At 42.1% G+C, this 72,089-nt stretch overlaps 1 protein-coding gene across 1 annotated transcript; it reads right to left on the bottom strand.

Moving 5' to 3' along the window:
- Positions 1-23,236: 23,236 nt before the first annotated feature.
- CNBD2 (cyclic nucleotide binding domain containing 2) lies at positions 23,237-71,555 on the bottom strand (the record flags this gene model as incomplete). The annotated part of the gene is made up of 12 exons (XM_084247657.1): positions 23,237-23,552; positions 32,355-32,518; positions 37,591-37,711; positions 39,819-39,996; positions 49,543-49,657; positions 53,498-53,636; positions 55,710-55,861; positions 56,328-56,484; positions 61,067-61,230; positions 66,614-66,667; positions 69,008-69,145; positions 71,505-71,555. The coding sequence occupies 12 exons, from the start codon at positions 71,553-71,555 to the stop codon at positions 23,237-23,239; spliced, it is 1,749 nt and encodes a 582-aa protein (XP_084103783.1).
- Between the last annotated feature and the right edge of the window lie 534 nt (positions 71,556-72,089).

Below are 72,089 nucleotides of genomic sequence, written 5' to 3'. Positions count from 1 at the left end.
GGTGGAGCAGCGGGTGGGTTTGGCAGGCCCTCTGCGGCAGCAGCAAATTCCCCGCTGCGGGGTCGGCACTTTTGTCATCCCCTTGTGCTGATGGGGGATGACTGAGCGACCAGGAATGACTCACAGCAAGCTACATAGAAAGACAGTGGCTGAGACCCAGATTCTCCAAATCTCGTGTTCCTCACTACCCATCTTGAGAAATCATTTTTCTCTAGGCAGAGAACATTAAGAAGATGTGTTTAGGGTTCTCTGTGCTTAGTAATGACAACGGTGAGCATTCACTTTGTACCAAGCACTGGAATAAAGCATCATGTATGGTAATTCACGAAAGTCTCAAAAATTTTCCTTTGAGGTTCTATAATGTGTTTCCCTTTACATAGGAGAAAAAGGTTTGGTGACTTACCCAGCCTCAGAGAGCTGGGAGGTGGAGGAGCAAGGATTGGAACCGGGGCCATAACTCCTTATCCTGCCCTTTTGCCATCTGAGGGTAGAACATAGCCTTCATGTCACCTTCAGGGCCCCCCAGGCCTGTGCTGGGTCCTGCAACCTGAGTGTCTTATTAGAGTTTCTGCTTCAAAGAGTTGGAATAAAGAGTTATCAAGGGCCTTCCGGGTAGCGCAGCGGTTGAGTGCTGGGCTGAGAAGCTGCCCCAGCCTCTGCAGCGCGGGTTCGATCCCCGGCTGCAGGCGAGTGTCCCACATGTTGCGCAGACCTCTCCTGCCGCCCGCTGCTCCCCTCAGCAGTGTACTTCGTCAGTCTGCCTGTTCTGTTCCCCGCTCTGGCTGTGGTGAATTCTCTCACCCTCCCGCACTTTTGACTGTACCCAGTGCTTGTATAAATAAATAAATAAATCTTAAAAAAAAAAAAAACTCCATTTAAAAAAAAAAATAAAGTTATCAAAACCAGAAACCTGATCAAACTAGGAGACACACCATGGGTTTGTCTCCTAGTGTTTTAAGAAGGTGAGGTTTTTGAGACCACAGAAGCCAGGGTAAAGAAATGATTGAAAGCTGTCTCTGGGAAAAACCCATGAGCATGGCGTCCAATCCAAAGATCGCTGATCAAATTTTAGCAATGTGAGTTAAGAGTTAGAAACACATCATGGATTCTAAACCCAAATACCTACAGGGGCCAGAAAGGTAATGAAAGTCAAGAAAACAAGTCAAGTGACCAGTTGGACAAACCTACCTCATCCAAAGGGGCACTTAAGATAAAGTCTCAGTTTCTCCATCTGTATAATGTGAAGGAAATTTTGGTTTTATCTCATAGGGTGAAATTTTATGGGGTCAAACATGTTATTATATGTAGAAAATATTTTTGAGTTGAAACATACTCAAAGTCAAGGAGGGAGGAAGAGAACATTGAATACCTGCTGTATACATGCTTCATGGTCTAGGAGTTCTGACATTATTCCTCTGAGGCAGGAATTAGTGTTCCTCTTGTACAGAAGAGGAGAATGACCTTTGGGGTACATTGACTTACCCAAGGTCACTAGCTTCTGTGTGATGGAGTCAGAACTTAGAACTGATTTTTAAGTTAATTATTTTGAAAAGTGTGATTTAGCCTGGTTGAACTCAGATAATTTCGAGTAGAACCCAGATGAACATTTGAAAATTCATTATGGTTTTGCTATTTCAATTTTAGAGAAGATTTATTGGTACTACAGAAATCCTAAATTAAACACAGCCAGGTTGTAGTAGGCTGAATGATGGCCACTAAAAGATATAGAGAAACAGTAGAAATCCCTGAAAGATACAGAGAAACTGTAGAAGCCCTTGGAATCTTATTTGGGAAAAGGTTATTTATTGCAAATGTGATTAAGGATGTTGCATTGAAGGGACCATCTGGGATTATCTAAATATAATCTAAATATGCTATGTGTAATCACAAATAGTCTCATGAGAGAAAGGCAGAGTAAGATAGGACAGATACAGAGAATTGGAGGAGGTAACACAAACAAAGACAGAGATAGAGTGATGCAGCAACAGGCCAAGGAATGCTGACAGCCACCAGAAATTGGAAGAGACAGGACTAATCTCTGGATCTTCTGGAGGGAGCGTAGCCATGTCAACACCTTGATTCCAGCCTGGTAAAAATTAATGTTGAACTAATGTTGAATGTCTGGTCTCCAGAACAGTGAGAAAATACATTTCTATTGTTTCTTAAGCTACCAGATTTGTGATCATTTGATTTGTAGCCACAAGAAACAAAAATACAGGTCCACATGACTTCAAAATTCATGCTTTGAATCACTGTATACAGTATCTCTCTCTCTCTCTCTCTCTCTCTCTCTCTCTCTCTCTCTCTCTCTCACACACACACACACACACACAGAAAATAAAATGTAAATCTTTGAGGGCCTCCCCTGGTGGCGCAGCCGTTGAGCCCTGGGCTGAGCCAGCGAGGGTCCCACAAAAAAAAAAAAAAAAAAAGTAAATCTTTGAATTATAAAACACAGAGACTTCCCAGAGCACAAAGAATGTCTTTATACTCCATCTATTCCCTCCCCCCTACTGTTAACATCTTCCATAACTATGTGCATTTGTCACATTAAAAATCCAACCTTGGTACATTCCTATTCATAAAATTGTATGCTTTATTTGAATTTCACTTTGCTTTTCTGCTAAAATCCATTTTGCGCTCAGGGCCCCATTCAAGATGCTACAATAAATTTAGTCATCATATCTCCTTAGTTTCTTTTGGTCTTGGACAATTTCTGACTTTCCTTGTTTTTCATGACCCTGACAATTTTGGGGAATACTGGTCAGGTATTTTATAGTGTCCCTCAATTTTGCTTCCTTGGATGATTTTATCATTATTAGACTGGGGTTATAGATTTTGTGAAGAATACTACAGGGGAAAAGTGCCCTTTTCATGACACAATGTAAGGAATACATGCTATCAACATGACACATGATACATGATATCAATACATGCTATCACCTTGACTACCTGGACAAAGTAGTGTTTGCCAGATTCTCCTGGTGAATTTACTTGTGTTCTCCCTTCCTACTCTTAGGAAGCAAGTCACTAAGTGCTGTCCACACTCAAGAGGGGAGTACAATTATATGGAAGGGATAGATTATTTGGAATTCTTTTATAAGGAAGATTTGCCTCTTCTATTTATTCAATCATTTATTTCACAGCATAGTCTCACAGATATCTCATTTATACTTAGGGCTATAATATAGTACTATATTATTTATTTTGTTGCTCAAATTGTTCCAGCGTTGGGCCAGTGAGAGCTCTTTCAGGTTTTCACTTGTATTCCTTTGACACCAATTGTTTAGCATCTTGTTTACACCGAGGTGATTTCAAATAGAACTCAGATGAACATTTTTTAAGAGTTATATGTGTATTAGACTTCAGGGAAACATATAACCAGCACATCAAACTGGTGATTTCACAAATGCTGCTGAGTACAAGGCTAGTGTAGTGAAGGTTGTGCTAAGTGAGTCAAGTTACAGAGAGATATAAAATAAAAGCTGGTATTGGTGGCACATATATATGGAGAAAATTGGTGAGCTGATCTGGGAATGATTCAAATTTGAGAAACTACATTAGGACGGAACTGAGTCCCAAATTCAAGCAATGATGATAATGGTGAGGCTCATTAGCAGCATCTCTGGGACACCCACACACAATCCACTTCTAGGGCCCTGCAGCCAACCAAACCTGTCTCGGTGCATAAGCGTGCTGATGTTGATTATGGTGCCCAAGCCCAGGAGGGATGGCTGTTTCACTGTGTTTGTTTCCCAAGCAAACTGCGTGGGCGGCTTGCAGCTTAGCGCTATGTTGCTAATGAGCTTGGAGCTTTTGGCCTAACAAAACACCGTTCTCGGTGTCACAGGCCTGACATGTGATGTTTCCCTAGCAGAAGTGCAAGAAGTCTCGTTATTTTTACTTTTTCCCCTTATCTCACCCTTGATCTCAGAAAGATAGAAAGACAGCAGATTCCGCAAGCAGACTGGGTGCATGTCTGGCTCAGAGTCTTCTCTGAGGTCTCTGAGCCAGCCCCCAACCCTGCTGAGGATGCGTAGAATTGAATTGGAGCATTTAGCTCTTGCCATTTTGCACAATGCTGAGCTTTGACCCAGGCCCTGAATCTGCCTCCCAAGTGAGCAGTGATACCTCAAAATCTCTGGTCTGATCTGAAATAGCAAGCCCTCAAGTCCCCCTGCCTTTACTCTGAGTTGTGGGTCGCTGCAGGCTAAAGTGCGTTCAGGTCTCTCCATCCTGTCTAGTGCCTTCCCAGGGAGCACTGGAGTCAGATTATTAGGGGGAAAGGATGTCCAGAACAAACTCCATACAGGCTTTGTGGATGCCACCCCCACTCCATTAAGGGACTGGGAACTACAAATCCCATGATCCCCAAAGAGAAGTTGCAAGGACCAAAGGGCTTAGTTAAGCAGCCATTTTCTCTGTTTATAAATAAAAACCAGCCATATTAGTGCGGTCTTGGACACTTGGCTCATCCTCTTGGCCAGGCAGGTTTGGTCTCGGTGGGTCATTTGGGATTCCAGGTTGGCGGAACGGGTAGAATACATTTAAGAATTTATCTTCCCTATTTTCTCCTTGAGTTGTACATTTCCTCATTCCCCTTCCCTTGTAAATAAACCTTTTGTGTGTGCCTGCAGTGTAAGTCCCTTTTAAGTGCGCGGGTGAGGACCCACAGTCAGGAACTCATTTTAGAGCGGGGTTGCCCTGTAACAAGATGACCTGGCTTGTGTTAGTTCTTCCTGAGATCTAGAACTAGCCTCCCCTCTGTAAAGGGAAGATGGTAGTAGTACCTACCTCACAGGAACACTGTTCAAATTAAAGGAGACAATAGATGTAAAGTGCTCAGTACAGTGCCTGGCCATAATTAGTGCTTAGTAATCTTACTCATTTGTTGAACATTAAGGTCTATTGTATTCCAGATACTATACTGGATGCTAGGGGTACAGGAAAAAAACAAGAAGAAAAGAAACTAGTAAATGAATAAATAAGGTGAAGTATATGAAGCCCAGTCCTTTGGCCTAACAAACACCATTCAGTGTCACAGACTATCATGACATGTGATGTTTCCCTAGCAGAAGTGCCAAGAAGTCTCATTATTTTTACTTTTTCCCCCTTATCTTTGCACATAGGAAGTGCACAGAGGGCCTCCACGGTGGCACAGTGGGTTTAGCACCACGCTATCCGCAGCCTCCATAGCATGGGTTCAATTCCTAGCCAGCCAGGAAGAAACCCACATGGCGTGGCAGACCTCTCCTGCCTCACCCACTGCTCCCCTCAGCTGTGTCTTCGGTCCGTCTGCCTGTTCTCCTCCCCACTCTATCTATGGTGAATTCTCTCACCCTCCCACACCTCTGACTGTACCCCAGTTCTTGTATAAATAAATAAGTGCATAGAAATCTTCATTATTATTTATAAAATAATGAGACACTATGATGAGTGAATGAAGGAAATAAGTAGGTGGTATGACAAGTGGAGGAGGCCTCCTTGAGACAGGGAGATCAAGAAAGGCCTTCAAAAGAAATGTTGGAACTGCAATCTATAGGATGAGAAGGAAATGAACCTTGTCAGAGCTGGGTAAAGAGCCTTCCAGATAGAAGGAATCATATGTGTAAAGGCCCTGAAGTAGAGGAGTTTGATAAATGGAAGGAATAACAAGATTAGCGTGAGATATAAAAACAGAGCAAGTAGGCCATGGTAAGAAGTTTGGATTTTGTGAAAAGAAAGATAAAAAGTCACTGAAGACTTAAAGAAGAGAATAAATGAACTGATTTCTGATTAAAAGTTAACTCTAGTTTCTGTAGAGGACTGGATTAGAGGTGGAGAGTAATAGAAACAGAACAATTTTTTTTTTAAAAAGATTTATTTATTTATGCATACAAAAACCCAGTACAGGCCAGAGGTGCAGAGGGTGAGAGGATTCACCAGCGACAGAACGGGGAGTAGAACAGGCAGATCTACTGAAATACTCTGCTGAGGGGTGCAGCAGTACAGGAGAGGTCTGCTGTGCCATGTGGGTCATCTCCCTAGCAGGGGACTGAACTCATGCTGCAGTGGCTGTGGATTGTTTCATAGTGCTGCATCTTAATCCCATGTGCCACCAGGGAGGCCCCCCAGAACAACTATTAAAAGGCAATCAGAGGGCCTCCCCGGTGGCGCAGCGGTTGAGCGCTGGGTTGCGAAACTGCGCGCGGCCTCTGCGGCGCCGGTTCGATCCCCGGCTGCTCCCCGGCCACCGGAGGAGGGTCCCACATGGCGCGCAGACCTCTCCTGCCGCCCGCTGCTCCCCTCAGCAGTGTACTTCGGTCCTTCTGCCTGCTCTGCTCCCCGCTCTGGCTCTGGTGAATTCTCTCACCCTCCCGCGCTTCTGACTGTACCCAGTGCATGTATAAACAAAAACAAACAAACAAACCAGCAAACAAATAAATAAAGCATGCCTCTATAAAAAAAAAAAAAATAGTTGTGATTTTCAACAATTCTAAAAAAAAAAAATAAAATAAAAGGCAATCAGAGCCATATAGATTGGCGATGTTGCTGATTTTGACTAGCTCAGCACTGCCCTATAACTTTCTGAAATGGTGGAAATGTTCTATATTTGTGTTCATATGGTAGCCACTAACCACTGTGGTTCTTGAGCATTTTGGATATGGCTAGCTGAGAAATTGAATTTTTAATTTCATGTCATTAAAATTTAAATAACTTCATGTTAACTAGAGGCTAATTGAAGTATACATGAAATTGGCTTATTGTAAATATATTGGTGTAGGGTAAATGGTTTTCAAGCTCTTCTGCCCTCCCACCATTAGGATTGCCCTGCTTGATGGGGCACCTGCAGTTGTTACATGGTTGTAAGCTGTGTTGTTTACTTCTGTGGGTCATGGCTCAGTATTGAGATACTCGCCAAGAGAAGCAGAAGCAGAAGAGAGGCAGGAAAGAAAAGGGGAGAAAGAACGCCAGAGAAGCCCAGAGTGAAGACTTGCCGGGGACTTGGAGGCCTGCCGGCCTCCTGACCCGCCACCATCCCTGCCTGCTGTGTACCTGGTTGCTGCACAACATGTAAAAGCTCAATAGAAGCCTGAGAAAGCCACTGAGGGCTCCAGGGCTCTCCTTTACCCCGTCTGCTCCAATCATAGAAATCCTGCTCCGTCCCATCCTGCCCCTACAATTGGGGAGAATGATAGGAGTTGCGATAGTTGGGGAATGAGGAGAGAAAGAGAGAAATCAAAGAAGATGCCTAATTAATTGTTTAGAGATTGGGTGAATACTACCATATACTGATTTGGGAAGCACAGGATCTGAGGTCATATCAAGAGTTTTGTTTTTGCACAAGAGAAGTTTAAGATATGTTTAGAACATTTAAGAAGAGAAATCTAGTAGAAAGCAAGATGTACACGTTTGTTATCATTTTTAGGTACCAGTTATCCCAACCCCATGGTTGCTTAGGAGGTAGGGAATTCAGAAAAGAGAGACCAGGAACTCCACACTGATATTTGTCTTCTTGTCTTTGTTAATGTGTCAATCACCCACCTAGTCAATCAGCCCCAGTGTTTGAAACTCTTGTAATATGCATGGCTCCTCCTTCCCCTCTTCAGTCTTCTCTCCAGGAACTAAACAAGTTGCTTCTTCCTATTAAGAGCTAGAAGCCCTCACCTACTCTCTGCTCCTATAGCTACTTGGGTGGGTCGGGTCTTCCTTATCTCATTGTGGACCACAGCTCAGTGTGCAGAGTCCCTGCCTCCTCACCACTTTTTTCTGCCCTCCAGCAGAGGTTTTTCTAATTACAGCATTTTCCCCCTCTGAATCATGTTTGGGTCTGCATCAGGAGTCTTAAGCCTGGGTCAATCCCCTTTGATCTTTCTTTACACTTCTAGAATTATATCCAAAGGAAACCAGAAGCTTCCACGAAGTTCAAAAATTAAAAAAATGTTCATCATAACATTAATTATAAAAGCCAGAAGTTTAATTCTCTGGGCCTCCCTGGTGGTGCAGGGAGTTGAGTGCAGCGCTTTGAAGTCCACAGCCTCTGCAGCGCAGGTTCCATCCCTGGCGGCCAGGGAGATATCCACATGGCGCAGCAGACCTCCCCTGTCTCGCCTGCTGCTCCCCTCAGCAGTGTATTTCATCAGTCTGCCTGTTCTGTGCCCTGCTCTGTCTCTGGTGGATCCTCTCACCCCCCTCCCCCACACACACCTTTGGCCTATGCCCCCCGTCCCCGTTCTTGTATGCATAAATAATTTTTTTAAAAATAAAAGCTAGAAGTATAATTCTCAACCGGATCTTATGTGACCTATCAGCAATGTTTGATAACTGGGAGAGAGAGCTCTCTGTTGAAACACTTAATTTTGCAGGTCCCCACACTCTAGGTTACTCTGGATTGATCTCCTACCATTCCGCAGTCTCTTTGCTGATTCTTTCTCCTTGCCTTGGGTATAAGAGCCAAACTGAGGCACCAGACCCAGGAGACCAATATCAGATTTCTCTGAGTGATTGGCCCCAGTCCTGGAGTTTTCGAGCTCAGTTTATATAGGTAAGTTACATGCACAGAAAAAAAAAATGTGTAATTATTTTTCTTAAAGGAAAGAAAACATCTAGTTAATGTCTAAACTTTGCAGTTAACTAAAGGAGGTTGGGTTCTAACAAATTTAGTTAATTGATAAAGGAGTAACACTGTTCATAACTTGAAAGCAATCTCTTGATCTTAGAGAGCTACTTCAGTCAGAGCTGTCTGGGTTTGGAAAGAGGTAAGCACAAAATATTATTTAAATCTCTTATCCTATTAAAGAACTAGACATAAGACCTGAAACCATAAAATAAATAGAAGAAAACATAAGCAAAACACTACATGACATACACCTTAGTAACATCTTTAAAGACTCATCACCCAGGGCCTCCCTGGTGGCGCAAGGGGTTGAGAGACAACCTATGAAGCGGTCTGCAGCATGAGTTTGATCCCCCGGCTGGCCAGGGAGAGACCCACATGGCGTAGCAGACCTCTCCTGACTCGCCCACTGCTTGCCTCAGCAATGTATTTTGTCAGTCTGCCTGTTCTGTTCCCCGGTCTGTCTCTGGTGAATCCTCTCACCGCACCCACCTCTGGCCTGTACCCCGGTTCTTGTATGCATAAATAAAATGAATCTTTAAAAAAAAAAAAAAGACTCATCACCCAAAGCAGTGATAGCAAAGGCAAAGATAAACAGCTGGGACTACATCATATTAAAGAGCTTCTGTACAGCAAGAGACAGTAACCAAAACAGAGAGACACCCCACCGACTGGGAGAAAATTTTTGCACACAACACTAATGAAAAAGGACTGATCACAAAAATCTACAAAGAGCTGATGAGACTCAACAAAAACAACGTAAATAATCCAGTCAAAAAATGGACAGAAGAGCTAAAAAGGAACTTCTCCAAAGAGGACATGCAAATGGCCAACAGGCATATGAAAAAATGTTCAGCATCACATGTAATCAGGGAGATGCAAATCAAAACTACAATGAGATACCATCTTACACCAGTGAGAATGGCACATATTAAAAAAATTAGCAACAACAAATGTGGGCGAGGATGTGGAGAAAAAGGAACTCTCCTGCACTGCTGGTGGGAGTGCAAACTGGTCCAAACACTATGGAAAGCTGTGTGGAGATTCCTCAACCTGCTAAAGATGGAGCTTCCATAAGATCCAGCAATTCCACTCCTAGGTATTTACCCAAAGGACACAGAATCATTAATTTAAAAGGGCACCTGCACCCCTATGTTTATAGCAGCACTATTTATAATAGCTAACCTATGGAAACAACCCAAATGCCCAAAAATAGATGACTGGATAAAGAAGATGTGGTACATATACACAATGGAATATTACTCAGCAATCAAAAAAGATAAACTCATGCAATGGGCAGCAACATGGATGGAGCTGGAAGGGATCATGCTCAGCAAAATAAGCCAGAAAGAAAAAAGAAAAATACCGGATGGTCTCACTCATAGCAGGAATTTAGAAAACCTAAATAAGGGACCAGGAAAAAAGACTAATTATAATAAAGTAAAAATCAAAATCAACAAGCAACTATAAATCAGAGACATACTGTGGGGAGGAGGGATTAGGGTCAAAATAAAGGGGGTGGGAATTGTATGGGTATTATAACCAAGATGAAAATGCATACATTATGCAAAAATGAAAAATGATGTAAAAATATATAAAATAAAAAAATAAATTCCTACTGAGATGTAAATCTCTTATCCTAAAAGTATGCATACAGAAATGAAGGGACAGTCAAATTGTTTTCTCATGTTCCTTCTTCCTGCAACTTGCAAATATGACACAGGGGCTTCTGTAGACTTTTTTTTTTTTTTTTTTTGGACATTCATTTGTTTCTTGTTTCATGGTTTTTCACAGTGAGCAAAAATCATTGTTCTATTGACTCTGTCCTCAGGAGGGAGCACTGGCAGGGCAGAGGTAGACATCTTCCAATTCTTGGTCCACATAGTTTTGTATGCCTATGATTCCAGAATCATAAATCCAACTGTCTACTTGACAATGCCACTTGAATGTCGAACTGGCATCTCAAATTTACCATATCCCAAATAAAACTCCTGACAGTCTCTTCAAAACATGTATCGCCTTTGGTCTCTTCTCAGTTAGTGACAGTTCTCACCTTCCTTTGCTCAGGTCAAGAGATTTAGCCTCATCCGTGATTCCTCTTTCACCCCGTTACATCTATTCTATCAGCAAATCCTTCAGGCCCAATCTTATGTTTACTCTGAATCTAGCCACTTTTTGCCACCTTTGTTGCCATCATCCTCATACAAGCCACTATCCTATTTCACCTGGTTGACTACAACAGCCTACTGGTGTCCTTTTCTCCCTCAATCCCCACTTCAGTTTTCTGGCTGCAGTCCTCCAAAGGCTTCCATTTCACTCAGAAAAAAAGGCCAAACTCCTTTCTTTATCCTTCACACGACATGATTTGGTCTAATTTCTTGCCTGCTCACTCTGTTCCAGCTTCTTTGCTGTTCCTGGATCAAAGCAGGTCCCCATTCTTCAGGTTTAGGGCAGCAGGCACTACCTATTCCCCTCTGCCAGGAAGGTGCTTCCACGAGATATTTCAGGTGTGGCTCTTTCCTCTCTTTCAGGTGTCTGCTCAAATCTCAACCAGCCACCATCTAAAACAGTCCACACACCTCATATTCCCCTTCTGTACTTTTTACTTTTCCATAGCACTTTCACTATCTGCTCTTAGACACTATCTGCTCTTAGTTGTTCCGTGCCTACTAGAATGCATGTATTTCAGGAGGGCGGGAATTTCCTAGCTTTTTTAGTTACTGCTGAATTCCCAGTCTCAAGTAAATAAATAGGTTCTCAGTAAATAGCCGGTGAAAAGTGAATGAACGTTTTCAAAGAGGCTCCTAGTCCAACAAAGGAGGGAGTGAGAGCATCGAGAAATACACACGCTCAGGGAATTCCGAAGCCAGTGACAATGACTGCGAAAGGCACAAGCCACGCGGTTTTCTTCACCTAAAGCGAGCCCCCCACCCCTCCGTAGCTCTTTCCCTTCCCCCCACCGGAACTTTTAGTTCCGGAACCTTGGCTCGCGGGCCCCGACGCGAAGACACTTCCGGTGCCCCCCTTCTCTCGCCGGCGAAGAGAATTGCCAAGTCAGTTCCGGCTGAGAGCGCGGCGAAAAGCGGATCCGGGCGAGAAGCGGTTTGCGGCCTGCGCCCCCCACCCCGGGCCCTTCAGGCCCTCCAGCCTTGGGCTGGTGGGTGAGCTGAAGGGCCCGGGGACCAGCCGTGGGTTCCTGAAAAGATCCAGAACCTTCGCGGCGGCTGCCCCCCGGACGTGCCCGGGCCCTGGGGCCCTGCAGCTCTTGCGAACCTCAGCTCCACCTCCCCCTCGCGGTCTGATGGCGGCGACCTCTCCGGACCCGGACCCGCCTGGCCACCCGGTCTCCGGCCCCGGCCCTGCCCCGGGCGAAGCCCCAGCCTAGCTGCCGGGGCCGCGGCGCCTTTGGGCGGCGGGTGTGGCAGGGCGAGAAGAATGGCGGCCACCCGAATGCTGCATAGGGCGGGGCGGCCTTTAAGGGCCAGAGAAGGCGAGTCTACGTGGACGCCAGCCCTGCCACCTCTGTAGGCCATGGCGTCGCCGGACCCGGCCCTGGGTGACCGCTCTGCCCCAGCTGGACTAGATTTCACCTCCAGGCAACGACGGACAAAGGCCTTAACGGGCCCGGAAGGTGAGCGGAGCCCTGGTCGACAACGGGTGGAGGAACCTTAGCCAGCCACGGGGCGGTTGATGTTCCATCCACCATCAGTGATATCGGAAGAGAAATGGTAGAATAACATACCATATGTGGCAACTAGGAGGAGCCGACCACCCTTTGGGAAGATTTACTGGCCGCCATTAGAAGGCCTGTGTATATAATATGAAAAAGCTGCTCTCAACTCCCCCCTCCCCAACCTTTTAAAAGAAAACATTTGCAACATCTAGGTCTTCTAGATGTAAAGAGGTTGCCGACGTATGATAAAGTAGAGTTAGAAAGATGACGTCTTGTAAATGCCCATTTGTTTCGAAAAGATCGTAGAAATGTCTTCTGGAAATGACTTTAAAATAAAATTAGTAGACCACCTCTACAAGCAACATCAGCAGCGACACATGGGTCACGTTTGTTAAAAGCAGGATAGCGAGGACACGGGGCAGAAGACCCTGAGGATGAAGAAAAGAAGGTTCTGTGCCAAATTGGTCATCTTTAGAAGACATTTTCATACTATACGCATTGTTTTGTGTGTGCATTTTATTCCTCACTACCGTACATATAGTTGACAATGTTAAGTACTTTTTTGAAGTATCTAGTCTTTCTAGATATTCTAAAGTGCCTGATTAAATATTAAAAGTAGAGGTAGTAAAAACATTTTGTAAATATCTTTGTTAAAATTCGTATGATATTTTATTTTTTGGGAAATGGCCTAACCACCTCTGAGCAGCATGGATTGTGCTTGTGCACTGGTGTAGCAGGGGAGGGGTGAGGAGGGAGAAGTGCAAATTGCTCAATGCCTGTGTGTTTCTCATGAGGCAAGATTATTGTCCCTTATGGCTGTGTTTTGTTTTACATTACTGTGTATATAGTGTATATACTGGGCAAATGAGTCCTAATTTACATCTAGTCTTTCTAGATGTTAAAGGTTGCCAGTGTATGACAAAAGTAGTAAACTAACATGTTTTGTAAATTTTATGTTAAAATTCCTAAGAAAGATTTGTGTTCTGAAATGTGAGGGTTATAACCTACTGTGTTGATGGGAGAGGGAAAGGTCTTGGGTTAGAATGTCATTATTTCAAGATACTTTCACATTATAACTGTTAGATGTGTGCAGTTTAACCAAGACTGCTGTGTATATATGGACAAATTAAGTTCTTATTTGAAACATCTAGTCCTCTAGATGTTTAGAAGTGCCCAACGTATGTTAAATGTAGAGGTAGTGAAATATCACTTTGTAAATACCTTTTTACCAAAATTCATAGGAATTACTGTTCTTGGGGAATGGAATTGTTAAACTATTTCTGTGAGCAGTATACTATTGTTTATACTTGTTCGGCAGTTTGGAGGAGAAGGGAGAGAAAGAATTGCAAAAGGTTGTATGCTAGTGTGTTCATACTTGGACATTTTTCAGAATCATTTTTTGTATGTTAAGTGTATTTTGTTTTGCTGTGTATATAATGTATATAATGGACAAATAAGTCCTAATTTTGCAACATCTAGTCTCTAGATGTTAAAGAGGTTGCCAGTGTATGACAAAGTAGTAAAATTAGCACATTTTTGTACACTTTGTGTTGACATTCATAGGAAAGCTTGTCTTTTGAAAATGACATTTGGATAGGGTAGGAGTTTGTTTAACCACATGTAAACATTACACATGCTTGTACTTGTCCTTGTCCATTGGATTGGTGGAGAAAAGGAAGTAAGAGGGAATAAGAGTTCAGGCCAAAATGGTCACATTTAGAAGATACCTCAGATTATAACCATTGTTACTTGTGTGTAATTTTATTTAATAGTGCTGTATACATGGTGGACAAGTAGGTTGTTATGAAATATCTAGTCTCTAGATATTTAGAAGTGATTGATATATTTGAAAGTATAGAATAATACTGTTTATCATTAGCTTTGAAAACCTGATGGGAAGTAATTATCTTTGGAAGTGGAATTGTTACACCTCCTCTCTGAACAGTATATTCTTTATATTTGTTCACTGGGATGAGGGAGAGAAGAGATGGCAAAGATATTTTGCTTGTGTGTACCAGAAAATGTTAGCTTATTCATTGCCCTATATGTTAGATGCATTTCATTTAACTGTAATGTATATATTGTGTATATACTGGACAAATGGGTCCTAATTTTATAATATCTAGGCTCTAGATATTAAAGAGGTTGCCAATGTATGACAAAAGTAGAGTTAGTAAACTAACACATTTTGTATGCTTTGTGTTAAAATTCACGGAAAGGCTGTCTTCTGAAAAGGACTTGGAAATGGTATGTGTCATCTTAAGTGACACATGTGCCTACACTCAACCATGGGGTGGAGAGGAAGAATTCGAAGAAATGAAGGATTCTAGCCTAGTATGTTCCTACATAGAAGACACTTTCAAATATAACCATTGTTACATGTGTGTAGTTTATTCAACACTACTGTGTATATAGTGGACAAACTAAGTCCTTATTTGAAACATCTAGTCTTTCTAGATGTTTAGAAGTGCACAAAGTATGTTAAAAGTAGAGGTAGTAAAACATTGTGTAGATATCCTTTTGTTAAAATTCATATGAAATAATTGTCTTTAGGAAATGGAATGATCAAAATGATTAAACCACCTCTCTGAGCAATACACATTAGGATAATATTTGTATTGTTTGGGGAAGGGGAGAGAAAAAAGTGCAAAAGGCTTTAAACCCGTGTGTTTATAGGTAGGCAAGATTAACTATTGTCCCTATGTCTTCATTTTATTTAGCTGTGTATATAGTGCATATAAAGGACAAATGTCCTAATTTCCAACATCTAGTCTTTCTAGATGTTAAAGAGGTTGCCAGTGTATGACAAAAGTAGTTAGTAAACAAATACATTGTGTACACTTTGTGTTAAAATTCACAGGAGTCTGTTCTTTGAGTGGACTTGTGGAAATACCAGCATTACAGATGTTTTATCATACCTGTCCACTGGGTTGACAGATGAGAAGTGGAAGGGTTCTAGACTAGAATGTTCCTACCTAGAAGGTAAACAACATCCTCCGTGCAGTTTATTCAGTGCAACCTTGTGTGTAGTAGACAAACTTAAACCCTTATTTGAAATATCTGGTCTTTCCAGATGTTTAAAAGTACACAAGGTATGTTTCAACAAAGTTACCCCTAAGTTTTTTCCCCCCCCTGTCAATTCATAGGAATGGTTGTATTTTGGGAATGGAATTGTTAAGCTTCATGTCTTAAGATAGTATGCTGACTGCTCCTGGGGGAAGGGTTGGGGGGATGACTGGGAGGGAAATGCAGAGAAAGTTCTGTGCTCATGAGTCTTTAGGCAGGTTCAGATTGTCTAACCATTGCTCTGTATGTGCATTTTAGCTAATATGGCTGTATAAACAAGTCCTAATGCCCAGAGTATTTTAAAAAGTAAAATAAAATAATCCCTTTATAAATACCTGTTAGTTTTTAGGAAGGACTATCTCTGGGCATGTCTTTGTTAATCCACTTCTTGAAGCTGGATATAGTCCTGGACTTAGTCATTGAAGTGGTGGAGGAGGAGAAAGGGTAAAGGGAAGGGCTCTCTGCTAGTATGTGCATATCTAGAGAGTAGTTTTAGATTTTAACCATACATATATAGGTGTGTTTTTTGTTAAGTACCTTGTGTATATTGTGGACAAGCTTCACTAATTTGCAACATCTAAGCATTTTAGATGTCCTGAGGTGACAATGTATGATAAAAAGTAGAGCTAGTGAATTAACCAGTTTGTAAATAATTTTTTGTTATAGAAAAGAAACATCTTGGAGGTAGTCTTATTAAACCATCTCTGAGCAATATATGTTAGACTTGTTCAGTAAGTTGGCAACAGGCAGAAAGAAATACAGAGGGAGAGATTATGCAAAAATGTTCATATTTAATTTGATGCTAGCCATTGATATGTGTGCATCTCTTGACTGCGTATAGGAAGCATTGTTAAGTAGTTTAGTGAACATACGTCCTTGCTAATATTTTAACAGGATAGATTGGATAATGAATTACCTTAGAAGCATTATACTTTGTTTATTCTGTTGCTTTATGTCTCATTTTTAATTGAACATTAAGGGAATGTAGTATTTTGGTTGTAATCCTGCCAGTATCTTTATCTAGAGGCATGTTGCCATTTTTGTCTTTATGAAATTTTTGTTGCCAAGAGAGGCAGGATCACTTTTTTTTTCTTCCAGATTGAGTTGGTGTGTGTATTCTTGGCTATCAAAATACTTGTATCGCTTTGGAACTTGGAAATGGTAAATATTCATAGTGTGTGGGAAAGCATGCTACATAACTATACAATCTTAATTACATAAAAGTGGATGCTTAGTTATGTAGAAATAAACACAGGACCTCAGAGGACGTGTCAAACTAAACTGCTTGTAATTATGAATGACTTTGTTCTTTGCTTCTTGTGCTTTTTAGTTTTCCTATTATGTTAACTTTAAAAAAATAAATGTTACTTTAAACACCTGCATAAAGTCTCCATTTTATGTAAAGTTAGTAGACTCCACAGAACCCCAGTATTACACCTTTCATGCCGGGGCATTGAGTTATCTGAGGTTTCACATCTTAAAGACACTTCCTTCTTTCACTTAGATGCTGGCTCCTGGGTGCTCAACCTTGCACTTTGGTGGGTCCAGCTTGATTCAAGCTGTTCCTTCTGTCTGTATTGCCCTTTACACACATCCCGCTTGGCAAAGCACCCTTCTTTGCCCAACTGAAAATTTCTACATAGTCTTGCTGTGAGAACCCAACACCCCAGGAGCCAGAACCCAATGTCAGAAATTAGGTCTCTTCCCTTGCAGCCCCACTTGTCCTTGTGTGTGGAACGTCCTTGTGTGTTACTGTTGCCTGAAAGTCTCAGATTGAGCACAGGCTTAAATCATCTCTGCAACCACAGGATGCAACACAACACACCATTGCTGCTTAGGAAATGTGTATTGACTACAAAGGAGACAAAAGCTCAACTTTTGGATGGAGTTATATGTCACTACTGCTGTAAGTTACTAGTTGAATAGCATAGACTTCCCGGACTGGAAGTTCATATCACTGACCAAACCAAAAGGTACAGATCATATGAAGGACCACCCAACCCTGTATGAGGCACAGAAAACATTCTCTAATGGAATACCAGAGGAGTTCTTAAGCCCAACTTTGAGGTGAGGTTTAAAAAACACTGGCCTCCAAATGTAAGGAGGTAGCACTTTTCAAGTTTCTGTGGGTGCTGTTGGTGTAACCTAGGTGGGCTGAGAGCCAGTGAGGAAATGTAGGGAGGCCCTTCCCTGTCCTATGCATGTTGTCCACGCTCTTCCACATGATAAACCTTTAATAAGGGGCTGAGGAGGAACTTCCCTCACTTGCAACCAACTATTCCAGATATCAAATTTGTGGTGTCAGACAGAACGTGGGATTGAGAAGTCGTGAGCTAAGTAGAAATAGGTAGGCCCCTAATTTAAGATACCCTCAAAGAAGGGAACATACAATAAGTTGAGTAGGTGACACATGAAAGAAGGGAGCGAGCACAAACTTCCCCAACCTCCTAGGATTAAAAAAAAAAATTGATTCCTCACCTAAGGAACTGAACAGATTTTTCCTTTCAAATAATGAAGCACCATGTTTCTCTTTTGGCCCTGTCAAGGAGCTCAAAGTCAGGTTTTATAATCATCACAGCTAATGCTTGTACAGATCCATATCAACTCCTTCCATTTTCTTCTTGGTTTTTAATAGATTTCTAGTATTTTCATCATGGATATCAGGGAGTTTATCACTAAATTTAAAAATCAATTATCACCTAATTATAAAATCAATTAGAGCTAATATTTAGACATACCCATATTAGTTTCCCCTCTCTATTTTTCAGTTGTAGTTTTTATTAAATAATTTCACGTTAATTTTCAAGAATTATATAACTGCAATGGAAAACAGTATGGCAGCTCCTCAGAAAATAAAAAATGAAACTATCACATGATCCAGCAATCCCATTTCCTAATATGTAACAAGCCAACTGAAAGCAGGGGGTTGAAAATATTTGTACACCCATGTTCATAGTAGCAGCATTCACAACAGCCAAAAGGTGAAGGCAAACCAAGTGTCCGTCAACATGAATGGATAAAAAATAGTGAAATATTCATAGAGTGAAATATTCAACTATATAAAGGAAATTCTGAACATGTTACAACATGGATGATGCTTGAGAACATTATGCTAAATGATATAAGACATTTACAAAAAGACAAATATAATTCCATCTTTATACACTACTCAAAGTAGTCAAATCCATAGAAAAAAAGGATGGTGGTTGCCAGGGGTTTAAGAGAAAAAAGAATGAAAGGTTACAGTTTAATGAGTACAGAGTTTCACTTTTGCAAGATGAAAAAAGTTCTGGAGATGGATGTAGTAATGGTTGCATAACCACTGAATGTCAATGTACTTAATGATACTAAATTATATATTTTAAAATGGCCTAAGGGGGTAAATTTTATGTTATGTGAAATATAGACATAAAATTATTTTTTTAATTGCAAGACTAGTTCAAAGAGCTCCTAACTACCCTTTACCCAGTTTTGCCAATTTTTATTATTTTGCTGTATTTGTTTTACTGTTCTAAATATATACATATTTTTAAATCATTTCAAAGTAAGTTAAAGGAATCATCTTCCTTTACTGTCAAATGTTTTGGTATATATTTCCTAAGAACAAGGAGAATATCTTATATAATCACAGTTCAATTACCAATTTGGGGACATTTAACATTAAGACAATGCAATGATCTTATCCACAGCTCATTTTCACACTTCTCCAAGGGTCTCATTAATCATTTTCTTCTTGGCTATGATTTTCTGTAGGGTGTGGGAAGGCTTTGGAAGCAGGAGAATAGGTGAGTGCAAAATAGGATTAGGGGCCCTGCACATTCTTGGGGTCATGGGGGAAGGCTGGAAGAGCACTTACTGGACCTCAAATTCTACAACTGAGAGGAGTGAAGCTCCAGAAAGGGAAAGAGCTGAAAGTGAAAAGACTGAAAGTCACAAAGCACCTACCACCTTCCCACTGCCCCCAACTCTGTCCCTAGAGCAAAAGCCCAGTCTTCAGCAGTCACTAAAAACTCTTATTACAGATTTGTGTTGCTTCTCAGTCACCTAGAAATGACTCCTCATTCATTGTGGGTACTGAACTAGTGATTACAAATTTTGCAACTCAGCACCCATGTGGTTAAGTCCCTTAAATCCCCAAAGTGCAGAAAGGCATCGCAGTGGAATGGCCCCTAGTAGCATTATCCTGCCAGGGTGGCAGAGTGGTCCATGTCACCCCTTAGCCTCCAATGGAAAGTTGAGATTTTTCCATGAGTTATAAGAGGTTTTAAAGAATGCTTTTGCTCCCAACCCCAAGATGGGATCTTAAATACTTCCTGTAACACATGCTGGCAATATCTCCAGTTTATTTCTCAAATGAGTTTTTTCATTTTCCCCAAAGAGTAGACACTGTTATTGCTAGGGGCTATATTTTTGACCTGGGTGTGATGAGGGATGACTGGGTGTATTTGCATATGGAAAACCATTCCAGCAGAGCTTCAGGGTTGTTTATACATAATTTCTTTTTTGAAAACAGGTGGCTCATTTGGGATAGATGAGTAAGGGAGATGTTAACAGTGCACACACAGCAAAGCTGTGAAAGCTCATGATTTCCTGGAACAACCACCTGGTAGCTAAGTGAACTTACACAAAGCCTTTGTCTCTCAGGGCCTCAGGCACCTCATCTGTCAAATAGGATAATGCCACCAATTCATTGCAAGTGAATACATTCAGGATAAGTGATAGCCCTCTGCAGAGTGCCTCACACAACACTTGGCTCACACCAAGCACTCAATACCTGAGCCCAAGCCCTTCCCCCTCATTGCTTAAGTGTGGAGGATTGCCATGGGCTTCCTGATACTTGCCTCTGGGCCCAGATGGGCAGTGAGGACTTGTATAACACTGAAAACATACTTTGTTGCTGACATTTGTGTCACGGGATGTCATATCTGCTCCTTCCATAAACTTCTCTCCTAAATAAATCCTAGTTTGTCCTCCCCAGCCTGATTCTGACCCCTGTACCTTGTTTTAGAGTGTGTGTGGGTAGGGTGGAGGACAGTTGGATGGTCAGTGTGAGAATTACTGCTGATTTGGATGCTCACAGACTGAAAGCTAGCAGCTTTTCACACACTTATAAGCAACCACAGCCTCCTTCCCTCCTACATCATCCCACCCACTCATCTTTCGAATAGCACACAGGGCATAATAACTGCTTTGGAGACCTGCATGTGCTCTCCTCTAAGGCTGCTCCTTAATGTTGACATTAACCATTTCATTTAGTGAAGAGTGTGGGGGTTGTCGGGATGTCGGCCAGGCTCCTTCCACCCGACTCTCTCAGGGATGAGCTTTAGGACTGATTGTGAGGATCCAGCCTTCCAAAGCCTTTGTCTCCTGTTCTCGTGAATGGATCATGATCAAAAAAGTGCTAATAACATCTAATATATACTGAGCACTTCCTGTATACTTTACATGTGTAACCCAAATATAACTGGAGCCACCCACAATTTGCTTGATGTCTGAATTCAAGAAACAGCAGTCATGAATACAACCATAATCAAGAACTATTCACTTGGTTTCTCAAGAAATGCCAAAAGAGAAACACATTCTTAATACAGTAGAAAGCTCTTTGAAGACCTCTTCAGATACTTCTCATTGCCAAGTTCTGCTAATACATAGTGACTACAAAAAGGCTTTGCTCTTTCTCTGCTCTCCTGTCCCAAAGCCCAGCCCCCACAGTATCTCTCCCCACACACAACAGGTTGCTCTTCTAGTCTATTTTTCACTCACTATTTCCTTAGAAAATGTGTTATGCCTTCTGTTCTGGAAGTATTTTCTCTCAAGTTGCAGAAAGTGGGCTCAAGGGTCTTGGCAAATAGGATCCTCCACCTGACTATACATGCACTACCTTTTTTAATCCTCAACAGTCATAAAGTGGCAGTGCTGTGATCTGAACCCAAAGGTCCTCAGAGTCTACAATCAGATGCTTAGCAAGATGATGCTCATAAAGTAAGTGCTCAATAATCAGATCCTTTTCCTTCTTCTGGTCATGCTATGTCTGTTCTTTCAAAACTTCAAGGGCTCTCAGGGGTCACTGAAATATGGCCTGCAGAACAAATCTGGTTTGCCACCTGTTTTTGTAAGTGAAGTTTGATTGGAACACAGCCCCACCCATTTGCTTACATATTTTCTATAAGTGTTTCCACCACACAGAGTTGAGCATTCACAACACAAGCCCTACAATATTTATCATCTGGCCCTTACAGAATTTGCTTATCTCTGGCCTAGTGAATAAGGGACTAGAAACAGCCTTATTCTCCTCTGGAACTGTGATGGAGCAAGTGCTTAATAAATATCAAATGAATGACCAAGATTCTGTACTATCATCTTGGAGCCATAGCCCTAAACAAAAAGGGGTCCCTAAGTACAGTGAGTCAGACATCCCAACTTACCTCGTGCCAAAACATTGTCACCAACTTTGTAGGTCACAGTCAGCACTTCCAGGATTGCTGCATGTCCCAGATTCCTCTATGCTCTGGAGCTATCAGGGAAGTAGAGATGGTTAACTCCAATGTCTCTTTTTATTCTTTCATATCCTTAGCCTTCTTGATAGAAAAATTCCATACTCCTTCTCTGCTATGCAACCTGAAAATAGTTTTCTTTTAGAGTCAACAAACAAAACTATAATATTGAATATGCATTTCAAACTCTACTTACCTTCTGCTCAGGAAAAACATCAATCTTGTCCAATTTGCTCATTTTGCCACTGGGGAAACCTGGGTCCAGATAAAGGACTCAAGTTGCTCAAGGGGGACGAATGAGATAAAAACAGAGCCAGGCTCTCCAGAGCTCCTGATGCCTAGCTCAGTGCTCAGGGGTTGCATCCTTCTTGCCAGGGGTGTGATGTGAATGTATGTGTGTGCATGGAGTTGGGGAGGACTCCTGTCTCTCCTGGTGGCCCCAGCCAGGCTCTTGTGCTGCTGCAGCGCCTACCAGATTCCTCAGTGCTTCCAAAACTAAATTAAAGGGTTTCCCAAGAGAGACAGGTCTTGGCACTGAATCTGTGGTGCTGAGGCAGAATGGAGGTTCTCCAGTATCAACCAAAAGACCCAGCCCACAGGTCCCCAGAGGGACCCTTTTCAAGTCCAACCTTGAGAGAGGCCTGCCTCCTCTCTCAGGCTGCTTACTCTTCATCCCTGACCCAGGATACCTATTCCTGTCATGCTTCCCATCTGTCTCTCTGGCTCCTTATGCCTCCCTCCACAGCCGTGCCTCATTCAGTCTCTGGCAACGCCCTCTGAGTCTGACAGAGGTGCTTGATGAGCATTGGCAAACAGCAGTATGTAGGCCCAACACAACCCACGTATGTATTTTGTTTGCTTAACACAGTATTTCAAAAACAATTTGAATTAGTTGCTCACATTTAACAACCAATAGAACCATAAAATATTGGGTTTCTTAATTCTTTTGAAAAATCTCAAGACTGGTAGACGCTGGCCTGCATTATTTCCTGGCATAGTATCAACTGACTAGGGCTAAGGAGCAGCTGCTCCATCTGGATGGGGAACATGCATACAGGTCCCCATCATCCCCTGTTGTCTTCCTGGTCCTGCCCCTATACTCATTTACATGACCTTGGAAGACATTTGACTTTGCTAGCTTAGTCTGGCTCACTTTGATGTGTGCCCATTTATGACTCATGACCAGTTCATCAGAGAAGACCCTCCCACCCTAACATCATCTCCAGTGATTAACCCATGCACACCCAGCCTCCTGACCGCTTACTCAGCCCACAAGTGTCAAGGGAACTGACCCCAAATACCTCTCCTGACCCACAGCTCAACTCCCAGGTTTCCACTTCAAGTCCCACAGTTCCCCTGGTGGTGATTCAGGAAACATGGTGACTAACTTGACATACTTTATTGGTTCTAAACAAGGACTCCTGCATTCTTATACTGGGGCAGGAGATCTTGGATTTTGTACCGGGGTGCTGAGATGGCTTGAACAATCCTCAACGGAGGTAGGTATTTCTGGGAAGCCATAAAAGTGGGATAATGTCCAGGCTTCTTGTCCAAGCTACACAAGTTCAGGACCAGAGACTTGGAACCATAGCTCGATTTCTTCTTGAGTCGGATTGGGGTGAATGGTGGATATTGGCGAGGTGCCACCAGTAGCCGCACCAGGTCCTTCCGAAAGATATTCCAGCTGTTCTCCTCGAGGAATTTCTGGCACATATCTTCATCACTGAAGGCAAGGCACAGATGTTGAGGTTCCCATGCCAGCTCCAACTTGGCCCCCTACCCCTCCTGCTTTGCCTCCTACCACTCGTTTCAACCCTTCAACACAATGTGCACTCCTCCTCTGGACCTATTCCCAGACTTTACTCTCTGCCTCCTTTACCTTTTCACAACTTTCTTACCCCACACTTGCACTGTTCCCTGTGGCTACCCATGAGCCACATGTAACTAACCTATATCTGAGTATAGCCATTCTGAATTGTGGGTGTTGTGAGTATAAAATACATAGCAGATTGCAAAGACTTAATACAAAAAAGAATGTAGGATATGTCATTAATAATTTTTATGTTGCTTACATGTTGAAATGGTAATATTTTAGATACACTGAATGCAATGAAATATATTATTAAAACTGATTTTACCCATTTCTTTTTACTTGTTATAATCTGGCTACTGAAAATCTTAAGTTACACGTGTGATTATTAGCTATCAAGGAAATGTAAATCAAAACCACAATGAGATGCCTACTAGAATGGCTATCATTAAAGAGATAGATAAAGGTAAGTGTTGATGAGGATATAGACACATTGGGATAAGGGTCCCAATACACTACTGATGAGAATGTAAACTGGCACAGCCACTTTGAAAAACAGTCTGTTCCTCAAAGGATTAAACAGAGTTAACTTATGACCCAGCAATTTTACTCCTAGGAGATATGAAAACACAGGCCCACACAAAAACTTGTTCAGCAGGTCCTCAAATAACATCATTTCATTCAATATCTTTTCATTATAAAGTTGATGAGAAAAAAAAAAATCAGTTCTCAACCAGGGCCACTATTTAAGTTTGCACATTCTCCCCATGTCTGTGTGGGTTTTCTCCAAGTATTCTGATTTCCTCCCACATCCCAAAGATGTGCATATAATGTTAATTGGCATGTCTAAATTTTCCTAGTGAGAGAGAAAGCCCTGCAATGGAAGGGATGATCTGTGCAGGTCCTGAGCTGCTTGGGATAGGCTCCAGCCACCCATGACCCTGGAGTAAGTGTGCTGTAAAATGAATGTATTGTTCAATGTTAGAACCATTTTGGGTCTTTATTTAGAAGGTTGGTGACATTTTTGTGATCAGAAATATGTCAAAGGAACTTAACTCTTGCTTATATCAATTAGTTAAGGAAAATTTGCTTTGTCATATGTGGTTTTACTTAAAGTCAGTTTCCAAGAACCTATCAATAATATTAAGTGAAGACTTGCTGTGCATGAACATTCACAGAATTATTCATAATAGCCAAAAAGTGGAAACAACCCAAATGCCCATCAACTGACAAATGGATAGTGTCCTAGAGATGTATGATAATGTGATTTGACAATAAAAAGGAATGAGGTACTAATAACCTGCCACAACACAGATGAACCTTGAAAATAATATGCTAAGAAACCAATCACAAAAGAACACATATTGTTTGAATTCACTTATATGAAATGCCCAAAACTGGGAAAACTAGAGAGACGGAAAATAGATAGGCAGCTACTTTAATTTAAACTGGTCTTGGTGTCTTGGCTCAACTCTGTCCCCCAACCTCACAACATATGAGGGGTGGGGAAAGTGGGGGAGAGTGTAAAGGGACAAGCATTCATCGGCTTATCTTCTTCTGAGACCACAGTAAGGGAAGGATATGTTCCACTTCCATCAACCTGCCCACGCTCAGCTAAGGAGACAAACCTAACACAGCACTAACAAATTAGGACATTCTTCTGGTCAGATTATATTAACCAGGACAAAGTAAACCTTGATCCATAGAGATCAACTCAATTAAAAAAAAACCTCCAGGGGACAGAATGGTCTACCAGCTGGTCCTGGTGGTGTCAGCAGTGTGGCAAAGTCAACTCCTACCAATTCATGATGGCTTGATTGCTGATAATGTACATCTCTTCTCAACTCCATGTTCAGATACATCTGGTTGGTAACTTTTTTTTTTTTAAAGATTTATTTATTTATGTATTTATTTATTTATTTATTTATACAAGCACTGGGTACAGTCAGAAGCACAGGAGGGTGAGAGAATTCACCAGAGCCAGAGCAGGGAGCAGAGCAGGCAGAAGGACCAAAGCACACTGATGAGGGGAGCAGTGGGCGGCAGGAGAGGTCTGCGCGCCATGCAGGACCCTCCTCCGGTGGCCGGGGAGCAGCCGGGGATCGAACTGGTGCTGCAGAGGCTGTGGGCAGCATCGCAACCCATCGCTCAACCACTGCGCCACTGGGGAGGCCCCATCTGGTTGGTAACTTGACATTGGCCATCAGCAAATATTATAAATCAGAGTTACCTTTAACCTCCTGGAGAGTTGGTTATTTTTTTAAAGATTTATTTATGCATACAAGAACTGGGGTACAGGCCAGAAGTGGGTCGGGGGTGAGGAGAGGATTCCCCAGAGACAGAGTGGGGAGCAGAACAGGCGGATTGACTGAAATACACTGCTGAGGGGAGCAGCAGAGAGACAGGAGAGATCTGCTGCGCCATGTGGGTAGCTCCCTGGATGGCCAGGGATCGAACTCCTGCTGCAGAGGCTGCAGATAGCTTCACAGTGCTGTGCTTAATCCCTTGCACCACCAGGGAGTCCCTACTCTACTTTTTACTAAATGGGGTAGTTCTAAAGACCTCAGCTTCATGGAGGAGTATCAGTTTCAATCCCTGGCCTTACTTGAACTGAAAGATTCCTATGTCCTTACAGGCTGTAAAACTTCAGCACATGATATTCTAAAACCTCCTTCCCCTGCTGGGCAATTCCAACACTAAATCATACTCTGTGCCTTAGCTTTTAGGGCCTCTTCCTTTTGGTCCTTGAGATATGTGTTTGGGGCGGTGGGTGGGGGAGCTCCCTTCTTTCTTGTGAACTCAGCTATGCATTACATTATGTGCCTTGTAGGGAGCAGAGGTTTTAGGTTCTAGCCTGTGGCATTCATAGGACAGGTCTCTCTGCCATTGTCTGTGTGATCTTTAGGATGTCACATGCCCTTTCCTGGGTCTCATAGTCCTCACTTAAATCATGGAGAATTGGAACTAGTAATGGCTATGTTTTCTGCCTGCTTTAGCAGTCTGGAAAGCCATGAGTTCAACTATTAATGAATAAGAGAATTCGTGTGTCAGCATTATAGGTGATTGCAGCAAAATGCTGACTGGGTAGGCAAAGATTCTGAGTGCCCAAACATCTGCCACCCTCAAGTCTATGCAAACCTTTTCTGAATTTCAATTCAACAAACACTAACAGATGCCCATCATGTGCCAGGCATTATGCAAGAAGCTAAGGTCCCTTAAAGTCTTTTTCAAATAGGTGACTCTACACAGCCATGTTTCATATTGCCAGTACATAGGAGTCAGAGAACTGTGACATCTTTGAACGACAATGAACCACCAGCATTTCCCAAATTGTTTTTCTCATAAAACTGCCCCAGTTTGGGCCATATTTGTAAATCATCTGTTCTTTAATTTACTGATGACTTTTTTTTTTAAAGATTTATTTATTTATGCTTACAAGAACTGGGTTACAGGCTAGAGATGTGGGGGGGTGAAAGGATTCACTGGAGACAGAGTGAGGAACAGAACAGGCAGATTGACTGAAGTTCACTGCTGAAGGGAGCAGCAGGCAAGTCAGGAGAGGTCTGCTGTGCCATGTGGGTTGCTCCCTGGCCAGGGATCGAACTCGTGCTGTAGTGGCTGCAGATTTCTTCATAGTACAGTTCTTAACCCCTTGCACCACCAGGGAAGCCCTTACTGATTACTTTTTTTCTTAAACCTATTTAGTTCTTTTACTTAAATATTTACTGTGGTTCCATTCTAAGCAACAAGATCTGTTGAATTGTGGGCTTAGTAAACTTAGTCATGTTATTTTCCTAATTCTCACTAGAATAAATACATAATTATTAAAACTAAAAATGTTAATATATGTACCACCTAAAATAATCTTGTACACCTCCTTTGGTGATGTTCCATTCTTTCGAAAACATTGATCTAGTCTAATTTTATTTTGCAGATTGGCATCTGAAGCCAAGAGGAAGGAAATGACTTATCCAAGATCATACAGATTTCTGTCATGTGGATTAATGGACCTGGCTGAAGTGATTCTATAGATCTACTTGCTGCCACACTTCCCCTTTCTCTATTGAGTCACTACTGGAATCACTCATTTCCCACACCTGCCAGCAAAGCTATGCTTGATCACGATATCATTACAAGTAAAGAAAAAGGGGAAGCTGCAAAATCATATAACCAGTATAATCTCTATTGTAAAATTTTACATACCTGAAAGATAAAATCAAATTTGGTATATATCCATGTGTGCCCCACCCCCCAAATAAAAATCCTAAAAGGAAATATACAAAATGCTAATTTAGAATTGTTGGAGACAAAAAATGGTCTTGGTTTTCACCTTTAAGCAAGAGTTTAACATAGCCTGATTTGAGTTTCACTAAGAGCACAGTATAAAGAATAGATATGACTAAGGGGGAAACTGAGGCACTATTTACAATAGCCAAGATGTGGACACTATCCAAGTGTCTGATAATGGATGAATGGATTAAGAAGATATAATATGGGGCCTCCCCGGTGGCGCAGCGGTTGAGCGCTGGGTTGCGAAACTGCTCACGGCCTCTGCGGCGCCGGTTCGATCCCCGGCTGCTCCCCGGCCACCGGAGGAGGGTCCCACATGGCGCGCAGACCTCTCCTGTCGCCCGCTGCTCCCCTCAGCAGTGTACTTCGGTCCTTCTGCCTGCTCTGCTCCCCGCTCTGGCTCTGGTGAATTCTCTCACCCTCCCGCGCTTCTGACTGTACCCAGTGCATGTATAAACAAAACAAACAAACCAGCAAACAAATAAATAAAGCATGCCTCTATTAAAAAAAAAAATAAAGTTTAAAAAAAAAAAAAAAAAAAAAAAGAAGATATAATATGGGCCTCCCTGGTGGCCTAGGGGTTAAGTCTCAGCGTTACCACTGCAATAGCCTGAAGTTCAATCCCTGGCCAAGGAGCTAACTCACATGACGCAGCAGACCTCTTCTCTCTTGCCTGCTGCTCCCTTTAGTAGTGTGTTTCAGTGGATCTGCTTGTTCTGCTCCCCAGTCTAGTGAATCCTTTCCCTCACACACTTCTGGCCTACATCCCGGTTCTACACAAAAATAAATAAATAAATAAATAAATAAAAATCTTAAAAAATAAGAAGATATAATATATATACACAATGGAATACTACTTGGCCATAAAAAGATGACATCTTGTCATTTTCCACAGCGTGGATGGACCTTGAGGGAATAATGCTAATTTGAAATAAGTGAGAAGATAAATACCAAAAACAATCAAACACAACAAAAACAAAACAAACCCTTAGATTCCATCAACAAAATGGTCAGTGCAAGAGGGGAAAGGGCAGAGGCCTGGGCAGGGAGAGAATAGCAGTAGATGATGATTGGACATTTGGTGGTGAGTGTGGTGTGAAATACACAGTTGCTGAGGTGAGAGGCTGTACTCCTGCTATAAAGTTATTAAACTTAAGTTTTTTTTTTTTAATAAAACAGTTATATTCTAGCAAGGGAATGTATCACAACTTTCTAAACCATCTCCTTAAGAGCCACATGTGTGAGGAGGTAGTGGGTCTTTTCCTCAGTATTATGAATATGGCTGCTACGAACATCTTTTAATGCATTTAGCTTTCCCCATAATTTAGTTATATAAAGATACATATACCTATTAAAGGACCTATACAAAGAAAACTATAAATACTGTTAAGAGAAATAGAAGATGACACAAAGAAAAGGAAAGACATCCCCTGCTCATGGATTGGAAGAATAAACATTATTAAAATGGCCATCCTACCAAAAGCAATATACAGATTCAATGCTATTCCAATAAAAATTTCAATGTCATTCTTCAAAGAAATAGAACAATTATTGATGAAATTCATGTGGAACCACAAAAAACCCCGAATAGCCAAAGCTCTCCTGAAAAAAAAAAGAAGGGAATGGAGGCATCACACTCCCAGACTTCAAACTTTACTACAAAGCCATAATCATCAAAACTGCATGGTAATGGAACAAGAACAGACACACAGACCAATGGAATCAAATAGAAAATCCAGAAATAGGGCCTCCCCGGTGGCGCAGCAGTTGAGCACTGGGTTGCGAAGCTGCCCGCGGCCTCTGCGGCGCCGGTTCAATCCCCGGCTGCTCCCTGGCCACCGGAGGAGGGTCCCACATGGCGCGCAGACCTCTCCTGCCGCCCGCTGCTCCCCTCAGCAGTGTACTTCGGTCCTTCTGCCTGCTCTGCTCCCCGCTCTGGCTCTGGTGAATTCCCTCGCCCTCCCGTGCTTCTGACTGTACCCAGTGCATGCATAAACAAAACGAACAAACAAACAAATAAATAAATAAAACATGCCTCTATTTAAAAAAAAAAAATCCAGAAATAAACCCACAGATTTATGGTCAACTAATCTTTGACAAAGGAGCAAAGAATACGCATTGGAGCAAAGAAAGTTTGTTCAATAAATGGTGCTGGGAAAACTGGGTCGCTACATGCAAAAGAATGAAGCTTGGGCCTCCCCGGTGGCACAGCGGTTGAGTGCTGGATTGTGAAGCTACCTGCAGCCTCTGCAGCGCTGGTTCGATCCCCAGCTGCTCCCCGACCACCAGAGGAGGGTCCCACATGGTGCGTAGACCTCTCCTGCCGCCTGCTGCTGCCCTCAGCAGTGTACTTCGGTTCTTCTGCCTGCTCTGCTCCCTGCTCTGGCTCTGGTGAATTCTCTCACCCTCCTGTGCTTCTGACTGTACCCAGTGCTTGTATAAATAAATAAATTAATTAATTAATCTTTAAAAAAAAAAAAGAAAAGAAAAAAGAATGAAGCTTGACTACTACCTAACACCATGCACAAAAAACAACTCAAAATGGATTAAAGAACTAGACATAAGACCTGAAACCATAAAATACATAGAAGGAAATATAGATGAAACACTACATGATATGCACATCAAAGACATCTTTACAGACACATCACCCAAAGCAGTGATAGAGAAGGCAAAGATAAACAGCTGGGACTACATCAAATTAAAGAGCTTCTGCACAGCAAAAGAGACAATAACAAAAACAAAGAGAAACCCCACCGACTGGGAGAACATTTTTGCACACAACACTAATGATAATGGACTGATCACAAAAATCTACAAAGAGCTGATGAGACTCAACAAAAACAAAGAAAATAACCCTGTCAAAAAATGGGCAGAAGAGCTAAAAAGAAATTTCTCTGAAGAGGAAATGCAAATGGCCAACAGGCATATGAAAAAATGTTCAGCATCACATGTAATCAGGGAAATGCAAATCAAAACTACCATGAGATACCATCTCACACCAGTGAGAATGGCACATATTAAAAAAACTAGCAACAACAAATGTTGGCAAGGTAGTGGAGAAAAAGGAACTCTCCTGCACTGTTGGTAGGAGTGCAAACTGGTCCAGCTGTTATAGCGCAACCCCGATATTGAACGGGTTCCTGCCTGTGGGTCCTCACCCGTGCGCTTAAAAGGGACTTATGAATACTCCAGTACAGGCACACACACAAAAGGTTAATAAAAGGTTTATTTACAAGGGAAAAGGAAATAAGGAAAATGTACAGCTCAGGGAGAAAATAGGGAAATAAAGTCTTTAATGCGTCCTACCCGATCTGACGACCTGGAAACCCAAAGTCACTCTCAGAGGTGGCCGGGTGGAAAGCCAAAATGGGGATCCCCAAAGCCCACGTGTCTGCCTTTTATATCCACCTGGCTGCTTAACCCCACCCTCAGGTCCCAGCCACCTTCCCTTTGGTGGTGATGGGATTTGGAGTTCCCAGTGTTTTTGGCTTTGACCTAGGGTGGGGGTGGAGTCCACAAAGCCTATATGGAATTAGCTTTGGGACATCCTTTTCCCCCTAACACAACCACTATGGAGAGCTATGTGAAGATTTCTTGACCTACTAAACATAGAGCTTCCATATGATCCAGCAATTCTACTTGTAGGTATTTACCCAGAGGACACAGAAACATCAATTCCAAAGAGCACCTGCACGCCTATGTTTATAGCAGCACTATTTACAATAGCTAAGATTTGGAAACAACCCAAATGCCCAAAAATAGATGACTGGATCAAGAATATGTGGTACATATACACCATGGAAAATTACTCAGCATTCAAAAAAGATAAACACATGCAATTTGCAGCAATATGGATGGTGCTGGAAGGGATCATGCTCAGCGAAATAAGCCAGAAAGAAAAAGAAAAATATCGGATGGTCGCACTCATAGCAGGAATCTAGAAAACTTAAATAAGGGACCAGGAAAAAGAATAACTATAAGAAAGAAAATATCAAAATCAACAAATAACTATGAACAAGAGACACTCTATGGGAGGTGGGGGGTGGGGAAAGGAGGGCTTGGGGTAAAAATAAGGGGGTTGTAATTGTATGGGGAATATAAAAATAAAATTAAAAAAAACAAAATAAAATAAAAGGAAGAAAAGAATAAATATACCAAAAAAAAAAAAAAAGATACATATACCTGTGAACCATTGCTTCAAAGTCTGGGAAGAGTTTCATGGCCCATGAAACACAAAGCTAAAATTAACATCAGAAGGACTAAGCCAATTTACAACATACCAACAAATACCAGTTTTAGAATTAGGGACAACCACCCTCATTTGAATCAGGGATCATATTACTTTTTTCTTTCATTTACTAAAATAACAGGCAAAAATTGTTCATTTGACCTAGTGGGGGTTATGCGCTTTCCCGCACTGACCTGGGGTACTGGATTTGGAACTTGGACAATTTTTCTGTAATCTCACTGTCAATCAGTTCACAAAACTTTTTTTTCTTTATCCGTATCACCTCAGATCCCAGGCTCACGAGGATCAAGGGGCGCATGTCCTGTTGGGTCTCTGGGAGGAGGATCTGGTGAAGGCCCTAGAGAAAAGAATTCCCAGAAAGTCAAACATCAGAGACCACCCACTCCTACCAGCAGATTTTCTACATGGGAAAACTGAGGCCCCAAGTAGGAGCTCACTTCTCGACCAGCTCTGAGACCTCAGCCTGCCTATTCCCTGGAGAAGCTGGTTTCCCTACACCTCCTAGAGAAAAAAGTGCTTTGCTCTACTCTAGGACCCTCTGCTGTTTTCAGGTTTTCTTTTTCCAAGGATGAGGAAACTGTGATCTCCTCCCTTCCAGGTGAGTGAATAGTCACAGCTGTTATCATTCATTTACCTACAAAAGCAGCCATGGTCTTGAAAGTAGGGAAGGACAGAATTTTGCCAAAGGGATATCCATAGGCATTCTCTTCAAAGGGGTCACATTACCAGATATTTGTTAGGGGCCTTTTAGGTATTGGGCCTATGTGGCAAACTAAGCAGTCAGGTTCTTGCTCTAAGCCACCCCACCTCACCCCACCCCCAAAGCCTTCCAAAACTCTCCAGAGAATGAAGTGCAACTTCCCTATTCAGCATTGTAGGCCTTCTACAATACAGGACCTCTTGTTCCATTTTAGACTCTTTTCCTCTCATTTTACACAACCTCCCCCTTCCATCACTATCACCAAACTGGGCAACGTTTTTCTGCCCTCAGGTGCCTCCATTCTGCCCCAGTGTGGTGTGGCCCCCAATTTCTTACCCTGCCCATGTGAGGCTGCATTCACAGGACTCAGGCAGCCTGTATTTTGACCTAAGCATCACATTCTGAAACACTGACAAACTGCAGCAAAGTGGACAGTGAGAAGGCTGGAAACATCACATGAAGACTGATTGGAGGAATGAAAGATATTCTGTCTGAATAAGAAAATAATTAACAGGACATTGGCACTGTGACTAGCTCTATAAATGTTGAATGGAAACCAAAAAAAACAGCATTCCTAAAATATCTCAGGGTCATCACATGGCAAGGAAGCTGATTCAGCTTCTTGGGGGTGGGGTAGGGTGAAGGAAGAGCTAGTTAAAAGCTGCAGGAGAAATAGAGGGGAAAAAATAAAAGGAAAAAAAGCTGCAGGAGTCAGAGTTTCACTGAACAAAAGAAAGAGCTTCCTAAGAGCTTAAAAATTATTTCACTAACATTGACTGAGGGCTGGACCTAAGGTCTGGGACCCCTACATTATGCTGGGCTGAACTTCCCTCTCCAAAGACATACAGTCCAGTGAGGCAAGAGCATTAAAAGCCCACCACAATAAGGGGTGAGTGGGGTATGAAGCCCCTAGAGATTCTGAACAGCAGAGAGAGCATGCAGCAAAGGAGCAGCCTCTTAATTACAGTGACCACACAGGGGGTCAGAAGACAACCCTCCCCAGGCATATTGAGGGCCATTGCCACTTGCCAGACAGTCCTCATGCCCACCTGTTAGGGGGAAAAGGATGTCCCAAAGCAAATTCCATATAGGCTTTGTGGACTCCACCCCCACCCCAGGTCAAAGCCAAAGACACTGGGAACTCCAAATCCCATCACCACCAAAGGGAAGGTGGCTGGGACCTGAGGTTGGGGTTAAGCAGCCAGGTGGATACAAAAGGCAGACACGTGGGCTTTGGGGGCTCTCCATTTTTGGGCTCTCAGCCAGCTCGGAGTGTCTGGTCAGCTCTGAGAGTGACTTTGGGTTTCCAGGTCGTCGGATCGGGTAGGACGCATTAAAGACTTTATTTCCCTATTTTCTCCCTGAGTTGTACATTTTCCTTATTTCTTTTTCTCTTGTAAATAAACCTTTTATTAACCCTTTTGCGTGTGTCTGTAGTAGAGTATTCATAAGTCCCTTTAAAGCGCGTGGGTGAGGACCCACAGCCAGGAACCCGTTTAATATCAGGGTTGCTCTATAACACACCCACCTCCAGTCTCCCTCCCACAAAACTCCCACAGAGCTCAACACAAAGCTCCAGCTCCCACAAAGATCAACTTATAGCCAAATTCGTTTCATCCACACATCTCCCTCCACTGGATGATTTTAATACGCTTCATTTTTCAGACAAGTTTAGACATACAGAAAAATTGAGAAAATAATAGAGTTCCCATATATCCCAAGCCCACTTTTCCTGTTACTAATATCTTACATTCACATGATATACCTTTGCTACAATTAATGAACCAATATTGATATACTGTTATTTATTTATTTATTTATTTATTTATTATTTTTTTAGAGACGGGGTCTCGCTATGTTGCCCAGGCTGGAGTGCAGTGGCTATTCACAGGCGCGATCCCACTACTGATCAGCACGGGAGTTTTGACCTGCTCCGTTTCCGACCTGGGCCGGTTCACCCCTGCTTAGGCAACCTGGTGGTCCCCCGCTCCCGGGAGGTCACCATATTGATGCCGAACTTAGTGCGGACACCAGATCGGCATAGCGCACTGCAGCCCAGAACTCCTGGGCTCAAGCGATCCTCCAGCTTCAGCCTCCCGAGTAGCTGGGACTACAGGCGCGCGCCACCACGCCCGGCGATATACTGTTATTAACAATATTATTATGCTGCTCTCAGTTCAACACATGATATTCTCTGTTTTTGCCCAATAGCCTTTTTCTATTTCACAATCCTAGCCAGGACATAGAACTTTAAAAAAAAAAAAAAGATTTATATATTTATGCATACAAGAGCTAGGGTGCAGGCCAGAGGTGTGGGGGGTGAGAGGATTCACCAGAGACAGAGTGGGGAGCAGAATAGATGGATCTATTGAAATATACTGCTGAGGGGAGCAGCAGGCAAGACAGGAGAGGTCTGGTGCGCCATGTGGATTAGCTCCCTGGCAGGGGATTGAACTTATGCTACAGTGTCTGGAGATAGCTTTGATAGCGCTGAGACTTAACCCCTGAGCCACCAGGAAGGCCCAGGACATAGTACTTTTATTGGCATGTATCTTTAGCTCCTCTTGACTGTGGTAGTTTCTCAGACTTACTTCATTTATGGTGAACTTGACAATTTTTAAGAGTAACGGGTCAGGTATTTTGTAGGATGCCCCTCTATTAGAATTTGTTTGATTTTCATCTCACAATTAGAATGGTATTACAGGTTATTAGGGAGATCACAGAGGTAAAGAGACATTTTCACTACATCATATCAAGAGTAATACCATCAACATGATGTATTACTGTCAATGGTGGCTTTGATCACCTGGCTGAGATGATATTTCTGAGATTTCTCTACTATAAAGTTACCCTCCTCCATCCCCATACTATCTATCCTCTCTAAAAGGAAATCGCTATGTGGAGCCAAAACCTAAGGTGCAGGAGTCACACATCCTCTCCTTTAAGGCAGAGTATTTACATAAATTATTTGGAATTTTTCTGTGTAGGACATTTGTCTCTTATCCCCAACTTATCAATTTATTCATTAATTATTATATCAGCAGGGCCTCCCCTGGTGGCGCAGGTGGTTGAGCGCAGCGCTGTGAAACTGTCAGCAGCCTTTGCACCATTGGTTCTATCCCGGCCGGTCAGTGAGGGTCCCACATGGCACGGCAGACCTCGCCTGTCTCGCCCGCTGCTCCCCTCAGCAGTATATTTTGTCAGTCTGCCTGTACTGTTGCCCACTCTGTCTCTGGTGAATCCTCTCACCCTCCCGTGGAATCTGGCCTATACCCAGGTTCTTGTGTAAGTAAATAAATAAAAATCTTAAAAAAAAAAATTATTATATCAGTAATGTACTCACGGGTGTTTGTTTTCTACTTTGGGTTATAATCTAATACTATCAAATTTTGTTACTCAAATTATTTCTCTTTGGTCATTAAGAGCTCTTTCAGTTGGCCTGTGTCTCTTTTTGGTATGCCTGTCCCCATCAATGTAGAGTTTTTCCCCCAACACTTCCTTACTTCATGGCACTACAAAATTTCCCAGGCTCATTTTATGTATTTCCTGCCCTAGTCCTAAAATAAATCATTTTCCAAGAAGTCTTTATTCCTTTTATTGAAAAATTGATATTGGAAACCAAGATCTAGGTGCTAGGTATACTTACTGCTACTGGGATGTCATTTCTCTTAGATCCTGTCAACTCTCAGAGCAAAAGATATGGGTTTATATATAGGTCTATCACTATTTCTAAATGTGACCCTCTATGTGCATGTGTGTGTGTGTGAGTGTGTAGCTAAACACAAGTTCATATTAAAGTCTCCAACTTTAATCCATTATCACATCATTCTAGACTCCTCCCCTCCTGCTTATCTGTAAAGTTCCACTCCTACCACTTGCCATTCATTTAATACTAAAGGGATCCATTTCTATATAGTTGTATAGCAAGCAGTGTCAGAATTGTTAATTCAGACCTTGCTATCATCCTTTACTAACTTCAGAGTTGGTGTTTTTTTAAAATTCTCTAGAATTATCAACATAGGTAATTATGTAATCTTCAAAGACCGCCTTGCTTCCCAATCTATATACATTTTATTTCTTTTTCTTGTCTTAATGCTCTAGGCTAGCACTTCTAGTTCAATGTTGAATAGGGGTGGTGTGTGGGTACATCCTTACCTTGCTCCTGGATTATTTTAAAGCAAGTCCCAGATGTCATCTCATTTCATCTATAAATATTTTTATATGTAGCTACCAAAAATAATGACTTAAAAAACATAAACACAATACTATTATCGTATCTTCTAAAAAACTGACAATAGGGGCCTGCCCGATGGCACAGCGGTTGAGCGCTGGGTTGCAAAGCTGCCCCCAGCCTCTGCAGCGCCAGTTCGATCCCGGCTGCTCCCCGGCCTCTGGAGGAGAGTCCCACACGGCGCACAGACCTCTCCTGCTGCCCACTGCTCCCCTCAGCAGTGTACTTCGGTCCTTCTGCCTGCTCTGCTCCCCGCTCTGGCTCTGGTGAATTCTCTCACCCTCCTGCACTTCTGACTATACCCAGTGCTTGTATAAATAAAAATAAATATATCATTAAAAAAAAAAAACAAAATGATAATATTCCTTAAATTCATCAAATATAGAGCAGGATGATTTTGTCTTTATTCTCATTACTTAACACACCTAGTCCATCACATTATACACTATATTGTGAACAGAGCTCAGTGCACACTTACCATGCTTTCTCCCTGCTCTACCGTGTGGATCTTCATGTAGGCCCCCACTACAGCAGCCTTGGGGATACAGCCATATTTGGTATTAATCATGGGAAATTTGATTGGTTGAAGATGCCTCGATCTGAAATTTGACAGTTTATTAAAGAGAATTCATCTGAAAGAATCATGAGCCCCTAGATTATCAGTCTCGTCTCTACTGTATATTGAGATTGCCTTTCCCTGGAGAATTCACATCTGTCTCAGAAAGTGAGAAAACTTAAAATTAAGTCCTGGGAAAGAATGACTGTGTCAGGAACTGGAGAAGTTTAATAGTAGGAGACCAAGGAAAGGAAGAGAGAATAGCCCTTTAAACACCTTAAGTAGAAGCATGAGCCAATGGTCTATTTCAGGCCTTCTGAGAAGGAATTTCTAACAATAGAGCTGTCCAAAATGAAACAGACAGTTTTGACAAAGAGTGAGCTCTGTGCCCTTCAGGACAGAATAGAAGCTGGGAATTTTCTTCTTGATAGGAAGACAGAGAAGAGATGGGTTAGTTAGTTAGTTAGCTAGTTAGTTTAAAGAGACAAGTTTGCCCTATAGACTATGTACGTTGTTTATGGTGGAGCTGATTTTACACCAGCAACCCTGTTGTGATTTTTGGTCTAGGACTACGGAGAGGAAAGATACAGGCTAAGCTATCAGGACTAGAGGCAGGGAGAAGATGATTTATCGGCTGAGAATAGAACTGGACTCATAAACACATACACAAAAGAGGTTTCCATTTTCATCCTGCAGGATGTGACGTGGGTGCACATGCCTAGCATGGCTTTTGTTTTTCACTTCTGGGTTCAACCTGTCTCTGGTCCCTTACTGATTTACAGCAGAGAAACAGGGATGTTTCACTTTCAAAAGAACTTGGATTGGGAATATCCATAAGGGCAAAAACAGCTCAGCAGTCAAGGGGTGCTCACTAGAGAGGCCTGGAAATGTTAATGGGCAAAGGATTCAAGTGAAGTAGCAGTTGGGGGCAACATGGAGATTGTGGCACTGATACTATAATTAGTATCATTGTGATATTTTAATTTTACATTTAATGCAAAGAAGTGGTGTGTCATGCTGCAGGCTGGTGCCCATTCAGTGTTCTCTCCTGCCCCTCAGCCTCTCTGGGAAGGGCGTAAGTGCAGCTCTCTTTTTTTTTTTTTTTTAAGTTTTTATTTTTATTTTTTATTTATACAATAGCTGGGGTACAGGCCAGAGGCATGGGAGGGTGATAGGATTCACCAGAGACAGTGGGGAGAAGAACAGGCAGACAGACCGAAAGCACTGCTAAGGGGCACGACAGGAGAGGTCTGCCACCCATATGGGAATCTCCATAGCCAGCCAGGAATCAAACCCATGCTGCAGGGGCTGAGGAAAGCTTCACAGCACTGCACTCATCCCACTGAGCCACCAGGGAGGCCCGTAAGTGCAGCCCTTGTGATGCCACCACCTCACTTCTGTCATGACAGTTGTATCAGATAAGACTGAGTGCTAGCAAGCTGCTTGGGTTTGAATCCTGGTTCTGCCAGTTCCTTCCTGTGTGACCCTGAATACTAACTTATAATCTCTCTCTGTAACTTGGCTTTCTCCCCTGAAAAATGGGAGTGATAATAGTTGTACTTATTAGCTTGCGGTGCTATTGTAAGGATTAAATTAATAATCAAGGATCATGTGCAGAGGTAGCATTCCATAAATGTAAACTACAGTTGCCATTATCTCATTTAATTGCTGACTCACAGTCACCCCAATATTTAGACACTATCATTTACAGACAAGGAAACTAAGGCTTAGAGGGGCTATATACCTTGTCCATAGAAGGAGAACTAAAATAAGCGGCAAAGTCAAGATTTAAACCTGCGTTTAATGGACTCAAAACTCAGGCTGTTACCTACTACCTTGCTGAAATGGGTAGAATTTTCTGAAGGGATTTAGCGTCAAAAAGGCCCAGTGACACACAGACAGAGCATCAGAGTTAGAAAATCTCTTCTATTCCTTCTTCCTCAGCAGCTGCCCACCTGCATGGCCCTGTTACAGGCAGAGAATGCAGGAACCTCTCAAGCCAGCCTTTCACAGACACCCCAGTCTTTGGTGTTGTCTACATCTGCCCCCTGTTGCCCCCTCCCTGACATCCATGACATTCTGCTCTATAAGCTATGCCCTCTTTTTCAATCAGAATCTGGACCCTTCTATCTGCCATAAGCTTAGCTTACTTGATCTTTGGGCCAAAGGCCCTTGGGAGATTATTTTTTATGGCTTTACTGTCCATATTGAAATCAGTCCCTTCTTTCTCCCAGGATTTCTTGAGATGCAGAAGTTTCAGAGTACTAAAGTCCTGCTGAGGATAGGATTTGATCTTGAAGTCCTTGAATCTCTCTATAGAAGAAGGTTCTGTTAGAGAAAGCACAGGAAAATGCATTAATGGGTCTGTGCATATGTAAGGGTTAGAGTGGTGGTGGTGTTAGGAGGCATATCACAGTCACCTGCTGTCTAGTCTGGTACTTGGGGAAATTAAGAATGGAAAGAAGAGGGCCTCCCTGGTGGCCCAAGGGGTTAACATCACCCTATGAAGCAATCCGCAGCCTCTGCAGCACAAGTTTGATCCCCGGCAAGCCAGGGAGCAACCCATATGGCACAGCAGACCTCTCCTGTCTTGCCTGCTGCTCCCCTCAGCAGTGTATTTCAGTCAGTCTGCCTGTTCTGCTCCCCACTCTGTCTCCGGTGAGTCCTCTCGCCCCCCACATCTCTGGCCTGTACCCAGCTCTTGTATGCATAAATAAATAAATCTTTAAAAAAAATGGAAAGAAGAAAAAAGCAAAGAAGGGAAGGGAGGGGAGAGGAGGGGAGGAGAGAGGAGATGAAACCACCATGACTTCCATGTATGCCAGGCCCTGATCTTGAGACTTTATCCCTATTACATCCTGACAAGTATCACTCGCCTCATTTAAGAGATGAAATGAGCAGCAGAGAGTTTAAGTCACACAAAAAAGGGCTGATACTTGGATTTGAACTAAGGTCAATCTAATTCAAAGCTCATGTCTTTCCATTAAAAGGTCATATTTTTTTCTGGGCTTTCAAACTAGAATGGGGGCAGGGGCAGCAAGAAAAGAAAATTGAGTGACCAGACATAGACCTCTGGAAGACTCACTGGAGCCCTCACAGAACTATTGTAAGAATTACAGATAAAGTATGTGCTGTGCCTGGGGCCTCCCTGGTGGCACAAGGGGTTAAGACACAGCATTATGAAGTTATCGGCAGCCACTGCAGGACGAGTTCGATCCCTGGCCAGGAAGGTGACCCACATGGAGCAGCAGACCTCTCCTGACTTGCCCACTGCTCCCCTCAGCAGTGTATTTCAGTCAGTCTGCCTGTTCTGTTCCCCACACTGTCTCTGGTGAATCCTCTCACTCCCTGCACCTCTGGCCTGTACCCCAGTACTTGTATGCATAAATAAATAAATCTTTTATAAAAAAAGAAAAGTATGTGTTGTGCCTAGAAGATCTTCTATGGGAGTTTTTATTTTCAAGATCTCCAAGAGAATACTACTCAGAAATAAAAAAGAGCGAACTAATTACTCAAAAACACTATACTGAGTGAAAGGACGAAAAGGCAAAAGTATACATACTATATCATTCCATTTCTTAGGAAAGACAAGTGAATTCTATAGTGACAGAAAACAATAGGTGATTGCCTACAGCCAAGGGAGCCAAGGGTGAAATTAAATTGAATGGGAAGGGGAATAGGGGAAATTAGAAATGGTAAAATATTCTATAACTTGATTGAGGTAAGTTTCAACAGATAGAAGTTCATTAAAATTCTTTGAACTGTACAGTTTTCCCCCACAAACAATCTCTATATCCCCTTATCCTTTCTTCCTTCCCTCTCCCTCTTAACCCCAGACCCCTCACAGTGTTTAATGCCTACTAGCTTTTATATTTTACTTTGTATAATCATCTATTATGTAAATGTCAAGTATTTGTGTTTGTCATTCTGACTTGCTTTAGTCAAATTCCCTCCTTTTGCTGTGAATGGCTACATTTCATCTTTCCTTATAACTGAAGATGTTCCACACTGTGCATACACCACATCTTCTTGATCCAATTGTCTATTGATGGATATTTAAGCTGTTTTTGTGTCCTAGCTATTGTAAACAGTGCTACATGAAATACACATCTTAAATGTGTGCACATTATTGTATGAAAATTAAAGTGTTGCTTTTAAAATAGATCTCCGGTATTAGAAGCAGCTATTAAAATTAACAGTAATAGAGGGCATCTGCACGCTTATGTTCATAGCAGTACTATTTACCATAGCTAAGCTATGGAAACAAACCAAATGCCCAAAAATAGATGACTGGATCAAGAAGATGTGGTACATATACACGATGAAGTTATCAGCAATTATACTCAGCAACCAAAAAAGATAAACACATGCAGTTTGCAGCAACATGGATGGAGCTAGAAGGGATCATGCTCAGTGAAGTAAGTCAGAAAGAAAAAGAAAAATACCGGATGGTCTCACTCACAGTAGGAATTTAGAAAACTTAAATAAGAAACCAGGAAAAAGACTAATCAATACAAAGTAAAAATCAAAATCAACAAGCAACTATAAACCAGAGACACACTACGGAGGGGGGAGGAGGAAGGAAAGGGCAGGGAGAGGAAGGACTAGAGTCAAAATAAGGGTGGGGTGCCCAAAACCAGTAGAAGAAAAGAAGTAATAAAAACCAAAGCAGAAATAAATGAAATTGAAACTAAAAAAAAAATCCAAAAGATCAATGAAACCAAGAGCTGCTTCTTCGAAAAAATAAGTAGACAAACCCCTAGCCAGGCTCACAAAGGAAAAATGGGAGAAAGCACAAATAAACAGGATCACAAATGAAGAGGAGAAATCACAACGAACACAGCAGAAATCAAAAGAATAATCAGTAACTACTATGAACAGTTATATGGAAACAAGTTCAACAATCTAGAGGAGATGGACAAATTCCTACAACTCTACAATCACCCAAAGCTAGATAAAGAAGAAATAGAACACCTAAGCAGACCAATTACAAGCAGCAAAATTGAAATGGTAATCAAAAACCTTCCCAAAAACAAAAGCCCAGGACCTGATGGATTTACAAATGAATTCTACCAAATGTTCAGAAACAAATTAGTGCCTATCCTTCACAAACTCTTCCAAAAAATTGAGAAGCAAGGGGTAATACCAAACACGTTCTATGAAGCCAACATTACGCTAATACCAAAACCAAACAAGGACAACACACAAAAAAGAAAACTATAGGCCAATCTTGCTAATGAACACTAATGCAAAAATCCTCAATAAAATTTTAGCTATCAGAATCCAACAATGTATCCATAAGATAATTCACCACCACCAAGTAGGATTCATTCCAGGGACACAAAGATGGTTCAACATCCAAAAAATCAATCAACATTATCCAACACATCAACAAAAAGAAATATAAAAACCATATGATAATATCAATAGATGCTGAGAAAGCTTTCGACAAAGTACAACATCCATTCATGATAAAAGCCCTTGAAATTCTTGGGATACAGGGAACATACCTCAACATCATAAAGGCCATATACGACAAGCCAACAGCCAGTATCATTCTCATTGGTGAAAAGCTGAAAGCATTTCCATTAAGATCTGGAACAAGACAAGGATGTCCATTCTCACCACTGCTTTTCAATGTAATACTGGAAGTCCTAGCCAGAGCAATAAGACAAGAGAAAGACATACAAGGAATCCAAATAGGAAAAGAAGTCAAACTATCATTATTTGCAGATGATATGATAATATACATAGAGAACCCCCAAAATTCCACAGAAAAACTAATTCAACTCATCAATCAGTTCAGTAAAGTGGCAGGATACAAAATCAACACGCAAAAGTCAGTAGCCTTCCTATACACAAACAATAAATCTGAAGAATAAGAAATCAAAAAAACCATCCCTTTTATTATCAAAACAAAAAAAAATCAAATACTTGGGAATAAATCTAACAAAAGAGGTAAAGGACCTATACAAAGAAAACTATAAAATACTGTTAAAAGAAATAGAAAAAGACACAAAGAAATGGAAAGACATCCCCTGCTCATGGATTGGAAAAATAAACATTATTAAAATGGCCATCCTACCAAAAGCAATATACAGATTCAATGCTATTCCAATAAAAATTTCAATGTCATTCTTCAAAGAAATAGAACAATTATTGATGAAATTCATATGGAATCACCAAAAACCCCGAATAGCCAAAGTTCTCCTGAAAAAAAAGGGAATGGAGGCATCACACTCCCAGACTTCAAACTTTACTACAAAGCCATAATCATCAAAACTGCATGGTATTGGAACAAGAACAGACATACAGACCAATGGAATCGAATAGAAAATCCAGAAATAAACCCACAGATTTATGGTCAACTAATCTTTGACAAAGGAGCAAAGAATATGCATTGGAGCAAAGAAAGTTTGTTCAATAAATGGTGCTGGGAAAACTGGGTCGCTACATGCAAAAGAATGAAGCTTGACTACTACCTAACACCATGCACAAAAACCAACTCAAAATGGATTAAGGAACTAGACATAAGACCTGAAACCATAAAATACATAGAAGGAAATATAGGCGAAACACTACATGATATGCACATCAAAGACATCTTTACAGACACATCACCCAAAGCAGTGATAGTGAAGGCAAAGATCAATAGCTGGGACTGTTAGGGGGAAAGGATGTCCTGCGCTAATCCCATACAGGCTTTGTGGCCCCCACCCCCACTCCAGACCAAAGCGATCAGGACATTGGGAAAGACAAATCCCGTCACCACCAAAGGGAAGGTGGCTGGGACCTGAGGGTGGAGTTAAGCAGCCAGGGTTGGTATAAAAACCAGACCCGTGGGCTTGGGGGCTCACTCTGTCGCTCACCTCCTGGCTTCACATTCCTGGCTTGCAGCCAGCTCTCAGAGTGCCATTTTGGGATTCCTGATCAGCGGATCGGGTAGGACACATTTAAAACTTTGTCTCCCACTTTTCTCCCTGAGCTATACATTTCCTCATGTCCCCTTTCCTTGTAAATAAACCTTTTATTAACCTTTCATGTGTGCCTGCAGTAGAGCATTGATAAGTCCTTTTAAGTGGGTGGGTGAGGACCCACACACAGTCAGGCACCCCGTTTTGTATCGGGGTTGCCCTATAACAGGACTACATCAAATTAAAGAGCTTCTGCACAGCAAAAGAGACAATAACAAAAACAAAGAGAAACCCCACCAACTGGGGGAATATTTTTGCACACAACACTAATGATAAAGGACTGATGACAAAAATCTACAAAGAGCTGATGAGACTCAACAAAAACAAAGAAAATAATCCAGTCAAAAAATGGGCAGAAGAGCTAAAAAGAAACTTCTCTGAAGAGGAAATGCAAATGGCCAACAGGCATATGAAAAATGTTCAACATCACTTATAATCAGGGAAATGCAAATCAAAACTACGATGAGATACCATCTTACACCAGTGAGAATGGCACATATTAAAAAAACTAGTAACTGGGGCCTCCCCGGTGGCACAGCGGTTGAGTGCTGGGTTGCGAAGCTGCCCACAGCCTCTGCTGCACTGGTTCGATCCCCGGATGCTCCCCGGCCACCAGAGGAGGGTCCCGCATGGCAGGCAGACATCTCCTGCTGGCCGCTGCTCCCCTCAGCAGTGTGCTTCGGTCTTTCTGCCTGCTCTGCTCCCAGCTCTGGCTCTGGTGAGTTCTCTCACTCTCCCGTGCTTCTGACTGTACCCAGTGCTTATGTAAATAAACAAACAAATAAATCTTAAAAAAAAAAAAAGAAAAAGAAAATATCAAAATCAACAAACAACTATGAACCAGAGACACTCTATGGGGGTTGGGGGACAGGGAAAGGAGGGATTGGGGTCAAAATAAGGGGATTGTAATTGTATGGGGAATATAATAAAATAAAATAAAATAAGGGTGGGGTGCAATTGTATGGGGAATATAACCATAATGAAAATGCATACATTGTGCAAAGATGAAAAATGATGTAAGAATTACATAAAATAAAATATTAAAAAATTAAAAAATAAAAAGCTATTGTACCTCCAAAAAATTAACAGTAATAGAAATAAATATTTCTATTTATTAATAGAAATAAATTCAAACTGTACAAGGAGTAGGTCTGGATTAACAGAGCACATATAAAATGCCCTGAGTACAACATTTTAGAGGTCATTTGGCAATATCTATCGAAATTTAAAATGCATGGTCATTACACACTGGAGCAATTATTTGATTCAGTAATTCTAAGAATTTATCCAATATATTTTTTGCACAAGTATGTAAAGATAAACACACTGAGAAATTTACCACAGTAGGATAATAGTGAAAAATTGTAAATAATCTAAAATATCTACAAAAGGTAATTGCTTTAAAAACAATTATGGTAGATCCATACAATCAAATAAAACTCAGCTTTTAAGAAACAAAGATCCAAAAAACAAGAAAAAATTAATTAAAATAAATTTAAAAAATCAATCAATAAAAAATAAGCATACATCTGGACTTCTGCTTCTAGCCACATGGAGTAATAGGGACTAAATTTACTGTCCCACCTGAAACTACTAAAACACTGGACTAAATTTGTGAAGAAAATGGTTTTCAAGCCATTTGGGCATCAGGCCACAAAGACCAATCATCCCTGCAAGATAAAAAACAAATAAGTTGAGCCCTTCTATTGCCCCAGTTTACTACCTAGAGATTTTCTGGGCCATGGTGCTGGGAGAGGAAACCCAGGTAAGAAGCACAGCAATCTCCCTGAATTGATGGGAAGGAATTGAGAGTCTGAGGAAGAAGGGCATCTAGAATTCACAAGGCAGAGTACTATAGAGGAGAGAGCTACACAGAGAACTTTGAAGATCCTTCAAGGGCCTCTGCAGTCTCAACTGAATATTGAGCAGCACATTTATGTTAGGAAACCCCAGTCGTGGGCAGACTTTAAGATGGCCCAGTGTGCCCTATGCCTGGTGTCACACATTGTGTAAAATCTTTCCATTAAGTTGAACTGGATTTCAGCAAATAGAATGTAGCAGAAGTGATGGGATATCACTTTTGAGATTAGGTTATAAAGAGAGTGACTTCTGTTTTGGGCACATTGTGTTCTCACTCCTGTGAAAGAAAGCTGCCATGTCATGAACAGGACTTATTAAGACACCCATAAGGATAAGCTTGCAAATGGCCACGCCAGTAAGTTGGAAGTTGTTCCCTTCTGGGTAAGCCTTCAGATGAGACCCACAACCCTGGCAGACAGCTACAATCTCAGGTGAACTTTAGCCAGAGGCACCCAGTTAAGTCATGGGCAAATTTCTGACCCACAGAAACTGAGAGATAAAAGTGCATATTGTTTCAAGCTTTAAGATAACTTATTACACAATAATAGACACTAACATACTACCCAAGGCTGAGGAAAGAACCATCCAAAATGATTAGAGGGTTAAGCCATCAGGGCTCACACAGGATCAGCAATAGTTTCTGTTCCCAACAGCTAAAATAAAAACCTGCACAAATCACAGGCACTATTGACTGCAGAAAACTCACATTGGTCTTGCCTCATGAATGGGGCAAAATTTTTATCTCTAGATTAAACACTTCTCTGATCCTCCCTAACAAAACCTTAAACGCCAGGCTTCAAGAGATCAAAATACTTTCAAGTAACTTAACTGTATCCCAGAACAATCTCAGGAAAATGCTAACCAAAATCACCCCAAAGTAAGTGGGATTCGAATGCAGATGTCTAGCTCAAGCTCTCTTTTTTCCACTCCTCTCCTCTGCCTCCCTGTGTTGAATGCTCAGTTCTAATCTCAGGAGGGCTGGTTCCATCAGTAAAGCAATCTTTGTGGGAAGAAGCCTTGATTAATGCACAACTAATAATCTCAAAGGATTGGGAAGGGGTTAGTACTCAGTACTAGGTAAGACATAAAGATGCCTGGGTCACCATGAATGTCTGTCAAGGGTTTGAGCTCTTGACCCAAGTAGATGAGACCAAATATCTCTGGGAGGTAGAAGGGCAAGAGAAAGGAAATGCCACAATAATTGTAAACGGAAAAATTACTGCCCTGGAATCAGAAAGCCTGGTTATCATACTGGCCAGTTCTAGAGACCAGAAAGATGATGCCTGTGTCCAACCACATGAAATGAAGAGTGAGGAAGGTTGGAGACATTTATGAAGAGAGTTGGACCTGGGTTAGAATCCCAACTCTGAAGTCCTCCACTGCTTTATTATTACTATGTCCCTTAGACAAGTGATTCACTTCTCTGAACCTCAGTCTCCTCATCTGAAAAATGGAGATACAATCATACTTGCTTGAAGAGCTGTTGTGAGGATTATATAAGTATAAACAGCCACACTCAACACAGCATAACCAAAATCCCATCAACAATAACTGTTATTCATACTTATTACCTGCTTTATGACTTTGAATAAGGCCCTGGAGAGGACATTCACACATTTCATAATCTGGGATGTGTCCCTACCACACACAGCCACTCAGAGCTATTTATCCATTTGCTCTCTGATTAGCTTCTGAGTTCCTACTAGAGCCCAGGTGGGGTACTGGCCCCGAGAACACAAAACTCTTACAGAGTTTATATTCTAGGAAGGGAGGCAGATATTCAACCATCATTTCACATTCAGTTACAGGTGTTCCCTGACTTCGACTAACGATTTTTCGCCTTTACTATGGTACAAAGTGACACATTCAATAGAATCTGAACATTAAATTCTGGGTTTTGATCTTTATCTGGGCAAGTGCTGTGTGTATGGATACTCTCTTATCACGCTGGCATGACAGCAAGCACAGCTCCCAGTCACCTATGCCATCACGGTAAACAACTGACACTTCAGACCATTTTTAACTTTTACTACAGTTTCAACAAATTACATGAGCAGTTCAACACTTTTTTACTTTTATTTTTAATTTAATTTTATTTTTTTAAAAAGATTTATCTATCTATCTATCTATTTATTTATACAAGCACTGGGTACAGTCAGAAGCGCGGGAGGGTAACAGAACTCACCAGAGCCAGAGCAGGAAGCAGAGCAGGCAGAAGGACCGAAGTACACTGCCGAGGGGAGCAGCGGGCGGCAGGAGGGCGTCTGCGCGCCATGTGGGACCCTGCTCCACAGGCTGGGGAGCAGCCGGGGATAGAACCGGCGCTGCAGAGGCTGCGGGCAGCTTGGCAACCCAGCGCTCAACCGCTGCGCCACCAGGGAGGCCCTCAACACTTTTTTGTAAGACAGGCTTGTGTTAGATGATTTTGTCCAACTATAGGCTATTATCAGTGTTCTAAGTACATTTAAGATAGGCTAGGATAAGTAAGTTAGGTATATTAAATGCATTTTCAACTCCTGATATTTTCAACTCACAATAGGTTTATCAGAACATAACTCCAAGACTTTGATTATGATTTCAATGGGGTTAACGATCACAGAAGAGAAATACAGAGTACTTTGATGGGATATCATGGGGAATGGAAGATCCAATCTGAGAAATCTCATCCTCTCCGAAGGAGGAAGAGATGTTTAGTCTAACATCTAAATAAAGAAGAGAGCTGGACAAAAACAAACAAAAAAGGACAGGGGTTTGGGAGCGAGCCTATGTGAAAGCCTGAGGCAAGGAGTATATGGCTACCAGGGGGACTGAAGCAGCAGAGAGGAAAGGCTGAAATGAAGGCTGCAGAGGCGGGCAGGAGCCTGCTCTGGCAGGGTGGGCTGGTTAGAAGAAGGGTTGGTAGAAGAAGGGATAAAACCAGACATCCTGTGGGCCTTTCTATCTCTAGATTTCTAAGATTCTATGGGCTAGGAACTGGAAACAGAATGGGACCAGGCTCCTCCTGTTGTGCCACAGCTGCTACCAGATGTGGATGTCTTACCAATATGGTAGGTCTTTAGAGGTTTGTCATCTATCAGCTGCAGATGCTGCCAGATCCACTTACAGTAGGAAGAGGAGGCTGACAGGTCTATCAGCCTCAGGACTTCACAGCTGCCCTGGAGGCATCAAGAGACATAAACAGAAGGGTTAACTCCTAAGGTTTCAGGAAGGTCAGGCTTTGAAGATACACTCTTGGAATTGCTTCTTATCCAATGTTTTTTATTTGCGTAATGCAAGTTTGATTACAGGTTCTCTCTTTGTCTTTTTTTTTTTTTTTTTGGTGAAAATACAGTCTACTCATCATAAAAAATTCAAATAGCTAAAGAGGCATAAGAACTAAATATAATGTGGGCACTGGGAAAACAATCACCTTTGAGGGTGTTTTTAGGACAATTAGTGAAATTGATCATGGACTGTAGAGCATATATTATTTCTTTTATTTTTTTAAGATTTATTTATCCATACAAGAACCGGGATACAGGCCAGATATATGGGAGAGTGAGAGGACTCAACAGGGACAGAGCAGGGAACAGAACAAGCAGACTGACAAAATACACTGCTGAGGGGAGCAGTGGGCTAGACAGGAGAGGTCTGCCTTGCCATATGGGCATCTCCATGGACAGCGGGATCCAACCAGCACTGCAGAGGCTGTGGACAGCTTCACAGTGCTGCGCTCAACCGCCTGTGCCACCAGGGAGGCCCGAGCATAAATTATTTCAATGCTAATTTTCCAGATTTTGATTATTATTCTGAGATTAATTATTCTGACCTTAGAAAATAATCACTTAAGTGTATAGGCGTAAATAAATAAGATAAATGAAACAACTCTCAAATGATTCAGGCAGGGAAAAATATATATATAAAGAGCAATTCTAACAATATTAACAATTGATGACTGGTTAAGGTTATACAATAGGAGTTCTTTGTACTGTTTTTCAACTTTTCTATAAATTTAAAATCATTTCAAAACTAAATTTAAAAATTATTCAAACCAAACAGAAGAACATAGGGAAGTTAAAACTATATCAATCCTAACACCCAAAAATAACAAGCAGTTTTTCTATGGAAATGAAATAAAAAGAAATAACAAGAAGAAAGTTTTTGGTGATTTTATGTCAAACATTTTTCTATAAACGTACAAGATGTATATATAATTTTTCATAAATGTTTTATGTAAAACAGAGTCATAACCTTTTTGAAAACTCAATGATCAAGGAATCTTGATTCTATATTATTGTTTTTTAATGATTAGATATTATTCTATGTCATAATTTACATAAAATTAACAAATTTTGATTGAGCAAAAACAGTCAGATGCAAAGAGCACATGCATTACTGCATGATTCCATTTACATAAAGTTCAAGCACAGGAAAAAGTAATCTGTGGTGACAGAACCAGAAGAGAGGTTACCTTCAAGGAGGAATTTTGTCTGGAATAGGGTATGAGGGAGCCTTCTGAGTGCTAGAAATGGTCTCCCTTGATTTGAGTGATGCTTATAAGGTGCATATAAATGGATTGTTTATAATCACAATATAATCTAGATCATTCTAATATAATCCCCATGTTTGATTATCTGTTTAGGATTAATTCCTAAAGGTATGCATGTTTTAAATTTTGATATACATTGCCAAACTACCCTTTAGAAATATATTCTTGTATTACACTGACAACTGTTTTTCACAATCCTTTTAATCTTTCTTAATCTGATAGACAAGAAAGATATGTCATTTTTCTTTTTTAAAGACTTATTTTTATACAAGAGCTGGGGTACAGGCCAGAGGCGCGGGAGGGTGAGAGGATTCACCAGAGACAGAGCAGGGAGCAGAACAGACAGAATGACTGAAATACGCTGCTGAGGGGAGCAGCGGGCGCAACAGGAGAGGTCTGCAGCACCATGTGGAATTCTCTCCAGCCTGCCAGGATCGAACTCACGCTGCAGAGGCTGGACAGCTTCACAGCACGGCGCTCAACCTGCTGTGCCACTGGGGAGGCCCGAAAGATATGTCATTTTTCTTTTTATTTGATTTCCTTACAAAATATTTCCCTTCTTATAGGAAACCCAAGACATGTTATAAAGGTTCAAGACAAATTACTGTTATTGAGGAAAGGGAAGAATGGATCAAACATTTAATAAACCTTTATTATATGCCAGGCCTTGTACTTGGAACTTCATTCAATATTCATTCAACAAACATTTGCCAACTGAAACTGCAGGTACGAGAGAAACACATGTGAACAGTTTCCTCTTGGAAAGTCTGTGGTGAGTCTTTAATCACATCTCTATCGGTGGTGCAAACAATGTCATTTGTGTCTCCAAATGATAAACTATTCAAAGTGAGTTGATTATGGGCAATAATTGTTTGTGATGCCTGGAGGAAAAAAATTACAGTCTCCAACATTCCCAGGTCCAGAGGACTCCTGGCCACCTGCTGATGATTTTGCCCTCTAGTGGCAACATGCATAAACTACAAGAGTTGGGATAGCCCCTTCTTAGCAGATAAGAAGGTTTACAGTAAAATGGTATTACGTACATGGCTATTCACCAAAGCACTTTGAAGTAGCAGATTCAGGCAAGCTAAAAATACATCAATAAGGAGCTGGTTGAATTAAAGCAAATCATACAGTGAAATACTACACAAGTGGTAGTAATGAATGAGTTTATAAGTTGACAGGGAACAATCTACAGGAACATTCTTAAGTGAAAACTGCAAAGTGCAGCACAGTCTGTGTAGCACGCCACCACTGACCCAGAAGTGGGGAAAACATATACACACCCATTTGCTTAAAATATGCAGAGACTATGTGCAGGACAGACACATAAGAGACTAGTGACAGCGGTTGCCTCTCGGCAGGAATACTGGGTGGCAGGGGAAAAAGGTGAGAGGGAGACATCACTCTTAAATGTCTTGAATTTTGAATATTACAGATTTCAAAATTTAAAAAAAAATCATGCTAGTTGTATCTGTGTGTGGCACAGGAACAGAGTCTCAAAAAAACGGTAGTCTCAAAAAACTGGATAATAGGGGGGCGGGTTTGACAGAAAGGTTAACTCAAATCCCAAGCCCCAGAAGCCCCTTAACTCAAGTCACCTCTGCCCCTCATTACTGGACAAGCCCCTTAACTTTCCTGTCCCTTGGTTTCTACCTCTGTAAAATGACAATACTAATTTTGGGGTGTGGGGCTTCCATGAGGCTGAAATGAAATGACACATGTGGAGCAAAGAATATGGTAAACAGTAAGTTCACTATAAATATAAATGTTAGATTTTTTAATCATGATCAAGCAACAGACAAGTTGGCAAAGGACATAAGACAATTTGCAGGTGACAAAATTTAGCAAATAAACATGACTGATCTCACAATTGATCAGAAATAGTATATACTAAATAAGTTCTCAGTAAGGTAGCAATTGCTGTCTATTAAATTAGAAAATCTTCTGGAAGAATAACTGACAGACAGGAAAAGGTTTGGTGGCACTAGAGAGTGGTGCATTTCTGGAAGCTAGATAAAGTAGATTCCTCCTTTTGGAAAGCAATTTGTTCCAAGAGCAATAAATACTGATGACACCAAGCAATTCCACTCTTGAAAAATCAACTCCGGTGATAAGCTTACAGATGATTTTTTTCCTTCTTTCCAGAATGTTTTATGAAGTGGTCACATTACTCTTAAAATTTATAGATTATAATTTTTAAAAGTTCTTTGGCATCATAAAGATTTAAGAACCAATTGCTTAATTTAAATATGTATTTGTCTATAAGGAAACGTATATAAGCTCAAGACGGGGAGATCTACTAGCCCTCTTTCTAATAACTATCTTAAAGTTCACAACAACCCTCTGAGGGAGGTAGGCCAAATTGTGTTGTTTGTCTTTTATAAGTGGGACATGGATGCTCAGAAAGGTGTGTTTTAGAACAAGGATGCTCCCAGCTTTGCCACCCCCACCCTAGCCATCTTACCTTGCAGATGAAGATGATGGAGGATGATTCTACAAAGTCTTTTGTGATCACCTGCCCATATGAGAATTTCTCCACCTTCCCCAGACTTGCAAGCTTCCAGAGCTTTTGGTCTGACCACGACTCAAACAGACTCAGGCCCCTGCAGGCAAACATCTGTTAAAATTCATCGCCTTCCATCAAAGAAGGTGCCCAGCTCTTAGCAATTTCCAAAAAGAGAACATGTTCTCTTTCTCTTGAAAATCTTGAAGCAGATTTCATACCCTCTTCAATTAACTAGCCTGTAGCCACTCTCCTACCACATGTCACATTTCCTCCTCTGCCTTTTTCTTAAGGACTGGCCTGGCCTGCTTTCAATATGGGTAGTTCATTCTAGTCACTCAGCCCTGGGTCTGAGGAGTGGAGGACATCTAGACTCTCCTCCTTTGCCCATTTGTTCCCTGTGACCAAAAGCCCACAATGACAGCCAGTATCCCTGACCTCACACAAGCCACTGGGCTCGCCTTCACTCATTCAAGGACTCTAGCAATCATCTCAGATTTTCTTAGCTCCCCAGACTGTGTATTCAGAACTCAGGTGACTCAGGCCAAAGGGGAGCATGGTCAATGCCATCTACAGAGGAGGAGAAGGCTGAAGACATAGGAAGGAAAGTGGGACCACCATAGGAGTACCTCCTATGTGTGTGTCTACCACCGGACCACACATATTCTGTGATGACCTTGGGAGACATGATCTACATTTTACAAAGTAGGAGCCTGAAACTCAGAGAAGTGAACTAATCTATTTGGGCTCAATAGCTCAGAAGCCCAAGAGCTGACATTGAAACCAGTCTTACCTTTCCAATGTATGAAAAAAATAAACTGTGCCCCTTCATGACTAGTTTCCCCCTTTTCAGGGTCCACCCCTGAATCTCTCTCAGCTCTGGTCCTCCAGACCTTAGGGTCCATCAAATTTCTCTATAATCATGCAACCCCCAACCAGTGTTTTCAGTGCCAGGGCAGATACTTCATTTGGTTGTCACTCTTTTCTCTAACAGTGAGTAACTAGATAATTTAAATGAGCCCCTGTATGTGCCTACCAACACAGGGATGACAAAGGGAAAGAGGCAGCTCTAGCCTTGCCATCACATCTCTTATTATCTGATGAGGTAAATATACTGTAAATGAAGTATTATGGAATCAAGAATTACATTTAGATGGGTTTTTAAGGAAACACAACAGAAGCATCAAGGGGGGTTTGTGAGGTAGGAGGTGAAGCCCAGGGATGTCTGAATCAGACTTCCTGGCACATCAGCATCCTGGGCCTGGTTCCCTTACTTACAGCCTGGGGAGAAGAGAAATGGCATCATGGGTCAGCCTGTGAGACTTGATAAAGCCACTGGTACAATAGGCTTAGCAACTAGCCGGGCCCAGCTAATGCTCAGTACATGTCAGCTGATCTTATTCTTATGATCCCAAAGGAAGAGATTTTGAGCTGAGATTGTTATAGGACAGGGAGAGGGGCAGCCCAAACCCCGCAAACCTGCCTATTCTAAATGGGTTCTGCCATCCGCCGCATCAACACAGAACATATGAGACTTTAATGGGAAGGAACTTTAATAAAAACTAGGAAACAATACAGGTAAGGCAGAGTCTAGTTTCTAAATGAAGCACCCAAAGTTACCCGTCCCCTCGTGGGTAAAACTCCATTCATATGGGATCGGCCCAGAGCAAGGCCCCAAAGCCTGCCACAAGTCTAAAGCACCTTCCAGTGGGGACCCACAGAAAAGGGTCACAAACAACTGGACAAGCCCGGAAGGAAAAGAGCAAAATCAACATCAAGATAAAAGCTGCCATTGTCACCTCCCCACGGGTCTCACCCACATCTGTGTCACCTAGTCCACGACCAAAAGACAAGCGCAGTTTCTTCACGTGTCTCTAGGCTCCATGCGCCTCCTCCAGGTCTCCTGGCTCCATCCTGCTTCCTTCCTCAGTCTCTTCTGCAGCTTTTCCTCTTCCTGCTCAGCTCCACCCTCCCTCGGGTGGGGCAGGGAACCTCCCCCTTTCCTGGGGACCACCCTGTTACAAGATCAGGAGGTCTAGTAGGACTTTGCTAGACAGAGAAGCTGGGTGGGAGTAGGTATGGAAGAGCATTTGAGGCAGAGAGAAGAGCAAGCACCTGGTGTTTCCCACCCAATAAACACATGGGGGAAGATGCTGACTGATGATGGAATTACCTAAAAAATTCAAACCGTTGCTGAGCATCCTTTTCAACTTCCTGGACCATGTTGTTAGCAAGGAAATCCTCTCTGTCAATAACCAAGAACTCTGTTTCTTCCATACAGACCACGGTGGCCCTCCTTAATGAATTACTCAGAAGGCCCTTTTCCTATTGGGTGGAAACAGGGGCAAAGGCAAATGAGAGGCCATTTCCAGCTTCCTGATTGCAAGCTTTACACCTCTTTCCTGCTTCCATCTCCCCCAGAAATCTCTCCTCCACGGAGATTTTTGTGTGAGAATGCTTGCCATGCATGCTGCTCCCCCTCCCAATTCTGTGGGCCCATTCTGCTCCCCCTTGATGTACAGCTTGTGGAGAAGGCGGCAACAGGCCCACCAGGCCAGAGGAGAGGAAGCTGGAGAGACCTGCTGGGGGCATCACTACATCTCTAAGGAACTTATGATGAACGTACTCCTTAAATATTATAAAGAGGTCACCCTGGCTATCAAGGCACTGGGATCCACAACAGGATAGGGTCTTGCACCAAATATAAGGTTCGACAGGGCCTGGCCAAGAGATTCTAGCAACAGTCTTGTCATAGTCCCCAGCCCATACCAGGCCCTTCCTCCACACTTACCCCAAAACTGTTGCCCTTGTGCAGCAATGTCGGGTGAGGGTCCAGGAAGGCACTGCTGCCATCCTCATCCTCAGTCACTGCAACCGTGCCCAGGTAGATAAAATAAAAGCTGCTGCCCCTCTGCCCCTTCTTGACTATCACACGCCTGCGACCAAACCTAGGAAAAGACCAGCCAGTTGACTTGATAGCAGCATGGAGCTGTATCAACACTATGTAGAGATCTGGACTAGTCGTGCTCTTTGCTCTCGGGGGGTGAAAGAACATACTGGGACTAGAAGGGGCCTCAGAACAGCCCAGCCCCATCAAGCTTGACCTCTTCATTAGCATACACCCAGCTGCCTGCAACCATTAGACTGAGAACAGAGCCTTTGGCAGTCTGCTTAGGCACACAGTAAATGCTCAATGAACAGTCAGTGAGTACATGAATGAATAGATGCTGAAAGCAATGAGTGTAGCTAAATGATTAAGAGCTCTGGCTTTAAATTCTACAAGTTGCCAAGCAGATTTGCTGAAAGGGTATTAATATTTTTTTGTGTGAGGAGAGGCCATACTGGCTCATTACTGATGTGTTCAAAGTGAAACTTCCTAGGAAGAAAAAAAAAATTTAAAAATCAAATCAAACTTCACATATCAAAATAAAGGACCTACATACTTTTCATTTAAAAAAAAAAATCTCTGGATTTAAAGTCTGACCAGTGCTGCACCTCCCCCTGCAGTGACCTTCAGGGCTAATGGCTGTTGCCATGGTCCCTGAGGTCCGGCGTGGGCAAGGAACCATGCGCGCAGGGGGAGAACAGCGAACTCCCTAAGATGCAGAGAAGCTGAATGCCTGCCAAGAGATAATGACCACCAGAAGCTGCCACAAAGATGATTAAAAGAAATGCTGACCACCTAGAACCTTATCTCGCTTTCTCAAGGCCCACAAACTTTATTCTGCTACAACTGTCTCTCTAAAATCTTTCCTTTTTCTGGTCATTGATTGCTAATTAAAAAACATACATAATTTAATAAACAGGCTAATCCAAATGAAACATTACTAAACACTGTGTAATAATAGAATTGTTAGTTTAATAATCTTTCTATTATGTGCTTGACTTTAGTACCTATGATATTAACTGCATTATAAAATAAATTCACCCATGACAATTAATTATGAGTAAAAATGAGTAGGTAATAGTGATAGTTAGTGCAACTAGAAAATAATTATATAGAACAGTAGAAAGAATTTATAGCCTGTCCAATTAGGAATGAGGCTAGGTCCAGATGTAACTTCGGACATAAATCACTGCCCTGTCAATTAAGCTAAGCCTATGAGCAAACTGATCTATTTTATGTTCACTGTTCCTATGCCTTTAGAAAAAACATATGTATACTGACCACTAGCTTAATAAAGGCGCACTCAGATTTACACTCTCTCTTGAAGTGTGTCTGTTTGTCATTTCTTTAACCGAATCCCTGACCACCCTGCGCAGTCTCTCAACCCTGAGACGGCCTCATCGTCTACTGCTATGCTGGTCCGCGGCAGATCAGCATCCAATACTGGTTCTGCCCCTAGCTGTGCGTGACTGGGCAAGTCATATTCCCTCTTTGAGCCTTAGTCTGTAAAATGCAGATGAGCATGCCCAGAAAGACAGATAAATAATTTTATTATGATTCCCCAATAGCTTCCTACCCAACTCAAAACCCTTAAGATAGTGGTGCCCAGGTCTAGAGTAAACTGGGAATTAGTTCTTAATCTCAGAGGGACATTTCTGTATTCCAAATGCAAGCTCAAACATTTCTATGTTCATTCATTTACTGCATTCATTCAATAAGCTAAATGAGCACCAACTATGTCTGTCTGGCCCAGTTATGAAGGACACAGATTTTGTTCTCAAATTTGTGGTCAAGCGCAGGAGGTAAGGTTTAAAGAGGTATTGAGAAAAGTAAACATGGGCTTATTTAGAGATAAAGAGAAAAAGGTATTTATTTATTTATTTTTTTTTTTTTTTATAGAGGCATTTTAATTTATTTATTTATTTGTTTGTTTTGTTTATACATGCACTGGGTACAGTCAGAAACGCGGGAGGGTGAGAGGATTCACCAGAGCCAGAGCGGGGAGCAGAGCAGGCAGAAGGACCGAAGGACACTGCTGAGGGGAGCAGCAGGCGGCAGGAGAGTCTGTGCGCCATGCGGGACCCTCCTCCGGTGACCAGGGAGCAGCCGGGGATTGAACCGGCGCTGCAGAGGCTGCGGGCAGCTTTGCAACCCAGCGCTCAACCGCTGCGCCACTGGGGAGGCCCGAGAAAAAGGTATTTAACCCAGTTTAGGGAAACCAGAGAAAACTCTTGGATGGTGTCTGGAATCATCCAGGTGAGCACAGAAATTGAGAACATGGGGGACAGGGACCACCATATCCAAAGATACAGAGGTGACTGGAAGCATGGCACAAAGGATAACTGCATGATTCATAGAGAGGGAGAGGGGAGATGGGAGGTTCTCGGGGAGGAGAGGGAGAGAAAAGATGGGCTAAGTTTGTATTTTACCTAGAAGATGCTAAGTAGCCCAGAACTCTGCCTTTGAGTTTCTGCGATGGTCTGATGAGTCAGTGGCCTTTGTAGATAAGCCCCAATGATTAGGTGAAATGTTTTCCAGATCAGTACCATTTCTCCTTCCCCGCACCTCACTGCCACCTCCCATTCCTTCCTGACCAACAGGCTTCGCCAGCAACAGGAGAGCCAACCCTCTGCTCAGACAAGTGATACTCTATTTGTTCCATTACTTTGTCCACACTGCTCAGCTGTCTGATATGGCCTTCTCTCTACCTATTCAACTTCTTTCAGGAGCTCAAGGTCCAACTCAGGTCCTTCTTCCAGGAAGCCCTCCCTAACCCAGTTCAGAGCAGAGCCTTCCTTTTTGAGCTCCCAGAACATCACTGCCCTCATGACCCTATGGCAAACACCTGGGGGGAGGGATCAGAGGACAGACTAATGATCACATTAGCTAGTCAGCAGCCTCAGGCTCCCCTGTGGGCTTATTCAGGTATAACATATAGGCTTTATTAATTGTAGGAAAGGAGAAATAGCCCAGATGACAATGACTAGATGGATGAAAGTAGGCATATTTAGCCAGGACATGAGATTTGGGGAATTAGGGAGCACAGGCCAGTGTTCCTTCAAGTGTAGTCTCTTAGCTGGACCAAGAAAGACCCTCTAGGGCCTCCCAGGTGGCGCAGCGGTTGAGCGCTGGGTTGAGAAGCTGCCCACAGCCTCTGCAGCGCGGGTTTGATCGCCGGCTGCTCCCCAGCCACTGGAGGAGAGTCCCACGCAGACCTCTCCTGCTGCCCGCTGCTCCCCTCAGCAGTGTTCTTCGGTCCTTCTGCCTGCTCTGCTCCCTGCTCTGGCTCTGGTGAATTCTCTCACCCTCCCGCGCTTCTGACTGTACCCAGTGCTTGTATAAATAAACAAATAAATAAATAAATCTTAAAAAAAAAAAGAAGTGTTTTAAAAAAAAAAGAAAGAAAGACCCTCTAGTTCAATCTACCTTTTTGAAAGTGGGGCCCAGGGAACTGAAGTGACTGACAGGTGAGGCAGCAGTAGGCCTCTCCTATAGCAGACATCTACTGTTTTTGCTGCTAAGTATCTGGCCACCTTTTTCCAACCGTACCCTGATTTTGCTTTAAGAGAAACATACTTTCTTGACTGTTAGACAATCAGCATGTAACTGACCCAGTGATGATTCAAGCAAAGTCAATCTAGTTCTGAAAGAACTATACCCAAGACTCTGACCTGAAGGACTGGGAAGTGGTAGTCTCTCTTTCTCAATGGACTGAAACAGGAAAGATGAAAGTTTGGAGGTGTGGCAGCCATCTCATCACCATGAGAGGAGAATCTGGCTTAGAAGGAAGCTTATACAAATGAAGTGCCAAGAGACAGACAGACACTGTGTCTTAGTGAATGAACCCCTGAATCCAATTAAACCTGAAGTTTAGAACTATCCCAGAATTTTCAGGTGATGAGCCATGCGTTCCCTTGGGCTGCATCTTCTGTCATTTTCAATTGGAAGAATCCTGTCTAATCTGCTATTCCCCAATCCTAGAAATAATCAACAACTAGTAGTTATCTTTAATAATCACTCTGATTTTCATAAAAACCCTGCAAAATCCATACTATCATCCTCATTTCACTGACAAGGAAGCTGAGTGACTTGCCTTGAGTTCACACCCACACACTGAGGTAGACAGGGCATTAAATTCAAGCATCTGGGCCTCCCCTGTGGCACAGCAGTTGAGCGCTGGGTTGCGAAACTGCCCGCGGCCTCTGCGGCGCCGGTTCAATCCCTGGCTGCTCCCCGGCCACCGGAGGAGGGTCCCACATGGCGCGCAGACCTCTCCTGCCACCCGCTGCTCCCCTTAGCAGTGTACTTTGGTCCTTCTGCCTGCTCTGCTCCCCGCTCTGGCTCTGGTGAATTCTCTCACCCTCCCGCGCTTCTGACTGTACCCAGTGCATGTATAAACAAAACAAACAAACAAACAAATAAATAAATAAACATGCCTCTATAAATAAATAAATAAATAAATAAATTCAAGCATCTAACTCTGTGATTCTATTGCTTTCCATGATATCATTCTGCCTGCCATAGAATCTTTAAGACAGTAGGGACAGGCTCTTTCATTGGGCTAGAATAAAGCAGAGGGTTCCCTCTGCTGGGAATGTTCTTGTCTACATCTCCACTTGTCCAAGGGCCATGCCCCCACTCACCGTTCAAAGCGCATGACTTTGGCCAGCAGCATCTGGAGGGACTCCGAATAGTTTCGGAAGCTATCCAGAACCTGCAAGATGTTGCAAAGGGACTGGATCTCCTCCTCTGTCCTCCAGGAAGGCTTCTTCAGTGCAATCTGGATTGCCCTTGGAGGCAAGTGACCCTGTGGAGAGAGGACCAGAATAACACACACAAGACATAGTAGTCTCCCAGGAGCCATGGGACAACTCCCCACACACTCATGCTTTTATGCTTTCCCATTCCCCATGCAATAGTGGCTGGCATGAAATGAGGACTTATTCTAGGCCAGGAATTGGAATACACATCTCACACACACCATCTCACTACATCTTCACCCTACCCAAGAATGAGGCACAATTTTTATTCCCACTTGACAGATGAAGTTACTTAGACAGGATTATAACCTAGATCTGCTATATGCCAAGACCTGTAAACCCAACTACTGACCATACTGCCTCTACCATTCATTGACCACCACCCTCTAAGGCAATTTGGGGCTCTCTGGGCTCTGCGGCTCCTCAGGACAGTACTCACTGTAACAAGGGTGAGTCAAACTATACTTCAGCATGCCACAAGAGACTAATGAACAAAGAGAATCTACAGAAACTATGAGCTAACCCTGGTGGAGAGATTCATACACCAGTGGATGGGCAGACCTACCCATTCACCCACCATGCCATTCTTGCCTGATGGAAAATGGTATGAGTACATACCACACACACACTGGCTGTACTTAGGATAAAAGCTTAGCTCCATACCACAGTCTTTGGGCTACACATGGTCTGACTTCCTGCCTCCCTAGATCCCTACCTCAACTTCTGTCTCTCCCCTTCATTCTCTAGTTTCTAGCTTCTACCTACCTCTTGTAGATCTTTACCTGGAATGTTCCTCCCCTGGATTTTCACATGGATATGCTGCCTCTACCTCCTCATTCTGCTCTCAGCGTCTGTGCTGCCACATCTTCAGGGAGAGCCTGCAGCACCATCAGAGCTAAAAGAGCAGTCCCTTCCTAGCACTCTGTAGACTGTCATTTTCTTTAACGCATTTATGTACATAGTTGTCAGATTGCAGACATATTTGCTTTTTTTAAAATTCACTTTTTAAACTATGTTTTTGAAGTGTATCCATTGTTTCCAATGCTTCACAATTGAACAATAAATGAATCTATGATTAGAAGGCTCTATAATTATATTTTTTGAAAAGTTTTTAGTATTAGTAGAGGTCTAATAAGGGCTATATTGAGGTTCAGTAACAATTCAAGTGCTTTTCTAAGGGACAGGTTATGTACATATAAGTGTATGTATCCGATTAAGATATAGCTCACATACCATAAGATTCACCATTTAAGGAAAACAATTCAATGACTTTTAGTGTATTCACAAAGTTATGCAACTTTACCACAATTGATTTTAGAACTCCAAAAGGAAAGGTGTCTCTATTAATAGTTATTAAAGGGGCAGGTTTTTATTTTTTCTTATTCAATTAAGGTAACATGAGTTTACAACATTGTAGAGGTTCCAAGATTCATTTTTCTCACCACTCCCACCACCGAATGTCCAGTCATCATCCACCACCAACTAGCTGGCCCCTTCTACCCACTCCCTCCGTCCTTCACCTCAGGTCACCTCCATTCTGTTGTCAAAGTCTAAAGGTTTTTATTTTTTGTTATCTTTATATTCAACAAATGAGTGACATTGTATAGTATTTGTCTTTCTCTTTCTGACATTTCACTTGGCATCATCCCCTCATGGCCTATCCATGTTGTCAAAAATGATAATATTTCACCTTTTTTATGACTTGAATAGTATTCCACATCTTCTTTATCCACTACTCCGTTGTTGGGCACCTGCACTGTTTCCATATGTCGGCTACTATGAATAGTGTTAAAATGAAAATAGGGATGCTTGTCTTCTTGAGTTAGGGTTTTCATATTCTTTGGGTAAACACCCAGAAGGGAGATTACTAGATCATATGGTAGTTCTATTTTTAATTTCTTGAGGAACCTCCATACTGTTTTCCATAATGACTATACCAATTTACATTCCCATCAACAGGGCATGAGGGCTTCTTTTTCTACACATCCTCACCAACATTTATTATTTCTTGACCTTTTGATAATAGTCATTCTAACCAATATGAAATGAAATCTCAATGTGGCTTTTATTTGCATTTCCCTAATAAGTGATGCAGACATCTCTTCATATGTATTTTGGCCATCTGTATATTTTCTTTGATGAAATGTCTATTTAGATCCTCTGTCCATTTTTAACCAGGTTTTTCTTCAAAAAAAAAAAAACCACTACACTGTCTTTCAGAACTAATTTTTAAATAATAAAAATACATGAAGAAAAAAAATGGCCTAATTAGGATGGACTTCCTACACAGGACATACTATATCACCTCATGAGATTTTATTTATTTTTTATGCATGTTCTACATCAAGTTCTATCTGGATTTTGTTATTTTGTTGTTGTTTTCTCTTAACTATAATTACACTTTTATTTATTTAAGAGTATGGACTGACATTTATTGAAAGCAGTAACTAGTTACCACACTGAGATGGTTTTCACTGATTATTTTTGTTTTGTTTTGTTTTACATTTTAAAAGGACAGGTTTATTAGGAAAGGAAAGGAGAAGACACTTGCACAGATACAAGTGGGCAGAAAGAGCTGCTGCTGCTGCTGCTGCTACTGCTGCTTTGCAAAGGGAAAGGTTTGTGAAAAGAAACACCTGCAGTCACAGATGGGCAGAAGACATGCCCAGTGATTATTTCTTTAAATTTTCTATACCTTTCTCTTTTGCTTTTCTAGGACCCTCATGATATGGATATTATTTCTCTTTACATTGTCCCAGAGAGCTTACACTGTTTTATTTAATTAATTTTTCTCTACATTGTTCTGTTCTTGTGTTTCCTATTGCCTCGATTTGTCTGCTATTAAGGCCCTCAATTGTATTAAAATTGGTTATAGTGTTTCTTAGCTTTGTTATTTCTACCTACAGCTGCTTCCTATTTTCCTTCTTTATTCTGTTGTTTTATAGTCTCCATTATATTTTCGAGTTCTATCAGCATTGCCACACCTGTTGCCCTAAATTCCCCTTCTGTCATGCTCCACAACTCCACTGAGTTGGGCTCCTTATGGGGATTTTTTGCTTTGGCATTTGTGATGTGTTCTTCTGTTCCCCCAATTTCAATTTTGTTTCAGTTTTAATAGGAATAGATTTTCAACTGTTGTATTTGCATCTGTTGGATTAATTTGGGGACTAGTCCTAACAAGGAGTAGTGAGTATAGAAGAGGACCAGGACAATGTGTACCAAAGGGTCTTCTCCAGTAGATTCAGGAATTTGAACTTTCTGTTGTGCTGTGGGTGCCAGAGCTGTGTGCTAGGCATCCACACTGATCACCTCTTCCAGACCAGCTCCTCAGTCTCAGTGTCTCCAGGCTAGGACTTGTGTTCTTTTTTATCCCAGCACAGTCTTATCCTGGGGTGTCTTCTCCCTCTATTGGTAGGTGCTTGAACTCTATAGTTTGTTCAAGCATTTCTTTGTGGGGGTTGGCAGAAGGCTGAGATATCTCAACCAGGGGTGGGAGCTCAGCCTTGGCTTTAAGTAGTAGTCTTGGGCCTCCCTGGCAGCCTAGGGTTTGAGTCGCAGCACTATCACCACTATGGCCTGAGTTCAATTCCTGGAAGCTAACCCACATATGGCACAGCAGACCTCTCCTGTTTCACCTGCTGTTCCCTTAGCAGTGTATTTCAGTAAATCCACCCACTCTATGGTGAATGCTCTCACACCCACCCTCACCCCAGACTTCTGGCCTACACTCCAGTTCTTCTATGCAAACAAAAAGTAGTCTCTTTTACAGGGAAATCAATTTATTATGACCCAATTTAGGTTACTGCTGTTCTTTGTTATGAATCTCAGATTTTCAACAGTGTTTTCTTTGTTTGTTTTATATTTTCTTTTTTTATTTAAATTTTATTTTTATATTCCCTATACAAGTACAATCCTCTTATTTTGACCCCAATCCCTCCTTTCCCCGCCCCCTAACCCCCATAGAGTGTCTCTGGTTCATAGTTGTTTGTTGATTTTGATATTTTCTTTCTTATAGTTATTAGTTTTCAGTGTATACTTTCCTTCACTTCCTTGGTTAAATCTATTCCTAGATACTTTGTACTTTTTGCTATGATTGTGAATGGTATTGTTTTCATTTCTCTTTCTGCTACTTCATAGTTTGCATAGAGAAAGTAACAGATACTTGTATACTGATTTTGTAGCCTGCAACTTTACTGTATTGATTTATTGTTTCTGATAGCTTTTTTGTGGATGCTGTAGGATTTCCTTTGTATAGTATAATAGATATTATATAATATTATCTGCATATAATATCATTTGGGTATAGTGACTTTTTTATTTCTTCATCTCCAATCTAGATACCTTTCATTTATTTTTCTTGCCTTAGAGGGCAGGTTTTTACACTGGGTCTCTATGGAGGCTCCATCCCTATATTGGAGCCTGAGACAGACAAAGTTCATTCAAGAGACTGACAGGCCTTACCTGTATGATGAATTTTTCTTTTGTGCTTTCTACTCTTCCTCTACTGGCACACACAGAATTACCTTCCTTTCTTGATTTCTGTGACTCTCTGAAAGGCCCCAAGTTTCTCCTGCCTAAAACTTAGGTTACTTCAAAGCCCATTTCAGATACTGGCTGGTCTGGAAAACTGAAACCCAAAATCTGAGTGACTTAGTTGTGCTCATAAATGATGGTGCATGAGAAATTACTTTATGCCTAGGAAAGACAAGCAAAGGAAGCCATATCTTGGTTGCAGGGGGTGGGGGAAAGGGTCAGGGTGGGGTGGCATGAGGTGGTTCTGATACCAGTTATAAAGCTCTGTTCTCACTTTCCCTAAGACAAAAAGCAACATGACAGGTCAGGGCTCCATTGGTGAGAACTTAGACCTTCCCTAAAAATAGTTAGGCTCCTTTAAAATTTAAATACGATTTTAAGTTTTAATTTAACATCCAGAGAAAGAAGCTGACTTATGATTCTTTAAATTCAGTGAACAGGTTGCACAGTCCAAAGTCTCATCCAGCCAGGTGGGGGTAGGTATGCCCAGTGTCTCTGGAGAGTTTGGGGCAGGGTCAGAATTCAAACACAGGTCAAGGCTTTTGCTGCCATCCTGATTATTTCCACTCTTCTGGGCTCTCACACCCTCTACTTTGCCTCCAGTACTTTTCCATGAGTCCAAGTGCAGGAATTCTCCCCTGCTGGCACTGGCTCTGCTCAGCTATAAAGCAATGATAGGTTCAGGGTGCTTATGGTGTTGAACACCAAAACTGGAAGGGATCACTGAGGTCAGCTATTATATAATTTGGGAAACCAAGTGGCAATCTCCAGCTGACACATTGGGTTGGTGGCAGAACCCAAAATGAACCCAGCCACCCTAATGCCCAGCCCCAGTGCTTCTTCCAAGCCAAGATTAAGAAAGAAAATTCCCAACAGCAAGGTCAGAGCTATGCATACCTCCTCTGCAACAAACTCCATGGTATCAAATGTGATTCGACCTTGCTTCCTTTCCTGAAAAAAGGAAGGGGTGGAGAGAAAGGAGAATCAGCAAGATTGCTCTTAGAATTTTGCATCTGAAACCCTCCTGTGTACCTAGATCACAGGGATAGGCAGGAAGCCAAAGAAAGCTACAATCTCGGCTCTTATGTTCACCTTCACTCAAACCCCAAGTCAACACTTGGGCCTAGCATTGACAACATTTTATTGTAAAGGCAGAGAAAGATGGGGATAGAAGGAAAGAGAAAAGGATAAAGAGCTGAAGGACAGAGAGAAAAAGGAAGAGGGGAAAGAACAAATGAAAGGGAAAGTATAGAGGGGGAGAAAAAGAGGTTTTAAAAGGAACAAAAGATGTCAACCTTCATGACGTTTAAGTGACTATGTTAAGTAACCAGGCATAGTATATTTTCCTTGTCTTATTCCATGTCATCATCAGGACAAAGCAAATATTATCAAGCTATGTTTTGAACTTGAGGAGGATGAAGGCACTTGCCCAAGGATCACACGACCAGTAAATGGTTTCCATTTACAGTATGGCCAGGAGGAGGAGGTGTAAGAGATCTAAGGAATAGACTCATCCAATCCTATCTCCTGACAGATGTACAGAGGATGTACAAAAGAGTAGAGAAAGGTGCAAAGACAGAGACAGAAGACATGTAAAGGGAAGTGGGAGCAGGAAAGGTATAAACAAGACCTAACCACCATCCTGGGCAAACCAGGGCTCACATTCTCTCCTCCAAGACCACCTTACATCCTTGCCCAGAGACCACTCAAATCTCTGTCCTCTGCCTCATTTATAGCTTGTGTGTCCATTTGCTGCTTCTCAGGGAGACCAGTGAAGGAAAGAAAGGGTGCTCAGAAAGATCCACATGCTACTGAAAGCCAGTCTATGATCTCTTCACCTTAGCCTCTGCCTCAGAACCTTAGCTCTCTGCCCAACTGCCATATGACTCTCATAGGCTGCCCTGGGAGGCTTTTACTCTGCTTAAAACCACCCTGAGTTGTATCACTAGGTTTAGCCTCACAGTATCCCTTGGTGATAAATCTGATTCTGATCTTCACTTTCCAACTACCCAGGCATCAGTCCAAGTCTTCTGGCAATCAAAGACTTGTGGTCTTCAGGGCCCATCACTTCATCACTACATGACACCTTGAGACATAATGTTTTTCCTAAGAACTAACCTCAGTTTCAGATTATACTTCTACATCCCTTCCCATCTCATGACCCAACTACAGAGAAGACTCTGGCTGCAGACTTGTTTTGTTTGACCAGTATAATGTCTTTAAAATATATTAATTGGAATGTCTTTAAATGGAACATATCCTTCCTCTCCAGAAAGCCCATAGGTACCCACTCCCTGCTACATCTTAAACTCAGCCTGATATACCTTTAGAAACCAATCTAAGGCCACTTATCTTTTCCCCCCATCACCAGCCATAGGCCTCTTGGCTACTCTTCAGAAATCATTTTGGGAAGTTTTTTGGAGTGAATCACTGGATGCAGGAGGGAGGTAGGAGTTGGACCCAATCACCCTTGACACAATATGAAAATGGACAGGGTTTGTCTAGGCATTGGCTGAGGAGAATTTGAAACCCTGGATAGCTGTGAATTCACCATTGGGAAGCCAGAACAAGTTAACAGAATGGTGATTAGCTTTTCTGAGCCAAAAATGGTTTCATGAACTACCGCTAGGAAAAAACATTTGAAATTGGGATTGTCTAGAAAATCTAGAAAGCAGGAAACCATAATAAATAGGTGTAAATGTTCCTTTCTTGTTTAAGTGGGGGGGGGGCAGTAAAGAAGGTAGAGGAGATGAAGAGTTGGCATGCATCCAGAAAACCCCATCTCTACTGTGACTCCTGGATTGTTCTGGCTCTCTGTTGGGATGAACAGTGTTTCACTCCCAGTGTTTCTTTCCATGTGGAGGGAGTTGTTCCAGCAGAACACAACTAGCCCCTCTCCTTCCACACTGACAGAATGACAAATTCCTTGCTGAATCTGGAAAGAGAAACTGGGCATAATTGTACGCTTCTCCTTCTAACTGAACTCAGATTCTGCTCTATCCTTCTCTGCCATGAGTTTTAGGCAGCAGGCCCAGCTACTGTAGTGAAGGTTGTCTTGGTCTAGCACTGTCTTAATTCTGGGGTTCAGTATTAGGTAACGCTGTTGCCTGATGGTACAATGTAAGTGATATTCTCCAATATGTCTCATCATTACTGAAGTGACAGTTGGTCTCCCATCTGCTTTGCCCTTCATCTTATCTCTCAGTTCATTCAAAGCTTGGGCTCAGAAGTGGGGTGCTATTTATTGACATCTTTTAAACCCTCATCATCCTTCTAAGTCTAACTGCTTACATCCCAGATGGAGAAGAGAGGGTGCTTCCGTTGAGCAGTCTCAATGATCTGATATTCTCGGAATCCCCTGAGGCCTTGGCGGAACATTTTACACACTCGGATCATCACAATGATATCCAGGGTGAGCTGGTATAACCCCTGTGGGAACAAAACATGATCAGTGGAAGCCATCTGTTTTCAACAGTCAACAGCAAGTTGGATAGCAAACAAGATTAACAAAGTGATATGTAATAGGATTAGAGGCAGCGGTGTGCTGGAGCCATGGTGACAGGTTCAGGAAGTCTTCAAATATTTTAAAAGCATGTTGGCAACTTGAAATTGGCCACCATGGAAGTATTTATACCATAGAAATGGTCAACTACTATACATGGGGTCACCCCCTGCATCCCAGGAGGCAGATGTTAAAACAGTCATCAGTACACCATGAGCTAAGTGTGCACCAGGAACTTCCGAAGGCCACTGAGTAGCATGTGCTTTGTTTTCTTGTTCTCATAACTGATGCTGAGTATCAAGATCTGGCCCTTGACTCTTCATATCCTGGTATCAATGTCTCTGGATTTCTGCCAGTTACACTTAATATTGACATTGGTCTGACTGATGCCAGATGTACTTCTTAGTCTTCTTTTTGATCATCTTGGGTTTCGTTTCCTGAGGGGTCTGAGGGCAGCCATGGCATCGAATAGCAGATGGCTACCCTGAAAAGATTCTTTCTTTCTTTCTTTTTTTTTTTAAGATTTATTTATTTATTTATACAAGCACTGGGTACAGTCAGAAGCGCGGGATGGTGAGAGAATTCACCAGAGCCAGAGCAGGGAGCAGAGCAGGAAGAAGGACCGAAGTACACTGCTGAGGGGAGCAGCGGGCGGCAGGAGAGGTCTGCGCGCCATATGGGACCCTCCTCCGGTGGCCAGGGAGCAGCCGGGGATCGAACCGGCGCTGCAGAGGCTGCAGGCAGCTTCGCAACCCAGCGCTCAACTGCTGTACCACCAGGGAGGCGCCCTGAAAAGATTCTTAACGTCACTAGAAATAATGGGAAAGTAAATAAGTAACAAAATACCTTCCTACACTTATCAGAATGGGGAAAGGAAACATGTCACAACCATGTTGGAGGGTAATCTGGCAACATTTGAAAAGCTGAGGATACTGTTTACAATCAAGGAATTATATGCAATACATGTACATACTTCAGAAAAACCATCATATGTTCAGGAAGAGATAGCCATGCTGCACATTGCCACCACACTGGCACATACTAACAGTGAAAAGCTGGAAACAATTTAAGTGTCCATCAGTAGGGGAACATCAACACATCACCTATAGTCACAGGACTGCAGCATAGGCGATACATGTGTCAGCATGAGTAAAGTACACACATAATTTAGAGTAAAAAATGCTGAAATATGATGCCTTTTGTGATACAATTTTTTAAAATGTTCCATATACTACAGTTCCTCATAGAGACATATATTGTAAATTTAATAAATTTAATAAAGTATAATTTATAATAAATAAATAATTTAGTAAAAATTTAAAATATATCAACCTCAGGAAAGTGGTAAACCTGTAAACAGGGGGGAAGACTTTATTAATAAAATTAAGACTTATTGAATGAACTTTGCTACTGTTAGGTACTATTCTAAGATCTTTATTTGTATGAACATACTTAACAATAAATCTAAGCAGGGCCTCTCTGGTGGCACAGCTTAGGGCTGAACACTGTGCTGTGAGGATGTTTGCAGCCTCTGCAGCATGGGTTCAATTCCTGGCCAGCCAGGGAGAAACCCACATGGCAGATCTCTCCTGCCTCACCCACTGCTCCCCTCAGCAGTTCGGTCCAGCTGCCTGTTCTGCTCCCCACTCTGTCTCTGGTGAATTCTCTCACCCTCCTGCGCCTCTGACTGTACCCCAGTTCTTGTATAAATAAATCTTAAAAAACAAAACAAAACAATAAATCTAAGCAGGACCAAGAATCTGCTGAGAACCCAAAAGTGCACACTTCCAGCCTCATCTTTAAGACAGCTGTGGTTATATAATTTCCCCAGAAACAATTAGCATCACCCTTTATAGAGAAGAAAACAGGCACAGCAAATCATGTTAGTTGCCTAATACTAAAATTAGTCACATGACTAATAGTAGATAGGGATTTGAACCCAAGTGATCTGGCTCCAGAGTCTATAAGTTTAACCTGTTCCTCTCTCCTGCTGCCAGCCCTTATTCTTTCTATATCTTATAAGAAACGGCAAGTAGAGAGCAGCACTTGGGATTTCAGAGCTATCCTCTGATTTCCCAGGTGTTGAAGGGGTAGGAGGCAGGGGTAGAGTTCAATCTTTCTGAAGCCTACTCTAGAACTCTATCCTTTGTGTGCCATGGTATGAATCCAAAAGGTACAAGGTGGCCATGTTCACCCGTGGCCACCTCCTTCATCTGCCTCTCCCTTTTTCAAAATATTTGTTCAGTCTTCTACTCTTCCCTCTCAGGACCCTTGGGCACTCCTCACCATTTCCTTCTTCAGGACCTGCCAGGAGTAAGAGACCATAGCTTTCCTCATGGTTCCTGAGTTTTCAAGTGACAACTAGTCCCTTTGCTTGTCAAGAATCTTTTCCTAAGAATTCAGTTATACTGAAAACAAATAGCTGTCCTCAGTGTCAAAATAAGAGCTCCTTCTACCCTACCAACAACTGTGGGAATAAAATACTGTCCTCAGAATCTTCTGTCACAATGAAGGATTCTAGAAAGAAGAGAGGTTAGTGGGAAGGATTTTGAATCTGGGAATTTAGCACATATAAGCAATATCCTAGTTAATCTTCACAACTACCACAAGGTGAGGGACCTCACACCTACTCCATACAGAAAACTGAGACTCACAATGGCTAAATGAGGGCCAGAGTCATGGGGCACTTTAGAGAAGGTAGGAGGCTTCTGGGCTGGGAGCTGGGACATTCAATACCTCAGCTGGGTAAGATACTGACTACTTACAAGATTGAGAACAGAGAGAACTGGTTCACCTCCTCCCCACCCCATCCCCATTATCCCCTCCAACTAGAGAAAAGATGCAAAAGAATCCAGGGAGAGACACAAGAAA

The sequence above is a fragment of the Talpa europaea genome (assembly GCF_964194135.1).
Source record: "Talpa europaea genome assembly, chromosome: 11".
Lineage (NCBI taxonomy): Eukaryota > Metazoa > Chordata > Mammalia > Eulipotyphla > Talpidae > Talpa > Talpa europaea.
The sequence above is the reverse complement of the archived record's forward strand: the minus strand, read 5'-3'. Positions and strand labels throughout refer to the sequence as shown.